Source organism: Pithys albifrons, chromosome 4, assembly GCF_047495875.1.
Source record: "Pithys albifrons albifrons isolate INPA30051 chromosome 4, PitAlb_v1, whole genome shotgun sequence".
NCBI classification, from domain to species: domain Eukaryota; kingdom Metazoa; phylum Chordata; class Aves; order Passeriformes; family Thamnophilidae; genus Pithys; species Pithys albifrons.
In genome coordinates, this window is record NC_092461.1 from 12,850,681 (window position 1) to 12,922,769 (window position 72,089).

A 72,089-nucleotide genomic window follows, 5' to 3' on the forward strand; every position below is an offset into this window, starting at 1 on the left:
AGGACAGGAAGAAAGAATAAAACTGTACTCTGCATCCTGTGATCACTCCTCCAGGCTGATCACAGAGGCTCAGGAAGGAAAAAGTTCCTCCATCTGAGAACATACAGGAGAATATACATAAAATTCCTGTCCATGTAAAAGTAAACATCATACCAGCAGTAGTTAAAGACAGCATCAATCCACAGTTTTTCAGATGAAAAATGAAGCTGAGTATGTAGAGAACTGGCACTAGTGAAAAAGATTTCAGCAGACTCAGATTAGAAATTGTACATAAACTTTTATCTCCTACTATATTTAGTCACTAAACCAATATGAGATATCCCCCTCACTTGAAAGTCTTAAATCAAAACTGAGAGTCTGAGCCTTCTTGTTTAATTTTGGGTGTCCTCTGCATGGACCTCTGCTGCTGGGTAGGTCATCCAGACTTCTTTCAGATTTAAGGAGGAGACATAAACATGTGCAAACAGTACTTGGTTCTTCCAATCTGCTATGGGAAGATTTAAAGACAACTTTTTTGTAATGGCTGACAACAGTATACTATTTCCTTTTTCATTACATTTTTATGAAGAAACTTCAGGACTAGCTCACAGGTGGACATGCCACATGAATCTTACTCTGCTTTAAAGTCACATGCAGGAGAGTAACTGAAAGACACAGAACTTAAATGCAAAATCTGTGAAATCTGAGGGCCAGTATTACGCACAAGGCTAGAGGAGGCTTTTAAATACATCATTCTGGCTTTAAAACATTAATTCTAGGAAATAAAGCCTTGTTAGGAATAAGACAATCAAGACTGAAGTTATGCCAAAAGTTAAAGACACTTTGGTGATAGTTAATTATAAAGTCGATTATCTAGTGTCCTTTCAAAAGCCAAGTAATACTGGCAAAAGACGGTGTAACAAATGGTACTGCAAAACTTAAAATCTTCTGGAGTAGTGGAAAGTAGTAAATGAAATTGGAAAAGGAGCACAGATATGACTTCTGAAAGGAACATAAAGGGCAGAACTTCCACAAATGTGCAAAATGCACGTGTCAGAGTTATCATTCAAATCTAAATGTTTTTGCCTGTTTACAGGTACAAGGGGAAAGGAAATAACTTTAACAGAAAATGCCTTTTATATTTTATATATCTATATCTATATCTAGATATATATGTATGTATGTACGTTTTGCTATGAATCTCTTAGGAAGACATAGCTTTTCTTCAAATGACACTGACCTCTCTAACCACTTGTATGTTTAGACATTATTAGACATAAAATTTGAATGTGGGAATGAGCATTGCAGGATTATTCCTTTCCCATTCTCTCAGGTCAGAGAATGGTATGCTCTGCATCATATTAGATGGGTAGCCACGAAGCTCTAACATCACTACTCTGTGCTGATATATGATACTTCCCATTTTTTAAAGATTCTTTTTCTCTATTTCCTCTTGCAAGCCAAACACATATTCGTTACGTAAGAATAAATATTATCTGAATATTTTGATTCCATGATCAAACACAAAGGTTTCCCATAAATGAATGTGTACTGCTTGTAAGTCTGCTATATTGCAGTGTTTCACAACAATGTTGTCAAGCCACATCATTTCCAAGGTTCTGAAAAGCAGTTAAAATAATGTTGATACTGGCAATAATTAGCAAACAGACTATATGAATAATCACAGTCATTCCCACAAAGATTTCTTGTTTTCACAGACTAATCCATTACCTGCTTCAATGAACCGTCTTGTTGTTAATTTGCAGGGCTTTCACCCCTAGGTGATGGAAATACCTGCCCTCTTCCCAGTCTCCCATTAAGTATGGTTTTCAGTAATATGTATAATTCATGAGAAAAATTTGTTTGTCAAGCATTCCAGACAGGTCACTTAAATCCTAGATCAATTGATAATGTTCACACCAACATGGCCTGGAATTAAAATAACCCTCACACTGGCTTCAGTATTTCCTTTAAACCAATGAGTTGGGCTTCAACTTTTGAAGATGTGTAGGAGTCACTATTATTTTTAAAAAAAGATTGGTAGTAGACCTTTATTTAAAAACATAGATTGCTCCCTGAATGCAGGTCTCACAATGCTAGCAACAAATGTAATACACTGTGACAAATGCATTGTTTTTCTTACATTAGCAGCATGGGGGAAGCTGAAAGTGGAAGACAGTTCAGGTATCTTTTAGTTCTAAGCCGTCAGGGTAGAATCTATCTGGAACAATGTAGTTGTCATTCAATCTATGTTGAGGTTCTAGATTAAAATTTCCATCCCTGTTACACCTCCCTCCCATCCCCACAAAAATCTCCCATCCTCAAAAATGTCATGAGCAAAATCTACGTATAAATATAAGTACCTTTGATAAGGGCACTTGATAAGTAGATAAAATCTGCTTGTGTGATTTCTTGAAATTACATGCGTTATCTCCTCTTGTAACTAAAGAGTCTGTTTTTTGTTTCCATGCTTCTTGTTCTCTTACGCATCTTTATGCCAGCTCTGAGCAGAAATGCAACACTTTTCTTCAGCAGTGGATACTTAATGAAGGAGAAGGTGGAGGAGAGCATAGCCCAAAATTTGGATTTCTGTGTATGATCTCCTGGACCTACTGATGTCAGTGGACATTTTTCCAGGGATGTCTATGGAAGCAAGGCTCAGTAACTAGGGCTTGGTCTGAAATTCAATACAACTGGACTTCAACGGTCCTTGTGGACCCCTTTTAACAAGGGGATGTTCTATGATTCTATGATTTACTGGATTTTGATGCTCATCAAAAAACCCCTGAATTTTTTGGAAATTATGTACTATATTTTCATTTTGCCTTCCCAGTTGCACATTCATACTGTATATATTTGATTTCTTCTTCCATTTATATGTAAACCCAGCAGTCTGTACTTTGGATCCACTCAGTGTAAACAAGTCTGAGTACTACAGTGCTCATATATAATTAAAAAATAGATATATGTAAATGTGACATTTGACTGAACAGGTGTAAATATAAGAGTCTGCTACATGCTAGCATTTCCTGCTCATAAACATTATTCCCTTATTGCTCTGCACTCACTGTGGTTAATCCTGCAGGAATTATGATGTTTGTGGCTACATTTTGTAATGTACAGAACTTTATACAAATGTATGCAGAGAGCTCTGATGTTTACATAAATACTTCTGAATAAATGAATGCTTAAAAAGCAAAATGCTTTGCAACTCTGATACTAAGAACACTTACTTGTGTTGCATACTGGGTACCTGTAAATAACATTCTTGCTTAGGTCACCAACAATTCTCATTGAGACACACTTTCATGAACTCTCACTCAGACCAGCAGAAGTCAGGCTAGATCCTTTTGCATATCCCACTACTGGGCTGTTTGTGCCTAGGTCCATAGGTGAAAGCCAGAACAAAGGCATATCCCTACCTCACTGAGGAGGTCTGAGGGACTGCCATGGTCAACACTCCTAAAACAAGTATCAGACATGGACAACACTTATAAAACAAGTATTAGATATGGGCAGGGTACACTTCTGTAGGTACTGCACTGAAGCCTTCAATGTCTTTGTTTGTTTTGCTTTTTTTTCAATGCCATCTCTGTTTTGTTTCTTCAGGTGACAAGTGGGATGAGTCTTATGGGGAGATGCTCATCCTTTGTCTGCATAGGCAGATGCTGAATTTTTTGTTGTATAGCTTAGAGCTTCAGATAAAGTGACTCCTGTTCCAAGACATTAGTTTTCTTTCTCCTTCTTCCTTATTTGATAAAAGCCACTGGAAGTTGTCAGCTCACTATTTCCCTTCCTAGTAAAGTCACTGTTAATGCCGGTCTGCGTATGTACTGCACCTTAATATGAGGGTAAGAAAGTGTTCTGTGGTCTGAATCACTGCTGTTGTCAGACAAGGTGATCTCTTCTAGCTTTGAAATCCACCAGGCTGGGGAACTAATGCACTCCATCACAGTCTTGGCCCAGCATTTATAAAACAACACTTCATAATGATAAAGTCAGGAAATGTTCAAGTGAGGGACAGATGTATGGCTACTTTCCCCAATGCTGGCCACAAGACCTTCACAAATGCATGACACAGATGAGGAATTCTGGCTGCACAGCTTCTCAGGCACAAGACCTATGCACATGTAGTTAATTACTTACCTTCAGTGGAACATAAAAAAGAATACACTCATGAATTTTGCTTCTGACCATACTTTGAGAAATAAGTAAGCTTCATCTTCCAAAACCACTGAACTACTCATATCACCAAATTCCCATCTATCTGAATTTAACTCCACCTACACGTTTACAAGGTTATTGATAACGCAGTTTTCCTAATTGAGGGAGCAGTGGCTTTTATCAAGGATATAGACATAGCCCTGAAAAGCCTTGACTTCTGTTGCCTCCAAGATAACATGGAGCATGTAGTGCAGCAGCTACTGCTGGTGGAGCATCCCCCAGCACTGCCTCACCCCAGAAACTGCAATAGCAGCAAATCCAACTTTCACAGGGCTTTTTCTGCCAGCACCTCTGTTTCTCAGACCTGCCTCATCTTGCATATGCCCCTTCCTATGACTGGAGTCCTGGATCCTCAATCTTTTGATGAAAATCCCCATCTTGCTTGTGCTGTAAGGAAGGCTTGAGTCAGCTCAGACAGGAAATTATTCCATGAGCAAAAAATTAAGGATTTGTTAGTGTGAACAAACATTTTGGGCAGCAAGAATATAACGTACTTATATGTGGGGATACCAGCTGCAACGAGCACATTCATGTTTGTGTTGAATACACAAAACCTGCACTTGCATGAGCCAGTTGGGATGGCTGCATGTGACAGACAAATCAGGTACTTGAACGTATGCACTTCAGACATGTTCTTCATCCAGTTTAAGCTGGTATCTCTACCTCCTCTTTAATGAATTGATGCCTGTTTCTACCAGCTGGTCCCAATTTACTTATATTTTAAATCTTAGGCCATACAGTTTGTTGGGAATATTGAATATATTTGGTTGTTTGTATCTTGGCTTTTTGACTTCAGCAAACTTATAGCTAAATGATCATTCCTTTGCCAAGACTTTAGAGCATGCAATAGCTTAATGAAGAGGGAGGTGTGGATGTAGATACTCAATTTGTTTCCTGGTATCTAAAAAAATCTAAGCTGTCTGTTTGTATATGAAAGAACTGTCCCCTTATTACCAGGAGGAGTGAGCTCTGCAGGGCAGAAGCTATCTTTATCTTCTATTTGCCCAGTGGCCAGGTGTCTAGGTTTAAGCCCAACCTCCCCTGCCAAGCCAGAACTGCCCTCCTCCCTCTCTCCTGAAGTCTTCCCAGCAAAGGGAAAAAAAACCTGAAAAGAAAGCAAGAAACTCAAAGGAAACCAAAATGAATTAAAAGAGAAATTATATTTTCTAACAACCACAACTACGTATGCAATCAGTACACACCATTTGGGGGCCCCCCAGGGGAAAAGGAAAGAGGGAATGGGTAAAAAGGAATAAGGAGGGACAAAGAAAAGGGGAAAAAACCCACGAAACAGACAAATACAGTCAAAAATTTTAGAAAGGAGGGACACTGGCCAAGATACAGTCTCACCGCTATACCATGAGGAAACAAACTGAAACAAGGGACCGTCTAGGTTCCTCCTGCTCCTCCAAGCTTTGACGGAGGAAGGAAGACTAAACTACTTCCTATCTCTCCTCCTCTGTCATGTGGAAAACATGTGTGGAATATTTATGTAATGTCCACTTCCCTAGTTACACCTGGTTACTTAGAAAGCCACGGATCAAACCCATCACAGTCTCCACCCCTTATTTCACACTAGTCTTTCTACGCAATTCTTGTATTTTTGCGTTCGCTTATATCTCACACACACACACATATATATATATATATATAGTTTTTATGTAGTTCTTCGAGAAAAATATCTTGCCATCAAGGATCAGCACCAGCATCAATTCAGTTTGGATCTTTCATCTTTTGGTTACAGTCACAGTTCTGAGTTCAGGACTGGTTCACGGGTTAGGGCTGTCTTATCGTTGGACATCATGGGATACCAGTATCAGCTTTGATGGGTCTTTCTCATCAGATGTTTGGTTTTCTGCTAAACACAACTCAAAGCACAGAATTAGTTTTTCCCCAAGGCTAAGTTGCCTTGGGGCACACACTGGATCTTGCCATCTTTTTTCATTACTTACCAGGTATTTCTGGACCCTTGAGCAAAAACAATCCCACAAATGTGTTTGTCTTGGCCCGAGGGAGGAGTAATCCAAGCAGATTTCCCTAGCATGCCTGTCAAGTGAATCACTGGAACTTTGTCTCCATCTACCGTGTGGAGGGATTCTGCTTGGGCAGGTCCAGCTCGATTGACAGAGCCTCTGGTGTTAACCAGCCAGGTAACCTTGGCTAAATGCTAATCCCAGTTCTTGAAGGTTCCTTCACCTCGTTCCTTCAGAGTTGTTTTTAGCAGACTATTGCACTTTTCAACCTTTCTAGCAGCAGGTGCATGATATGGAATGTGATATACCCATTCAATACTATGCTCCCGTGCCCAAATGGCCACTAGATTGTTCTTGAAATGAGTCCCATTGTCTGACTCAATGCGATCTGGAGTGCCATGCCTCCACTGGACCTGTTTCTCAAGGCCCAAAATAGTATTCCGGGCTGTTGTACATGGTACCGAATATGTCTCTAACCGTCCGGTGGTCGCTTCTACCATGGTAAGCACATAGTGTTTACCTTAGGTAGTCTGTGGCAACGTGATGTAGTCAACCTGCCAGGCTTCTCCGTATTTATACTTGTCCCAGCGTCCACCATACCAGAGGGGCTTCAACCTTTTTGCCTGCTTAATAGCTGCACAGGTTTCACTGTCACGGATAACCTGGGAAATAATGTCCATGGTTAAATCCACCCTTCAGTCTCGTGCCCATTTATAAGTTGCGTCTCGGCCCTGATGGCCTGAATCATGATGGGCCCATCGAGCCAGGATCAATTTTCTCTTTTGCTGCCAATTTAGGCCTACTTGTGACACTTCGATCTGTGCAGCTCGGTCTCCTTGTCTGTTATTATCATGTTCCTCTTTAGCTTGAACTTTAGGCACATGGGCATCTACATGGCAGATTCTCACATTCAATTTCTTTACTTTGGCAGCAATGTTTTGCCACAAATCAGCAGCTCAGATGGGTTTTTCTTTACGCTTCTAATTCATTTTCTTTTACTGGTCTAGCCATCTCCATAGAGTATTCGCTATCATTCATGAGTCGGTGTATAAGTAGAGCCTTGGCCATCCTTCTCTTCCTGCAATGTCTATGGCCAATTGGACGGCTTTGAGTTCTGCAAACTGACTTGATTCGCCTTTCCCCTTGGTGGCTTCTGCCGCCTGTCAGGTGGGACTCTACACAGCTGCTTTATACTTCTGGCTTTTCTCTATGATACAGCAAGAACCATCACTGAAAAGGGCGTAGCAAGTCTCTTCATCTGGCAACGGATTGTATGGTGGAGCTTTTTCAGCTTGACTCACTGACTCTTTCTCCTCTTCATCTGCCAGACTGAAGTTCCTACCTTCAGGCCAATTGGTCATTTCTAAAATTCCAGGGCGACTTGAGCTCTCAATTTGAACACGTTGTGTAATCAAGGCAATCTACTTGCTCCACGTACCATCGGTGGCATGATGTGTAGAGGGCACTTTTTTTAAACATCCAGCTCAGCACCAGTAGTCGAGGTGCCAGGAAGAGCTGTGCTTCAGTAGCAATTACCTTTGAGGCTGCTTGTATGCTTTCATACGCCACTAAGATTTCCTTCTCCATGGGGGTGTAATTGGCCTCAGAACCTTTGTAGCTTCGGCTCCAGAAACCAAGTGGTCGTCCTCGTGTTTTGCCAGACACCTTTTGCCAGAGGTTCCAGGAGGTACCTTTATTTCCAGTTGTAAAGTACATTCTTTATATCTGGTCCAGTTCTGACAGGTCCAAGAGCCACGGCATGTGCAATTTCTTGCTTGATTTTCTTGAAAGTTTGTTGTTGTTCAGGACCTTACTGGAAATCGTTCTTTTTATGGGTCACAAAATAGAGAGGGTTCACAATCTGGCTATACTCAGGGATGTGCATTCACCAGAATCCCATGGCTCCCAGAAAGCTTGGGTCTCTTTCTTGTCAGTCAGTGGAGCCATTGCTACAATCTTATTGACAATGTCGGTTGGAATCTGGCAACGTTCATCTTATGTCGGCCTCTACTACTGATAAGTTTTGAGACTCTCTGGTTACTCCAGAAATAGAAACAGTCTCTGTACTCATGTTCCGATGGCATTAATGTACATTGGGTGCCAGTATCTACCAAAGCTTGGTATTTCTGAGGATCCGATGTGCCAGGCCATAGAACTCACACAGCCTAGTAAACCCGGTTATCATCTTGGTCTCTCTCTTCCTCCCGGCAGAAGGCAGGGCGCTTCTATTTTTGCTCCTCGTTGGAGTATTCTTTATCCAACTTCAGCGATGTTCTGTCAGAGACTCCTCCATTAGAGTTGAGGGAGCTGCTATTTTTGCATCTCGGAGATCAATGTTTCTTTTCCAGGATCTTTGCCTTAACTATGTGGGCAGCTTTTTTACTAGCTAATTTCTGGTTTAATTCTTGCAATTGGACTTCAAGTTTAGAGGTGGGTTCACCATTCCATTTCTTCATTTTCCTCTAGTTTATGCAGCAGGTCTCACAACAAACTACGTTCAATCTGTGTCTTACTTTTGGGGCTTCCAGTTTTCCCACGTGCAACATGAGGTGACTGAGAATGAGAATGGGAACGAGAATGAGAACAAGAACAAGACCTTTCTTTGCGACCTTTAGAATCTTTGCCTCTAGGGTCTTTTTCATACAGAGAGGTTTAGTATTTTTTTCTACCCCTTCCTCACTGTAGACGGGACAATGTCAGAGTTTGGAGGGGTCTCTTGTGGTTTCCATTATTCTCTGTATCCATTGACACATTTTGCCAGCATTCTCCACCATTATCTGTCTTGGGTTGAGCTGGCAAAATGCTAACTGCTCAATACCAAGTCAGAGCCTCTCTTCCCTTACCAAAAAAATAGAGAAAGGGAAAAAACCCAAAACTCTCAAACTAAGTTTATGCTTAAACTAGCTACATATATTTATACAGAGAAGAGAAAATTAAGAGAAAACTACAGTATAACACACACTTACACAAGTTGGGTGTAACAACAATTTTCTACTTCCTACCAAAACCAGATTCTATCACTCTGGATCTATAAGCACCTCAAAAGACACCCAACAAGAAACAGAAAGAGTAACAACAAAATATTTCTACTTCCCTGAACTCAAACAAAAGGCAAGTAGCGGCAGGAGCAGGAGCAAAACAGTAAAACAACTCTAACATGTCTTGCTTCTACTTCAGCCATGGTGGAACTGAGAAAAAACACCTCCTAGTCCTGTATCATATCTTAGGTTTGCATCATCTGGTATGAAATATTTCCTTGGTTACCTAGTCAGGTGATAGCTGTCTACCAATCCATGTAGATTCTCTGAGTCTGCTAATTTGAGGCCTAGGTAAAACCACTACACCAGGCAAAATCTTTTTATTGTGTTTTAATTGTGCGTAGAGGCTAGCTCACAGATCAGGGCCTCCCTGAGCCAGGCACTGTACAGAGACTTGACAAATGGTTTTTACCCCCCAAAGCCCACTGTTTTATATAACTCACCATTTACATAAGTAAGAGTTTGGCTATCAAGGAGTCCTTGTTCCACAGGGATGTTGTTTATATTAAATGTTATATTTAATTGTCCCTATACTCAGATGAGCACATGAAGTGCAAACTGTGTGACGTTGACCAGACTGGTCCCATTATGCAGTCTTTCCTGCTCCTGCATGTCAGGAAGCTGGGCACAGAAGATGACTATCTACATTAGCAAGTAATGCAGCACCTTAGAGTGGGTGAATGGAGTGATACACTTGATGCTGAGGACCTGGCACCCATGGCCATATGCATTTTGGGGAGGCTTCTTTTAGAATAACTCTGATGTGCCCTAGAAGTGGAAGTGCAGTTTCTGCTACACTTTCACCCCAAAGGAATCCAGTTTATTTCTCTGAGATTTCTACACCATTAGAGACAGGTACATGGCATTGATTGAAAGATTTGCCCCAGAACTTCACTCTTGACTCTCATTTAAAGACTAGTTAGGTGGTTCTGGAGATTGTGCCTGTCTCACAATGTAAACTAGACTTGCCCAGAGGTTGCACAGTGTCCTTTCCACTCTCTTTAACAGCCTTCTGAGTGAGAAAATAGGGAGAAAAGCACATGCAAAATGATCAGCTGTAAATGACAAAAGCACTAATTTCCTTGACTGTCTGAAATGCTGCAGGCAGGAAATAACATTACATTTTATTACAAGAATGCATGTATGTTTCTTCTGGAAAGGACCTTCTAGAAAATTTGGAGGAAAAAGAAGCCTGACACTACTACGGTTGACCTGCATTTCTATAGCAGGCATGATATATTACATTTTACAAAGAGGTGTTTTCCATCCTTCTCATCTGAAATGTACATGAAATAATTGTGTATTTTTTTGTTAACACTGGGAAAAGAACATTGACAATCTTCAGAGTTTAATCTGGCAGTGCTCAAGTTGATTCGTAAATAGGTTTAACCGATTAGCTGCATGTTTTTTTTTCCCCGAAGAAACTGTTTCATCTGGCACCATGACATCATTGAAGGTTTAATGCAGTGTCATATAAATCTGTAGGAAGCCCATATAATAAATTTTAGTATTTCTTAAGCTTTGTTTTTAGTATAAAAAGCAACATACGTGTACCTAAGTAAAAGTTTTCTCTGAGTAAGAAAAAATGGTTCTCCATATATTTACTCTAAATGCAGCATATCTTTCAGACATCAGCAAATAAAACAAGTTTCAGGGGACAAATACATTTTCAAACAAGAGGAAAAGACTTTCTTCATAGAAGCACCCTACTCTGCATATGAACACATGAGATCTAAAGAAAAACAAGCAACGCAAAAAGTCCAATCTCATTCACAACAACTCACATCAAATCTGTAATCTTCAGTAATCTTTCAATGGCCTTACCATGCAGTGGCCACTGATATTTTTAGACCAGACTAAATGTAGACCATCTCAGGAGAGCAGACTCTAAGTGTATACAAAGTTTAGATTTATCCCTATAATTATATGGAGAATCAGCTGATTATCTTTCAGCTACAGCCACTTTATTTGGAGAGAAGTAGGTTAAAAACCAGCAGGTGGCAAAATGACAGCTGTGGAAAGAGGAGCCATGAAACTGTCTACAAAAAAATTAATTTGATTCCCTATTTTTTTCTGTCATTTTTCAACCCTTTGACCTCTCCATATTCCAACAGGCCATCAGAGACCTCTAAAAGAATAGATACCAGATACCTAGGAAGCAGTGGGGCATAGTCTCTGTATTTACTGTATATTTGAAATATTGTGCTCTATGCTCAGCAGGTCCTCAGAGGGCCATCAGGAATCTACATTGTCTGGTTAACAGTGAACGGTTTCACTTTTTCTTTCTAGTTTATTGTGAGAAAAACTAAAATCTAGTTTTTTTGTCAGATGTGCTCCTGAGAACATTTGTTTTAATGTAAAATGTTGCTAGATTTGGTACATGGCCATATATTAACAAGAAATAAAAGGGTCGAAGGCATCCAGATATTCCACTCAGTACACAGTTTTTAATGTCTTAGTCTTCCTGGCTCTGCCAAAGGTTAGGGCTTTCCATTATGACTTGCTTGGCTAAAAGTACGAGGAAACCATAGACGGATGTTTGGTTTAAGCTTAGACATTGTTCAGTCTCTTGGGTGATTAATAATCCTGCAGAAATGTCAATAACAACAAATAACCTGGTGCTGTATCATAGAGAAACAACTGTGAAGAAAGAAAAGGGAGGCAAGAACATAATGCTTCTAACATTATTATTTCTTTTCTGCTGTGTCAGCCCAGTTGTGTCTCTCCTGTTTTTCTTCATCTGTGCACACTTTTGGAGGTGAGAACTGTTACCATATGTCGTGACACAGTAAGGCCCATTTTGCATAAATTTCATGATATTATCTTCTTTGCTTTGGAGTGCATTGAGATTCTTGCATGTTGCATTAAGAGTAGTACTCTTCCTTATCTTTGTTACACATGTTAAAGGACCAGCTCCATTTATGCCTAGTAAAATTATCCAGCTTCGCTGATCATACTTTTCTTGTCCTTGTCTGGTCATGGTCAAGGGTGAATATTTGGCTTAAGCATTACGTGGAATAAAGGGGTAGTGAGTTGGAACAAAACTAAGTAAAATTCCTTTATGAACTTATTTTCATTCATCATATCCTGACACAGAAAGTTGTACATTAACCAGACTTGTGACTACATGCTACTTTAATTGTTTTTATTTGGTGCTCTGCATACCCAGAGGCTTTTTCTATGTATTAATAAACATTACATTAATTTTCCATTGTTCCTGGGCTTAAGATATCACAGGTCAAACTGGAGCCTCATGGATCCCTCTGAAAAACAAGACCAAAAAAAATGCCATATTGTGTCAGGAAGTGATGTCAGTAGCTAGAGTTTTGCTTCCAAAGTTCTGTGTTTTACTTGACTTGTGAAGCTGTTTTCCTGTGAAAACCCATAGGCTTAATACTTGTGGGAATGACTGAGAACAAACATCTTGCAGTTTTACTGACTATCAATGCATCATTCTTTGACACACTATTAACAATCTCTTGACCTACATAAAAATTGGAGTTTCAGGGAAAAAGAGAGTGTCCCATGTCTGCTTATTGATAAAATGCTCACACTGCATAGATACATGAGTATATTGGATTGAGCTGCTCGTAGTTAACACATTCAAGATCCAACTTATTGTCAATATCTGACCCAAAACCAATGATTCATGTCCCAAAGAAAATGCTGCTTTTAAATTTTTCCACTAGCCCAGTCTCTCACCACAGACCCATGTTATTTGCCCAACTACTGCTCTACATCTGGGTGACATGAGAGATAATTGCAGGATGCTTACAGTCCTGATAAACTATGGTTTCCCTTGCTCTGCAGCTCTTTGAAGTTGCAGACAGTTTCATGATAATTGATAATCTAATCTCTTCCCGGCCTGTTTTTTTGTTTTTCAAAGGCTGGTCTGAAACAGCAAGAAGGGGAAATATTACAGCATAAGTATTGATTGCTGCATGCAGAGGTCACTGTATGGGGATTACATTTTATCACAAGGTTCTTGTGAAAGGTGAAATTTTGGCAAGATCCTGATAATAACTCTGGAGTGCTAGTTAAATACAAGGGGCAGGGAGAGGAAAATTATTTTTTATTCTTAGTACCTCAAGGCTATACACAGCAATTACTTGCAGAGGCAATAAAGAAGTTGTTAATTACAGGTTTTATACCCTTGTAGCCCAAAGTAAGAATGAAAGAACTAAAGGTTACAAGCGGTATTGAAGAAAGAAAAGGACAGAATAGTTGCTGGAGGTTTTTTTGGTTTTCAGTGAAACAAGTTAGTTAAGTTACAGTGGGATAGGACATGACAGAGGGGTAATTTCAGTCTAGCCAGGATAAGTACTTGAAATCTTGCTTTATTTTCCTTTGTAGTTTTGCTGTGATTACGTGATTACCTAAAACATTGACCGCTATCATCCACTAGAGCAAAGGCATTGCATAAGGACAATATGAAAATATATGGTAGTGTGTCTCAGCACTAAATATGTTTCAGAGCTATTTTAATGTCTGAAATTCTGACAGTGATTTTGTCAGCAACTTCCTCTGCAACTACAGGAGAATTGGTAAGTGGAAAAGATACTTTACAAGCGTAGTACAAAAAAGCACAGATAGTAAATATCTGTGTATTTAATGGAGGCAATTTGTTTGAAAATGAGAAAAGTTTTGGTTCCATTTCATTGGATGAACTTATCCTTTGTGATAAGTTATATTCATGAGAATTTGTAGTACTGTACAATATATTAACTAGGGGCAGCAATTTTCTGAATGCTGACAGGGATAAATATATGCGCCTGCACACACACAAAACACACATACTTAACGAGAGAAAAATTAAAGTCTTCTGAAACAAGGCTGATTGATTAAAACTCAACAGACCCACACAAATATGAACACTAATATACATGGCTCATAAAGTGCTTTCACACCACATCTTTAAAGGGGCAATGCAAACACTAATTTCTCACCAGACTAAACCATCAAGGGTGCCAGATGAGAAATGGGATAACTGGTGAGTCAAGGGTATAATTGGCTCCTGGAACATTTCCTCCTTTGCTTTTTTTCCCCTGACTGTACACCATTGCAAATTAGAGCTCTTTAACTTTGAGCCAGACTGTATTTCCAGATTACTGGAAATGGCAACATGGTCTGACCTTATCTATCCTCACCCTGCTGGCCTTTAAAGTAAAGAACAGGGCTGTGGTAGAGCTGTCTACACTGGTTTTGCACCTACTGAGAATTCATCAGTTCCATTACACTTAGCATGGTTGTTCACAAAATTGGACCTAGGCAGTGATTTATTTGCAAAAAATCAATAATGTTGAATCTGACAAGGAATAGGTCTTATAAGCCAGGCGGAATTGAATACAACTGGGAAATACCGTGATAGTCCAGCATTCTCTTTTTTAATTCCTCTTTCTGCTCTCTTCTCTGATCTTTTAGATGCATGTCAGTGTCTCACTTGTAGGTATTTAGATAATACAGACATTACCGCTGCTGTTTCCACAATCACCTCTTCTGATCACAATAATAGCTGTCACTTACAGTCCTGATTTCCAGCAGGTGAAGTTTCTTCACTCACTCACTCTTCACCCTGCTATTATCTACTTCCATTGTACTTCTTCTTATGCTTTCTGCAGTCTTCCTTAGACCACTAGGCATGTGAGTTTCTGGAGACTCTTTTTCACAAGAAAATTCAAAGAATTTGGTCTCTAGCCATGTAGTTTAGTGTGATCTGTAATTCCCTGGAAGCCACTGGACACCTGTAAATTCTGCATTTGACCATTGTGAATGAACAGATCATTTGTCTGGATCGTGTTCCATTAGTTTAGAGTCTCATGGATGATTGAGATGATCTGGAACACTCAGACTCCCCACAAAAGATCTCTGTGGCTCACTTACCATACCTTGGCCCAGGAAGTCCCAGACATACATGTGGATTCCTATCATTATTTTCCTTTCTCTGATCTCTCTGTTATGATATAATCTTTGTTTTCTCTTTCCTCCTCCTACTTGCTGTCTTCTATATGGTCTCATTCCCTCATCTTCACTTTCTCATATTTATGCATTTGGGAATCACTCTCTACCCGTAGTGATGTGAGGAGACTCCTGAGTGTAGTTGGCTTCCCACATTTTATGCAGAAGAGAATACAAAAATAGAAAAAAAAATTAAAATAACTCAAGAAATCCACTTAACCTAGGCACATAAAATCAGATTGCTTTGACTCTGAGAGCAACTTGGATTCTCTTGAACATATGGTTTTTAACTTTCACTACGTCTTTCTCAGTTTCCCTTGTCTCTCTGTCCAGATTCTTGTCTGTACACGTTTCCACCTGCTACTCCACTCTCTCATTCCATTTTCTCCATTCCGTAACAGATCATAGATGTAGTTTGAATTATCTGAGGACACAAAGGGCAACTAAATGTATGTTGGCTGATTGACCCTCATCAGCCATTCTGAAGAAAACACATGGTTTCTGTATCTTTTATGTCAGAGGCAGGAATTGCTGTGGAAAATTATTATCTGCTACTATGGTCTGTGTCAAAGTCAGGTAAGGAAGCATGTAGTAGCTTTATATACATAAAAAAAAATTACAAGCCTAATTTTCTATTGTCTTGTTTCTTGCCACAGAACTCTACCCTGTTTTTGCTGGGAATTCTATACATCAGTAATGTTAGCACAGATCTTCCCTCATGACTGAACTTTTGCATTTACTTATTTTAAATATGCCACATTTTAGAAGACAATGAAGGCAGTGAGGGGTGGTAGGTGGGAAGGAAGTGCTGCACTTCATCTGTTAAAGCACCAAACATACACTTAATAAAAGGCAAAAAGGGGACACAATTTTTCCTCTACCATGAGATAACTTCTGGGAATGTTTATTGTACTAAAGGATTTCTTCTTAATTTGATATGTGGATTCATCCTAGTTTCTTGGCCTGATTTAATGTACTTTTTTTTCAGAATTAAAGTTTTGTATCCTGGTTTCTTTGACTTCCCTAGAAGTATTTTCATGTTTGTTTGCAACACTCTTGTATTGAATGTTGTTTCTTCTGTGACATATGCTCTATCTATGATAGAGCTTTCTTCAATGGAAATTCAGGCCAATATCTCAGCAGAGAGAAAAATTACTTTTCAAATTTTCTCCCATTCTGGAGAGCTTTTATACAGTGTTCTTCAGTGTGTACATTCTTAATATATTCAGCAGATTTCATGTCCCATGCAGAAGTAACATTTCTGCTGGGCTGAGACCTTCGTCCCTCTTTGAAGTTAAAAATTACAGCCAAGTCTTGCACTTATCCTTTGGTGCCTGCAAATGAATTACATGAGATCTGTTAGCAGTAAGGTTACCCATAACAGAAAAGTATAAGCAGTGTTGACTTTGTGTCTATATTGGAATGAAGGATTTTAAAAAAAAATAAAAAAAATTGAGTAAACTTTCTGTGGGTGGAAAGTATAACTTTCAGTCACAATGTACATGACATAGAGTTACATGCATGTATTAACTATGCTTTAAATATCTGTAGTTTCAGTCTATTTAAAACTAGCTAAAGAAAATTCTGCCTTGAATTAAAAAAGAAGAAGAAGAAGAAAAGGAAGAAGAAGAAGAAGAAGAAGAAGAAGAAGAAGAAGAAGAAGAAGAAGAAGAAGAAGAAGAAGAAGAAGAAGAAGAAGAAGAAGAAGATGAATCTGTAGTACAGATCCATCACTAGTCCTTTTAAATCTAGGTATTACAGCTCATATGGTATGTAAGATCTGAGACCCAGAAACTGTTAAACTCACAGGAAGGGCTGCTGCAGTAATGTCACTGATGGTGTATTCTTATGCTGCCCTTCTTTGTATATTGTTAAGCCCTGTGGACAAAAAAACATGTCTCCAAAGACCTACATGTCTCCAAAGTGTCCTACAAAAAATATAATCTTGATAGTGTTGCTCTTGTTTGATCTTTGTAGATTAGAAGAATACTTTTGAGAAAGCATCTTACTGAAATTATCTGCCTAGCTTCAGCAAAGAAAAGTGATGGAAAACACTTCAGCTTGACTTCACATAATTTCTTAAATTTATCATATCCTGTAACAAAAGAGTTCATAAATGCCAGTTTGCAGCTCCTTTGGATATCAAAGGCAATATTTTATTTTCATTAACTATGAATTTATGATTATGTGGCTAGATTTCTGAATAATGTAAATGCACAATTGCAAGGGCAATTACTATCTGCTCATGCAAATATGACAGTTATTGACAACCTCTGTTAACCTTTGCATCTGCAATTGAAATAAATCCATGGCCAAAATTATTCTGCATTTTATAATGTAATGTATGCACATCTAGACAGAAACAAGAGTGTATATGAGTTTGCCTAAAAGCCTAGAGCTTCGGATCACTTGCCATGCTACTTATGAGAGGTTTACTGCAGACATTCCATTCATGTCTTGTTGCACTTGAAACACTCTCTGTTTCATGTAGCAACAAGAGATGTTTCTGCCTCTTTTGTGAGTATCCATATTCTGATCTGTAGCAAGAGGCTTGAATGTCTTTGGGTGGTGTGAGAGGTATGGAGAAACAGATGCTTTCATAGCTAGCTCGGTACAGCAGAGGAAGAAGCCAATGTTCTGTGGGGAATAAACTCAGGTTGATTGTCTAAAACTATTAGTTTAATGTTAATTCCTTTTAATTCATCCTGCATCTTAGATAGGTAGGTAGAATAGATGTCATTTAATAGTCGGGATATTGATAGGAATGACCTACATGTAGAGGACACAGACTGTAAACAAAATTACATTTTGTTCATTAGCTACAGTACAAATCAATCTGGGGTAACAGAGTCATCCTAATAAGACATTTTTTTTCATACCTCCATCATCAAGGTGAACCTTAAAATAGTTGTGTAATATACACATATAATAATAAATTATTAACCATACAGAGATAAACTGGATCCATTCAGAAACATCCAGCTCCTACTTACAAAAAGGGTGTTCTGAGGATTATGACTAGGTCACACATTTAAAATTGTGTTACTATACTAGTGTATAGAGAAAATAGATCTTATGTCTTCTTCACTGAGGTTATTTCTAAATACACTCTATGTAACCTGGGAAGGGTAGTGCATTATACAATGTAGGTGTGGAAATGTGAATTTCCAAGAGGCTTACACCAGGGGTTTCTGTAATTCATTTTTGTCTCTGGCAATGACTGGCATGTACTCACAAGTGAATGCTAAATGTGTTTAATTTGTAAGCTAGATTCCAAGTCAATCAATTAGCTACATGAAGACTACTAATCTTTGATTACTTATGCTCTAGATATATTTCTATGAGCTCTAGATGCACTAACAAAGTGTTAAATGATGGAGTCATGGTGAATGCTACAAAAAATATATAGTCTATAGTCTGAGACAGGTCTGACAAAAATGCATCTAGAGATTAGCAATGTAGAATACCTCAGACAGATCAGTGAGACTATCTAATATTGATCTAAATTAGAGGAAGCTGCAAAATTTCACAGCTGATAAAAGGGAAAAAATCTTCAGGAACCTCTGGCAGAGAAGAGGGATAATGAACATCTGGGCAAGAGAGTTGAGATCTATTGCCTCAATACATGTGTTGGGAAGGGGAGAGAGATGAGAGGAAAATACATACAATAAAATTTTAATTGTGAATATTAGAGGTTTTGAAATAAAAGGCTAACACAGACATAAATGAAATTGCAATGCATGAAGTTTTCCCTTTCCAAAGAGAAGAAAAAAAAAAAGCTAGAAATTCTAGATGTCCCCAGAATCCAGCATACTAGCAGGTATATAATACAGACAAATTACAGCCAGTGAAAAGCAGAAATAGCAATAAGGTGGAGTGAGTGCTTTGTATATTTACCTTTTTTTTCCTAGCAGCATTTATTCTTCAGAGTTATAACACCTTTGTAGTGGAAGAGAGATGGCCTCAGATGGGCTACAGAAGCCTTCACTTCTTGGTCACAATTTGAGTCCAGCCTGGGTTTTCTGAGGCACACGAGAAAAAGCAGATGTTGCTACCCTTGCATAATGGAGCTGTGCAGTTTTCATTCTCTGCCCCTGTGTGAACAATCCCACCCCAGATGAAGCCCACTCTTGCTCCTGAAACCCTTCTTTTCCTGTGTCTGTCACTCTTGCAGCCTGGCTGGCTTCAGGTCACTTCACAATAATTCACCACCAACAACCATTTTTAATTGGAAGTGAAATCAAAAAATTCTAAAATCAGCCAAAGGCATTACAGAAATTGCAAGCAGTTTCTTGTAATCAGAGCTTAATGAAAGAGACACTGCAGCCTCTGAGAAGAATGGTGAATGAAACCAATAGATGCTACGCTATTAAATAGCCCAAAAAGGAAGCATTGCTTATGGAACATCAACTCATCTTTATCTGTTAGCAGTGAAAACACAAGAAGGCTTGCCCTTTTGAAAGGTAAACAGAAAATTATGCCTCTAACACAAGCCAAAGCCATTAAAAAGGCAGCTTTTATTCCTACTCATAATGTTCAGGAACATAAGGCAGTAGCACTGATGTGGCTCCACAGCTGTTGCCAGGGAAAAGTAGGAATGTAGCCTGCCACATCTGGGGTGACATCTTTGAAGAGGCACTTAATCTGCAGTGCTGAGGTATGCTAAGCCTCTTTGCTTTTCTTTGTCAGTTCTCAAGCTAATACTACTCCTGGAGAGCAATGCTGATTTCAAGTCAATGGGTGAGATGAAAGAACAATTAAGGATGGTGGTGCTTTATGCATTGTGGAAAACAGAAAGACAGGACAATAGCATAATTCCTTGATCAGTCCAGCAGAAGATTTACTTTTCCACACTTTAAAGCTGTAAGTTCCCTGCTTTTAAAACAAAAATGACAGGAATTTTTAATCATTGAGTGTGTGTTTTGTGAATTGAAGGGGGATATTAAAAGACTGGAAAATAAAAGGTATCTACTGCTATTACACTGATGTGTTTCTATCAGATCAAAGCATTTTCTTCTCTGTAGCTCTTCAGAAACAATTTGCCAGTATTGCTAGAGACACAAAGAAATACATCAGGTAAAGAAGCACAAGAGAAGCTTTAATAAGTAAGAATGCCTTTATGGCACTATTCTCATTTCCTAATAATTGAGAGACTCAGAATCCAGATCTTTTAAGTGGCTGCTTAAAAAAAACCCCAAACCCAAACAAACTAACAACCAAACAAACAAACAAACTAAAATCAAAATACAAGCAGGAAGATGAGAGAGAAAGAAAAGACAGATATTGTGATCTCAGATATCTAGTCTAAACTTTCCTATAGTTTTGGGAGGATAGCATTTATTCCAAAAGCAAAATACAAGGCTGAGAGTTTTGATAGGGTAACCAGACATTAGAATCTTCAGATTGCTGTGCCACATGGTAGTCTGACTTGTTGCACTGTATTAAATGATGAAGTATGAAATTAGCATATTAATAGCTAATGCAGAGCCTTGCACTTGAACTAAAAGTTCTTCTAGTATTGAAAAGAATATTTTTTCTTTCATTTTGAATGGTGAAATGTCTTTAACTTTTATTTTTGAAGGTTTTAGAAACTTTTACATCCAGGCGTATGATACCTAGACACTACTACTCAAGTTATGAATCTAACTTGCTATATGCTTATTGCTTGTATATTCATATAAACATATATATCTTGATTTCTGTATCAAGCACACAGACACATACTCACACAGAGTTTATATTTCTTTAACCGGTATAAAATTTGACCTTCTTATATGTGTGAGCCTTTAGTACTAAGGGAGTACACTGCATGCAAGTACTATTGGGAGAACTAGAACTTTGGTCCAAAACTCAAGACTGTTCAGTAATGATCCAAAACCCAAGACTGTTCAGTAATGGTCCAAAACTCATGGCTCAGTCCAATCTTTTTGTTAGACAAACATAAGGAAGCAACAAAAAGCCTGATACTGTTCATCGCACTCAAAAACTACTCTGTTTAAGCAGACATTTCAGACCAGATATTTTTGAAATTTCTGAGGGATGCACTTGATTTGGAAAGGAAAATAAATTCAGAAAATCAGAGCAGTAAGCCATTTCTTCATTTATCAAGAAGTGCCATTGAAAATGTGTAGCATAAGTCAGGGCCTATGAAAAAACCTCAAGGGGGTCTGTAAGCATGCTGCCCTCCAGTCAGTTTCACTGAAGAAAGTAATTTGGATAGCAGTCTCCTGTTTCTCTTTCTCTGATGGGCTGTGTGACTGTGGACAGGTCATTCAGGGTTTGATCCAAAACCCATTAATGTCAAGGGAAAGACTCCTGTTGACTTCGGTGATCTTTAGATTGAAATCTGTGTTCCTGCTTCTTGCCTGGATGCTACTAACTTCCATTGTGTATGTTTGATAGATAGAGTCTTTCTGTGCCTCAATATTCTCATATCTAAGGAGTCTGTGGTGGGACAGTCTAATTAGTATTATCTATCTTAATATTTTAATACATAATCTTATTCAGAGAGCTAAAAAGATTAAATAATAAAACATGATATAAAAGATTTGGAAGGCTCTGCTATGAAAACCAAGATAAAAATTTATATTCATATCTGGAAGCTGTTAAATATCTTTCTAGGCTTAGGGGGCAAAAATTGGTCAATCTTTCTGTTGTTATTGTAGAATTTGTGTGTTTAAGTTGCTGTTGCTCTGTGACTGAGAGATGGTGTGAAGAATGACAAAGGGAAGCATGACACAGAAACCAGTGTGCTGAGTTTTTGGGATGTACAATAAGTTTGATGGACAGATGCTCAGTGCCCATTTCTCAATAAACCTTTCAGTTCTTTTTTTTTTTTTTCTGGTATAGTTTTCTATTTCTAAATCAGTATGGAATTCAAAGGAACTATTTATCTCCTTTAGGATTTTTTTTTCTTGTATGCCTTAGCATTCTCCAGTGTTATCTATCCAAATCCATTTCCTAGACTGTAGTTGTGTGGTCAAACTTGGTGAACGAAGATTTGGAAAGGTCTCTCCCCACGTGGGGGTGTGCCCTTCCAGCCTGCGCAGTGGATTTTTCAGGTGAGGCACAGCGTGCACAGAACTGGCCCCACCGTTTAAGTCCTAAGGTCCATTTGCCATGGCCCAGTGAGCTTGGACAGTGCCAGTGAAGTCCTCAGGACTGTCTACAACACCCGGTACTAACCGGGGCTGACCATGCTAAGCACTGGAGATCTGACGGGATTGGATGGCAGGGAGGCATTTAACTGCCAGGGGACAGTCCCCACTGAGACTCGAACTCAGGTTCTTGGGATTCTGAGTCCAGAGTGCTCTCCTTTACACCATGGGACCACCCTTTAGGCTGTAGTACAAGGCCAGTTAAAGGCAGTGGTCCTGACGGGAACCACATGCCTAAAACTAGTACTAAGACTCAGTGTTGGCTTTTGTCCATGACGATTTTTACTGTAATTTATACTCATCCTCAGTGCTACATGAGGCTGGTAGGAATGGCTTGTGGGTCAAGCACAGAGGGTAATAGTGAATGTGGTGACATCAGACCAGTGTGCTGTCACTAGTAGGGTCCCACAGGTCTCCATCTTAAGCCCTGTGCTCTTCAACATCTTCATCAATGGCTTGGGTGCAGGACTGGAAGGGATACTAAGCAAGTTTGCAGATGACACAAAGCTCAGAGGAGCTGTTGACTCCCTCAAAGGCAGGGATGCTCTGCAGAGAGACCTTGACAGATTAGAGGACTGGGCAGTCACCAACCACATGAAGTTCAACAAGGGGTAGTGCTGGATTTTGGATCTTCATGTAGATATTCTTTTGCTTGATCAACTTTGTGTTTTGCAAATTTCTGAACAAGCTCTGTTCTGGTAATAACTAATGATACAGATCCAACAAGTCAGAGCACTTAGAAAAAGCATAGGAGAACATGTTTGACAGTGCCTCCTATATAGAACCATAGAATGGTTTGGATTAGATTGGAAGGGACCTTAATTACTAGTCTAGTTCCAATCTGCCTGCTGTGGAAAGGGACACCTTTTACTATACCAGGTTGCTCAAAACTCCACTCAACCCCTGGCCTAACCACTTTGAGGGACAGGGAACCCACAACTTCTCTGAGCAACCTGTTCCAGTGCTTCACCACCCTCATAGTAAAGAATTTTTTCCCAATACTGAATCTAAACCTACACTCTTTCAATTGGAATCCATTCCACCATGTCCTGTCACTACATGCTCATGTAAATAGTCCCTCTCCATCTGTCTTGTAGGTTCCCTTCAGGTACTTGAATACTGCAATTAGGTCAGCCCTCTTTTCCTTTCTCTTTTCCAGGCTGAACAATCCCAATTTTCTCAGCCTTTCCTCATAGAAGAGGTGTTCCATCACTCTAATCAACTTGGTGGCCTCCTCTGGACTCACTCCAACAGGTCAATGTGCTTCTTGTGCAGAAGACCCCAGGGTTGGATGCACACTCCAGGTGGGGTCTCATGAGGGCAGAATAGAGGAGCAGCATCACCTTCCTTGATCTCCTGCCCATCCTCCTTTGGATGCAGCCGAGGATACAATTGGCTTTCTGGGCTGCAAGTGCACATTGCTGGCTCACGTCCAGCCTCTCATTCAACAGCACCCCCAAATCCTTCTCAGCAGGGCTGCTCTCAATCCATTCTCCCCCCAGACTATGTCGATACCAGGGTGTGCCCTGACCCAGGTATAGCACCTTGCACATGGTCTTGTTAAACCTCATGAGGCTCCCATGGGCCTACTTCTTGATCTTGTCCAGGTCCCTCTGGATGGTAACCCATCCTTCAGGTGTGTCAACCACACCACTGAGCTTGGTGTCATCTGCAATTGTGCTAAGGGTGCACTCAACCTCTTTGTCCATGAAGATATTAAATAGTACTGGTCCCAGTATGGACCCCTGAGGGACACCACTTATGTCCGTCAGGTCTCTGAGACATTAAACCTAACCCTCTGGACATGATCATCCAACCACTTTTCATCACAGATTACTCTCTGAATCACCAGCATTTTGGTTAGATGAATGACATTCCTTTTCTGCTTCTTCCCTACCTTTGGAGGTCTTCTTTTTGTCCCTGTGTGGGAAAGGTAAAAACAATCTCATTTTCCATATTGTCAAGAACCTGTGGAGCATTGGCTTTGTTGTTCTCTTTTGGTATTTAAGTGGACATCTGGAAGAGGTAAAAAGACCTTAAAATGTCACGCATTAGATATGTAAAATAAGGTGATGGGTGTATGAAGGATACAGCAGAGCTGGGCTATACAGGAATTGGGAAAACATGCTTTAGAAAATGAAATAGCTTTTGGCTCTGAAAGAGCCACATCTGAGTGCTGGTCCCAGACTTCCTGTGGTAGTTTGCTTCTAGTATGGAACACTGCCACTTTAAAATTTATTTACAGGTGCCATGTCTGTATGGACAAAATATTTTCTATAATTATCTGGATTCTTTTAAAGAAAAGAACCCTAGGAGTCCCACAGATGATAACACAGTAGGATGATTAAGCCACACAACGCGGCATCTCTCTCCTTAGAAGCAGTCGTTGAAGTGAGGTGAGTTGAAGCTGCCTCAGTCACAGCAGGTAGCTCAGAACGCTCATTTACCTGAAGTGCAGATGTCTAAATGGATACTAGTTCCCTTCCCCCTTCAAAATAACACACCATCCCACTGCTCTGTGTATGCTAGCTTGTTCACCTGTATGTTATAGAGAGATACACAAAAGTAGTGGGTTAGAGTATTCCTTACTCCCCGTGCATCTCTCTCAAGAGATTTGGAGTTCCTCTTCATTTTAAATTGAGATTAAAAGAGATCAGAGTGTCACCCTTTGCTTTTAGATAACATTATCCAGTGCCTGCACATGTAGAGCACATGTATGCATGTGTACACATGCATACAACCCTCTTTGTGATGTTCAAGGCTTCAAATTTATTAGCCTTGTGTAACTGCTATAACCAACAAATACTGTGTGTGTGTGTGTGTGTGTGGCTCGGCTTCACGAACGAAGATTTGGGAAGGGCTGTCCCCACGTGGGTGTGCCCTTCCAGCCTGCACAGTGGATTTTAGGAGAGGCTCAGCGTGCGCAGAACTGGCCCCACTGTTTAAGTCCTGAGGTTCATCTGCCATGGCCGAGCGAGCTTGGAGAGTGCCAGTGAAGTCCTCAGGACTAGAACCTACAGCACTCGGCATTTCCCAGGAGGTCTCCCATCCAAGTACGAATCCGGGGCTGACCCTGCTTAGCTTCCGAGATCTGATGGGATCGGATGTCAGGGAGGCTTTTAACTGCCTATAACCAACAAATACAGTAAAGCAATAAATAACATTGTACTAAGTCAACCCAGTATTTTATGCCTTTCCATAAAGTCCAACCAGCCTGGAAATGCTTCTAAAAGAGTAAGTGTAAAAATTAGTCTGGCTTTGAATAGTCATAGAATTTGTAAATAGCTTCTTAATAATGTTTTCCATTCCTGTCCCTTCATCAGGAGACAATTACATAGGTCTAATATTTCTATGTTCATAGTGCTCTGGGATGGCATCCACTATGTAACTTTCCTTTCAGTCCTACTCTTTTTCCTTCTCATACTCTGGAAGGCAACATACATACTGTATGTTTCCCTAATATACTTAGTAGGTCAAAGTATTTTTGGTGATCTGTGTAAATATTTTGATTTTTTGCCTAGTCTAAGCCTCTAAAATGCTACTATATGAGACTGGGATCTTATTTGAATCAATGCCTGTCAGATCCTGAAGTAAAGTATTAAGGTAAGAAAATGGAAAGCTACCTGTACAGACATATAAAGTCACTCTCTAATTATTCCAATTCCAATATCTAAATATATTTTGTGGTAGCAGAATGAAGCAGAGCATTGGGGAATTACCTGACATTCAAGATTGTGAGTTCCCATCAGTTCAAACCCCTTTGACCTATGTGGATAAAACAGCTTTAACAGCTGAAATGAGTAATAAAACCAGATTTCTCTGCTCTGCAGATTGCAATATGCTATGGAAATACCCTAACATTAAATGAGCTTGTTCAGATACTAGGAGCAGGAGAAACAGACAGATTTGTACAAGCTAAGGAAGTTTTGTAGGTTGTCTTAAGCAGAAAAGTTTTGTGATCCAAGACACGTCATTAAAAGCTAGCTGTGACTCTCTCTGTGCTTAACTGCAGAAGGCTGGGGAGAGTTATCTTTTACACAGCTTAGATGACTAAAGTAAGTACACTGTTTCAGCTAAAATTTTACAGCACTCTTATGGATACAAATAAATACTATGAAGAGATCACTTATTCAAACTCTTTTAAATGTCTGTATTTGGATGAGATAAACCTCATCTATTAACTTCTATCAAGCAGGAGAGAAGGCCCCTGTCTTCCCCAAGTCCTGGCTCAAATTTCAGTCAGCAATAAATAAGGCACTGTGAGCTAGTTGCTTTTAACAGAAAGTAAACTCTAAATTGTAGGTTAACAAATCTTAATGTAAGATGAAGGTCTAAAACAGAAATAATTCAGGAAGAAGGAGTTGCCCAACAGACTCAAAGCAAAGAAAGATATTTTAATTCAAAGCAATACCCACAAACAAGTGAAGCCAGATAGAAATAGTTCAGGTATGTTGCACAATTGTACAGCGTGTTGATTTCTCTCTCTGTGGTGTCTGCTACCATGGTCTCTCCTTTACTCAGCTAATTTGAGCCCCTTTCTAATCTTACAGCTAGTGAATTTTTCAAATTCTACTAAAATATACATCTTTGCTCAGCATTTGAATTTGTAGTACTTGCATTAGATAGCATAGGAGAGAGAGGTCTGGCCTCAGATCTGTTAAAAAAGATGCAGTTTGGACTTGAAACTGTGTCATTAGTTTAACCACCAGTTTGCATGGTGGTGACTAGGGCTTTTCAGCAATTGGCTCAGTACCAGTGCAGAAGCAGGGGTGAATCTGCACACAAGTGAAACAAGGGCATCTGGTCCATATTACACAAAAATTAGAAAAATACTTCCAAAAATGTTCCTAGTAAAACACTGTATGCTTTGTACTGTGGCCCACTGTGCATTGGCAAGGACTAGATTTTTCAAAAGGGCTTTTAATTCATTCTCTAATACTGGCCAAAGGTAATAGAAAGTTTGCAATCATGTAAATTAGGGAGGTCCAAGATTTATTTGACTTCTGTACTATGATTTCCTCCTTGTACTCAGAACAATTCAATACAGAAGGCATTCCTGTTGGTCTCCTGATTTTAGTTACTTATATTAGGGCCTACTTCCCTGTCAGAGTTTCTTCAGCACGTGTTCACACTAAAACTGTTTGAACAAGTCTCAGAGAAGCTGATGAATGTTGCAAGTTTAATTTGCTGATGAGTTCATCAACTTTCTCTATTTTGAGCAAGGATCCCTGACAAAAACTGTATTGGTCAACATCTTCCAGCATCTCCTGACATCAGCTCCTGCAAGCTGTTCTGTTTCCCCCTTCCTGGTGGTCCTTCTAAGGAATGACATTTTCCACTATCCAAGACAGGAACTGTTATTCTGGCTCTTTTGCAGGTCCACCCAGACAAACACATGGTCTGATGTAGTACTCTGCATGAACCTATAGGGTCACAATCTGATCTCTGTAAATCTCATCCTAATCACTTATCTAAGGGGAATGAAACCTAAAACATGAAGTTCAGTTTTTATTTGAGAACATCTGTTCAAAAGATGGCACCTGCAAATTTGTCCTTGGTTCGCTAGCTTGAAAAGGCATATATTCCCTAACAATGTTTCAAAGATTAAATTTCAGGGCTGGATAGGCTTGCTATCCACCAAGGTGTTTTAGGTGTTTTGGGTCTTTTGCTGAATTATTCTGTTTTAGTTCAACCATCTTTGATGGAGCAGGTTAGGCTTCATGAAACCTCATCCATTCTCCTTTGGGGAAGCAGTTCAGCTGAAATTCTGTGCTTGTCTCATGTGTTGGCTCAGGAGTGACTAAATGTTTTCTTTGTGGGCTTTGCATAAGTGAGTCACTTGCAGTCAGAAAAGAGAGCTTGCTGATGTGCAGAGAAAATAGCTGGATATAAACTTTACATTTAGTGGCATCTACTGTAGACAACAGAGAACATGTACGGCCCAAAAAGAAACCTTTCAAAATGCTAAAAACTTTAATGAATTAGTTCAAAATTTATTGCTAATGACTCCTTTACATTTTGAGATGTTATAAATTAATTTTTGAAGCCGTGAGATGTAGAAGAAAATATTAATTTCACTATTCCTCTATCTAAGTTATCATTTTTTGTTGAATGAAAACTGTATTAATAGCAGTTTTTTAAAACTACACTTGAATTTGCTGCACTGAGGAAGCAGTCAGTTATAAATAATAGACCCAGGATAAAACCAGTTTTGCTAGAGATAAGCCTGAGGGCAGGAAATCAATGTTTGAAGGACAGTGTACCAGCCAAGTCCTTCAGTCTGCCATCTCAATGGAGGTAGATGATGGAGATCCATGTGCCAGCAAAGACACAAGTGTTATCAATGTATTTGAAATCATGGAAGTGCATGAGAATGGTCATATAAGAAATTAGGGCTTCTCCCCTGCAAAAGACAGCGGGATCAATAACCTAGATGAAAAACATCTACAGCAATGCACATGGCATGGGCAACAAACAGGAGGAACTGGAAGGCATTGTGCAGCAGGAAAACCATTGACATATTTGCCATCATGGAAACATGGTGGGATGACTTGCTCAACTGGAGTGCTGAAATGGATGGCTGTAAACTCTTCAGAAGGGATAGATCAGGAAGGAGAGGTGATGGGGTAGCACTTGTTGTTAAAAAGGGTTTTCGTGGTATAGAGCTTAATAATAGTGACAATAGGGTTGAGTGTTTGTGGGAAAGAATCAGGGGAAAGCTCAACAGGGCAGATGTCCTGTTATAGGCTACCCAACTAAGACAAAGATGTAGACAAAGTATTGTATAAGCAGCTGGGAGAAGTCACATGATAAGTAGTCCTTGTTCTTGGGAGAGACTTCAGCTCTACCAGATATCTTCTGGAAATGCAACATAGCAGAGAGGAAGCAGTCTAGGAAGTTCCTGGAGTGTGTGGAGAAGAACTTCCTGACACAGTTGGTGAGGGAGCTGACCAGGAAAGGAGCCCCATTGGACCCGGTGTTTGTGAACAGAGAAGGACTGATGACTCTCTTGGGCAGAGAAATCATGAAATGATGGCTTTTGGTTCTTGGAGAAGGATGGGGGTCAGCAGAACTGCTGCCTTGGACTTCCAGCAGGCAGACATTGGTCTGTTTATGAACCAGGTTGACAGAGTCCCTTGGGAGGCAGTCTTGAAGAACAAAGGAGTTCAGGAAGGTTGGACATCATTCAGGAAGGAAACATTAAAGGCACAGGAGCAGGCTGTCTGGGTGTGCTGGAAGATGAGCCAGTAGGAGAGAAGACCAGCCTGGCTGAACAGAGAGCTTTGTCTGAAACTCAGGACAAAAGAAAAGGAGAGTTTGCTACCTTTGGAAGAAGAGGAAGGCAACTCAGGAGGACGATGAGGATGTTGTGAGATTATGCAGGGAGAAAATTAGAAGTGTCAAAACCCATTAATCTAGCAACTGTCATACAATAATGACTAAACTAGTTCCTTGCTTGCCTCAGTACCTAGAGGGCAACAAAGTGACCTAAAAAATGCATTCCCTCTAACACTCTTTTGTACTGTGCTGATTATGGCTTAATATTTATAAGATTTCAGCTGACTGGTGTTTAGGATGTCAAAGACTGAAAATCTCAATATAGATGGACAGGGATGAAAGAGGAGTTTGGAATAAAAAAAGCAGTGGAAGTCAAATTCTTTCTCCTTCTCCTCCTTATACAGATTGTGCCTTCTTAAGCACTTTTCATCTGACCTTTTTTTTTCTTTCCCTTTTTATTTCTCTCTGTATATACTGAGGGGAAAAGAGAGGTACACAGTCATTTTTATGAGAATGTTGACTGAGGGTGGTCACCATCTGTGCAAACTATCTGAAATTGTGACTTCCTCTTTGCCTTCTTTTACATCTGGGAGAAAACCTCACTTCTTGGATAATCCAAAGAATATTATTACTCACAACCCTCAGCACCTTGCTTCCCTTCACTGTCTCCCTTCACATGATTGGCATTTTCCAGTCAAAACATGCCTGCAAAGGGCTTCTTTAATAAAATAGACATCCTGTTTAAGATTTAAGCAGTTAACTAGTTAGCACCAGAAGCTCTGATGTGAAGATTTGAGTATTGAAACAGAAAGGCCTAACATGGCTGTTTAATTAACAGGGCAAATAATTAAATTTACCACTTATTTATAGGATAAAGAATTTGCCCTTCCTCCTTGCTCTCGCTTTCTCTGCTGCTGCATCTTAGAACCTCAAAAACCTCAAGGATATCATCTAGGCCCATAGAGTTTTGCAGTTTAGTAAAGCTATATAATAAATTTGCCTAACTAAAACTGAACAAACCTCTAATATTTGTCTCTTATACTAAGGCTTTCTCAGGTACAACTTGTCTGGTTGAAGACAGCACTGCCCCAGATACTGTTCACTAACTGGAGGTTACATTGCATTTCTTTGGGTGCTCCCTAATATAATTAAAAGGAAACGAGTGAGTTAAATTAGTTGATTTTCACGAAGAGGATTTTGGAGCTCTGCCACCAAAAATTATGCCAGAGAGGTGCAATAAAGATGCTGAATGGTGGGAAAGGACATCTTAATCTGCACAACTGCTTTGAGATGGACTTCTACATATATTCTACAGACTATAGACAGACATCTTCTAGATAATACTGAAAGTGTGCATCTTCTGTGCATACTGAAACAGTCACTACCCTCCCTGGCATCTTGCTTCTGTTCATCTGCGATCTGGCAGCCCTTCAGATGGGCTCCCTAACCCAGTCCTGGCCAAAGGACAAACTCCAAGGGAGTGCTCTGCCAGCTTTACTGTTTGAGACAAGGCAAAATCTGGCAACTCCAAGGAAAAAGAAGCAGGGAAGACAGCCTCTTGAGCTTCTATTGATTACTGACAGAATTGAGATCATGGTCAACTGGTTTAGATTACTATTATATAATTTGGTTTATTATTTATTATTTCAATTATCATAATAATATGTATATTGACTGTGTTTAAAATAGGAGTTTGCAACAATTTACCTGTTTGTTAATGCATGCAAATCCACACAATGCATGTTGAGTTTGGAGTCTTATGCCTCTGAAAACGATCCTGATCTTAAACCTGCTGAAAAATGATGCTTAAATTTATTTTCAGCTTTCTGTAATTTATTATTGCCACTATTTTTACATGGTTTTATCACCCCAGAGCTAGAAATACCCTCCTATGGCAAACTTCTCTCTGCAATTTTAGAAATTCTTTTAAAGTTATACAACAGGTTGGCTTCTCAAAATGCTGTCAGAGTAGAAGGGCATTGTGGTTCTGGCTTTGGTGTGAGTTAAGAGAATAGTCTACAAAGTCAGAATTATAACTTCTGATCAGATAAAATTTCTCTGAAGGAAAAAGAGACAACTGAGAGGCTGGTTGAATATGTGGGTGTTATGTTTACTCTGTGATCCATTTCAGGCACCCTTTTTAAACCAGTCAGGCATGCGTAAAGCCACCAAAGCACTTGCAAAATCTGAACTGAATGTAGGAGATGATATTTTTGAAGTATGGTCTTTCAATTTTTTTTGGTCAAGGTGGTATTTCCTCAGAGAGAAGCCTTTTTTTTTTCCATATAGCTCTTCATAATTTATTTGACTTTGCATTCTTGGAAAGTGATGGTAATGGCTATTTTAGCAAAGCAGTTCAAGCTCTGTTGCTGAAAAGAATTACTTGAACCTTCCAACACCCCTCTCTTCTGTGGTAGGTGAGTTTGCTGTGCTGATACATAAGGGAGGTGCAACTATACTCAGCAGACCTTTCTTAAGAGCACCAGAGTGTCATGAGCTCTCCCTGGTTGTGTCATGTCCTGCACCTGGCTTAGCTAAATAGTCATACAAGCAAACAGACTCCCAAACAGAGATATCTCATTTTACTACATTAATTGTACAGAAGAGGTATAGTAGAACTTGGAGGCAAATGCGTGTTGAAAGGAAATGGTGGCAACATCTCTTTTAAATAAAATAAGCACAACAATTTTGAATCATGTAATTGTAGTGGTTTAGCTTGGCCTCAAGTTGGCAGGCTCAGAGAGTCTTCATGGATTGGTAGAGACAGCTATCACCTGACTGGCTAACCAAGGAAATATTTCATACCAGATGATGCAATCCTAAGATATGATGCAGCAGTGGGAGGTGTTAGTTCCGTTCCACCATGGCTGAAGTACATAGAAGATGTGCTGCAGTTGTTCTGCTCTGTTGGGCCCTGCTCCTGCTGCTGCTACATCGTACTTTGTTTTAGTTTCAGGGAAGTAGAAACATTTTGTTGTTACTCTTTCTGTTTCTTGCAGAATGTCTTTTAGAGTACTTGTAGATCTAGAGTAATAGACTTTGTATTAATTGGGGAGTGGGAAGTTATTTCTCGTTGTATATAACTTGAAGTGTGTGTTATATCATAGTTTTCTCTTAATTTTCTCTTTTCTGTATAAATACATATAGCTAGTTTCAGCATAAACCTAGTTTGGAGGGGTTTTTTTCCCTCTCTCGTTTCTTTTTTTCTTGGCTGGTTGGGGGAGGAGGAACACGTTTTCTCTGTACTTGAGCAGTTGGCACTTTGCCAGCTCAACCCAAGACACATTAAGGCACCCAATGTGGAGCATGAGACTGAGGGGTAGATTTAACCATGGACATTATTTCCCAGGTTTTCCGTGATTGTGAATTCTGTGCAGCTATTAAGCAGGCAAAAAGGTTGAAGCCCCTTTGGTATGGTGGATGCTGGGACAAGTATAAATACGGAGAAGCCTGGCAGGTTGACTACATCACGTTGCCACAGACTACCTAAGGTAAACACTATGTGCTTACCATGGTAGAAGCGACCACCGGACGGTTAGAGACATATTCGGTACCATGTACAACAGCCCGGAATACTATTTTGGGCCTTGAGAAACAGGTCCAGTGGAGGCATGGTACTCCAGATCGCATTGAGTCAGACAATGGGACTCATTTCAAGAACAATCTAGTGGCCATTTGGGCACGGGAGCATAGTATTGAATGGGTATATCACATTCCATATCATGCACCTGCTGCTGGAAAGGTTGAAAGGTGCAATGAACTGTTAAAAAAAACTCTGAAGGCACGAGGTGAAGGAACCTTCAAGAACTGGGATTAGCATTTAGCCAAGGTTACCTGGTTGGTTAACACTAGAGGCTCTGTCAATCGAGCTGGACCTGCCCAAGCAGAATCCCTCCACACGGTAGATGGAGACAAAGTTCCAGCGATTCACTTGACAGGTATGCTAGGGAAATCTGCTTGGACTACTCCTCCCTCGGGCCAAGACAAACACATTCGTGGGATTGTTTTTGCTCAAGGGTCCAGAAACACCTGGTGGGTAATGAGAAAAGATGGCAAGATCCAGTGCATGCCCCAAGGCAACTTAGCCTTGGGGAAAAACTAATTCTGTGCTTTGAGTTGTGTTTTGCAGAAAACCAGACATTGCATGAGAAAGACCCAAACAAAGCTGATACTGGTATCCCATGATGTCCAACAATAAACCAGCCCTAACCCCTGAGCCAGTCCTGAGCTTGGAACTGTGACTTTAACCAAAAGGCAAAGGATCCAAACTGAATTGATGCTGGTGCTGATCCTTGATGACAAGACATTTGTCTTAAAGGACTATATATGGACTATATACGTATATATGTGTGGGATCTAAGCGAACGCAAGAATACAAGGGTTGCATGGAAAGACTAGTGTGGAATAAAGGGTGGAGAATGTGATAGGTTTGATCCATGGCTTCCTCAGTAACTACATGTAACTAAGGAAGTGGATATTACATAAGTATTCCACACTTGTTTTCCATGTAACAGAGGAGTAAGGGGAGATAGGAAGGAGTTTAGTCTTACTGCTTCCAGCAAAGCTTGGAGGAGCAGGAGGAGCCTTGACGGTTCCTTGTTTCTTTTGGTTTTCCTAGCCCGGGACATGGTGAGATTGTATCATTGCCTGTTCTCCTTTCTCAAAGTTTTTGATTGTATTTGTCTGCTTCGTTTGTTTTGGTTTGGTTTTGTCCCTCCTTATTTCTTGTTACCCGTTTCCCTTTCCCTTGCCCTTTTCCCCTGGGGTGGGGCTCCATATAGTGTGTACAAATTGCATACATGGTTGTAGGTGTTAGAAAAATATAGTTTCTTTTTTAATTCAGTTCAGTTTCTTTGAGTTATTTTCTTTTTTTTTTTTCCCTTTGCCAGGAAGACTTTGGGAGAAGGGAGGAGGGCAGTCCAGGGTTGGTAAAAAGGACTACGCCAAACCTGAGACATTACCTGTCTTAGGTTGAGCTGGCAAAACATCAACTGTCCAAGACAGTAATTTAGCATTTGGAATAGGAGGGTGGGATGTCATCTGCTGTAATTTTCATTGCCCAACAGTGCTATTAGGATCAACAGTGTGTTTTTTGAACCAACTTACTTTTATTCCCATCTCTTCCTCATTTTTTCTCTAGGAAGAGCCGCTACTGTGAATCCTTTCACCAACCTTGTGAAGCACAAATGTGTTCTCATTAGAGTAAATCAGCATCACTTAGCAGTGTAAGTGAAGCTTGTGAAAACAATGGTCTTGTTTTGCTTACCCTGATGTAAATCAGGATCAAGCGGGCTGACAGAAACAGATTTATACTGATGCAAAACTGAGGTAAGATCAGACTCAGGACAACTGACTTAAAGTATATTCTCCTGTGTTGAGGGCTATCGATGATGAGTTTTATATTTCATCTGAATTAATCTTTAACTGCTTGCTTGCTAGACAAGCAGAACAAATAGTCATTAGTCTTCATCTCAGCAAAATATGACACTGGCTTGAACTCAAAAAGTGTGCTGTAGCATTTTATGTATGCAAAGTCAAAGCATCCTACACAGCATTGAAGTTAGTTAAAAAATTACTCCACTATGTTGCAAGATGGACAAAGGCAGAGGACAAAGAACTTGATGAATGTTTGCATTGCATGAAGGAGAGTGATCTCTTAAAATTGAAGCAGACACAGTTGCATCTTTGAGTCTGAAAAATATATCTTGAAAAATGGTAGTGATTTTGTCACTTGGATGCTTTCCTGCTGCACCACTTTTTGGAAAGATATGATTGGTATCTCAAAATTCTCAGTTACATATCACCCTGAACCAAATTGTTATCTTCTGCAGAAACAAACAAACAATTTAGTCTGACCTATAGTTTAATTTGTAAAAAGAAAAAAAAACAAAACAGAGGTGGCCAATGACTAGTGCCCCACTGTAGTAATATAATGTCTAGACAGCAATTAGCATCCATTTCCCTTAAGAATGTATCTGTGTCATCAGCAAATCTTTGCTACTTTGGAAGGGACCAATCTAAATATGTTTAATCATTAATTTCCAAAATCTGATCAGGATTTACTTTTCATGGGCTTTGTCTTCAAATCTGGAGATACTTTATGAGAAAAAACTCTGAAACTAAGGGGGGATTATTTTGGCTGCAGTCCAGTGGATGAACCTGCTTAAAGATCACTGGTTCTGGGTCTTTGGGAACATTGTACTCTTTCTGCATATGTTAGCAGTTTTAGTTTTCTTCATTCTTTTCTGTTTCCTCTTTGTCTCTCTGTGTTCATAGCAAGTAGCAGCAGCTGAAAGTACCCAGCAGAATTCTGTACACAGATCGGTCCTGTAATAGCTGGCAACTGTATCTGTCTTGTGAGCTGGCTTTGAGAAATACTTCATTTTCTTCTTTGAGTGGCACTTCTCATCCCCTAGAACTATTCTTCCAGCCAATGGTGAGGTCTCTCACAGGTCACCAGTTGCTGCGCTTGCATGGGATCACACTAAACTTCCTGTTAAGTAGAGGGAGTAGGAAATTAGTCTTTAGCTTCCAACAATTAAACAAAAAAATCTCTGTGCTCCTACAGCACACAACAACCAAAAGGGTTTTAAGTCCATCAGGAAAGTACTATTATACATAGCATAAATAAGGAGGCAATCTGATTGATTGCCATGATCACTACAGCAAGCACAAACAACTTTGAGTCCACCAATGCTAGCAGTGGATTTATCCTGATTTACAGTATCATAGCTGAGTTCAGCCACAGGCTCTGGCATGTTCACTAAATACATCAAAGAACTTACCAAAGAGTAAAATGGCAGAAGCTGATATCTTTTGGAAACTCCTCTGCTTTTTCACTTTGAGAACTGAAAACTTCTCCCTTTAGCTTATACCCTGCTTCAGAATTCATTGTTCTTGCCAAATGAGTAAGAAATGTGAGGATTAGTGCACTGGAGAGATGGCATTTCTGGAACACAGTGTTGTTTGGCAAGGCAAAACATTTTCTGCTGCACCCAGGGAATAACACAGACAACAACAAGCTTTGCTTTCTAGTTTTATGAAGTTTATTATTGGAGAAAACTATTTTGACAGATCACAAGTTTTTCACATATTATACATAAAGAAATGTCACAACTCTGTAGAAGAAAATGCACTACCTTGGCATCTACACCATTTGGGTAACTGGAATTCACATGATGGCGTTAAAAAGAACCTAAAAAGAGGGATGTCTAGCCACCAGTACACCTTCCAAGGCAGCAAGGATCTGCTCATGCAGATAGTGTTCAAAATGTGGATTTATGAAAGGAAAATAACCCATAATCCTTCCTCTTCCAGAAGCACTCATTCTGATGGACGTGTATGTAGGTCCAAATTGCAGAAATATACTCTTCCAGAAGGCCTTACCATCTGGCGCCTCATGCAGCAGCCATGCTTGAGGAGCAGAAGGAAGGGAGGGCAGAGGATGCAGAAATGAGGCCCTTGTGAAAGGCTCTGTACTTATCTCTAGCAGGTGCAACAGTTGTGTACCAAATATACCTTCCTTTCTGCACAACTGATTTTCCTTCTTACAGTAACCAGGACACTTTGGGGGGAAGAGGGTAGTTTAGGAAGGGGACAGAGATATGTGTGATTCCTTTTGGATCTTGCTTTGCCTTGGGATTGAGAGGTAGTAAGAGTGTACAAATGGAGCTGAGAGTTTGGAAGGACCGTCAAAGTAGAAATTGTAGTCTTCATGGCATTCCACCCTGAGCTGATCTGCAATTTGCCTTTAGAAACCCCAGTGCAATGGTACTGAAAAACCTTAGGCTCTGTGGAGTACAATATTTTATAATCAGGTTTCCAATAAATGGGTACTGGTAGAAAAGAAAAAAAGGTGCATAACATGCATTTAGACAGAGGAAAAAGTGTATGACAGTTCTTCTAAATATTTATTTCCTCTCTTTGCATCATATATTTAATTGTTAATATTTTTTCCTTTTCTTTTGGCATGCAGAGGATAACATCTCCTTAAAGATATTTGAAAAATTAACATAATTATCCATTATCTTAGGTCTTTATTCTCCGCCTTTCAATATCTGCTCCTCCTAACATTCACAATATATCAATCTCTGATCCTTGGCATTAGTACAATTCATTTTCCACAAGATGTTATTGAGATTGTAAATAAATGCCACAGCATCAAGGGGCAGACAAGACGGAGCCTGTCAGATCTCGAAGTCGGCAGCAAAGTTATAATTACAGCAGAGTGGTGTGAGGTGAGTTCTTTGCATCCGTAGATTTCATTGTCATCAGCTGCTGGGGAAGTAAAGCATGGGGAAAAGAAGATGGAGAGTATTATCAAATATATCCCAGGTTGTTTTTGCAGTTTCCATTAGTTAACTCATATGCCATCAGCAGAACAGCAAGATGTCCTGTGCTTGGTAGTGTTTCCACAGAGATGACCTTTTGTACTGAAAGTATTTTAATTGCAAAAGTTTTGAAAATTATACTAGTAAACTGAGCTGGAGTAAAATAAAAACTAATTTTCAGACTTAATTTTCAGAGAGGTCAGACTGCTCCTGCAGTCAGCTAAGGTCCGTGGCACTTCACTTAGTGTTAACACATAACAGCATTCTGAGGTTAAAGGTAAACTACCTCTACTCAGGCTGTAAACTCAAAAAAGTTTGTGTGAACATGGTAAACACATTAGTGCACCAAAACTAATGGGTTCTGCATCTTTCAGCACTTTGAAAGCACTTTTTAAATGCAAATATTAGAGGACTCATTTCTATGCCACTGGTTCAGTGAGAATATGGTAATATTACTTGCTAAGGGTCCAGGTATCACAATATGGCCTGAAAGACTTTCAATATCAATGTTGTGAGTCATATTGTCTGCACACCGAGGCCTAAACAGAACTCAGCCTGCTTTGTTGTCTGGTGTTTTTGCTGTGAGATCTCATTTTCTTGGAGCGGAAGTTGAAAATGACTTGCAGAACTTCTCTTTAGCTGTATGAATGAGTTAAAAGTCTAAGAATTTGGATGTGAATGCAGTACAAACTTCTTTAAAATTCTTCTTAGATTTCAATTTGAACTTAGGACCTAATATGTGAGGCTAAGATAGACTGTTAGTTGGGTCACAAACTCCTCCAGTGTTTGTTAAGTTTTATATCAAACCCTAAAATGAAATTTCAATGCTAATGAATATATAAGTCACTAGGCATGGAAGTGGTCACAAAATGTCTTTTAAATGATGTCTGGAACTCAAGAAAAGATAGCTGAAGGTGGTTGCAATGTGTTTTGCATTTGATTGTTGTCTTCCAAGCTGAGATCCCCTTTTTGAAAGGATTTCATTTTGCTTGCTTGGAGGATTTTTTTTGCACAAATTGATGACCACTTTTTTGGGTCCAAGAAAGCAGAGAGTCAGTGTGACCTCCCTCTGAGATTCCACTGCTCACTAAGAATGTTATATACCTCATATGCTTCTCAGTAATCAAAACCAGTATCATTGTTTGCAGTTTGACATAGGAATGGGTGGAATTGGAAATGGAAAAGGCTCCCTAGATCATCAGCTTCTCAAGGGTCAAGGTTTGTCTCATTTTGTGTTGCATAGAAAAATTTGTAAAGGTTCCTAGAAAGCGGAAATATGAGAAAATACCTATTTTCAAGTGGAAGTCTCTGCCTTTTGCTTCAAATGAATGGAAAAGCCATCTTCAGATGAGAGATTTTTCAGAGATACGAGATGCAGTGGTCCAAAGCTCTAACTTGCCTGCAATATGAACAAAATCTCATACCCACGTACCTCTGAATCAAGATGACTGGGGGATTCAAATGTTCAGAACAATGTCTTCAGTCGCTGGGCTCTTCAAAGCAGAATTGTACCAATTTACTTCCAGATTAAGGTTTTTCTGAAATTGGATTTTGCATAATACTTTTGTTTCATTTAGCTTTATACATGCACACTTCCTAATGAAATAAAACCTTTCTTTGTTTATATGGTATGTGCTATGGTAAACTTAGGAAATACCTAGGTATAACTGTGGAAAAAAAAGAATCTTCAATGAAACTATGCCAGGAATTTATTTCTCGTTAGGTACCTGCCTGAAAATAGAATAAAGAGACCTTATTGTTAAAAATTTTTAATGTTTTCGGCTTCTGGGCATGAAGGGAACACATTTTAATGTGGCTATTCTTTTAAAGAAATACACCTGTAAGAGTTAATTCAAGAAATTTTGCTAAATGAAACTCAGTACAAAGACTGGTCTAGAAACTTCAGATGGATTTCCAGGAACTATAGGTAAGCATGACATATAGCAACTTAGTACTCAGGAAATCAAGGGTTGATGTGGAAGTTCTGTGGAACAGAGTGCTGCAGATTATTGTGTGCTTTTACAAATTTACTACCTTTTCTTTAGGACATGTTAGAAAATACCTCCTGTCATGTAACACACAGAAACTTTAAATTATGTGAATAACAAATGAAACTTAAAATTAGTCACAATTTTAATTTTCCCTTTTTTAAAGAAATGGGAAAACATTTTATACTAATCAATAGAGAATAATAACCTAAATATAGAATTGCAGTATATTTAATTGTATGCTACTTATAATATGTGAGGGGATTTTTTTCATTATTCATGAAATTCTTTAAAACCTTTTCATACGAGTGTTGGATGACAGAAGAGGTAGGTGTCCTAGTTCAGCAGGTGGGGCCAGTTATCACTGTGTGGGGGGATGATGAAAGCTGTGTATTCTACCCCCTCTATTTATTTCCCAAGAACAATGGACCATTTGCAGCAGCTGCCCAGGGAGTCATTAGCACCTTCACACCCAGCCTGAGGGGGTGTGGCTGCTAATGGGCCATCAACAGTTCAAAAATACCCCTGACTCCCAGAGGTAATCACCCATTTTGTGAGTCCCCACCCTGGGAGAGGGACTGGGTGCTCCCTGAGGGTACATAAGTGGTGGGTAAGAAGACCTAGGGAACCACTCTTTGGATCCAGAGGAGCAGCAGGACCTCGACAGGAGGAGACTACCACTCTCGACCAGACTACAGCCATCACCTGCACCAACAGGTTTTTCACTTCCTTTTGCTTTGGACTTGGGGGAACCACGTGGGTCTCAGCATGAGGGCTAACAAACCCCTTTGGGTTTGTGCCCCAGGACACTGGGTTATATTGCTGGGTTTTGTGAGTTGAAAGTAATTTCTCTTTGTGTCAGTGTATTTATTGTAGTATCTTTCATTAAATTGTAACTCTGACTTACAATCTCTCTTGTGGTGGGTCCATTTCTCCTGCCGGTTTACCTTTAAACCAGCACAGTAGGCAATAGACATCAGCGGTGTTGAATGAATTTTTCATACATCTTTAATGCTTTCCATCAAACTACATTAATTTAAGAGGTGTTAGGATACATTTAGAAACTGACTTCATCCTCTTTTCTTTTCTTGCTAGTGACAAAAGAAAAATAAGCTCATGTCTTATGGAAGGTTTTGTTGAATAGGCTTAAAACTTACATGGAAGACATATGTCCGAGCTGAAAATGTTGTTTCCCAGTTCACTTTCTCTTGGAGGATGAAAGTTGCCTCTTTCTCTCAAGGCTCACATATATCCATTTTTTCATTGTTTACATCAAAATTTTGATATCTTTTGGTAGCGGAGCACACCAGTTATATAAGTCTTGTACTTATCAAAAAGAAAAATTCCTTCATACAGGTTGTGTAGCAACTAGAGTCTCAAACTCCACTGGGAGATTCTGATAGCAAGATAGATTCTGTAGTTGCTGCAATTCTTTTCTTAGAAACAAAGGAAGAAACCTAATTTACTTCACAATTTTTAAAACTTAAAATATTTTATTTTAATTTTCAAGTGTACAATATTAAGCTTCCAACATTATTAAACAGAAAGCTTTCCTGTCTAAATGCTGAATGCTATGGAATGATCTTTTTTAGATCTGTGTCCTTGGGTGAGGTTGTACAGCGTTTCTGTCAGACAGCTGTGAATAACAAATAAAGAGTGAAAAATTATGGGAATAACTTGAAATACAGAGGAAGGACAGATCTAGCTGGATGAAAGTAGTCAAGAGTCAATATGTAACATTAGGGAAAAAGTCAAGTCACAGCATTCAATAATTCTTAATGGAGACAAAAGTAACAGGAAAGAAAGAGTCACTCCCACAACAGGTTACAGGACACTGGAGGCAAAACCTGGAAGATTTAATGAACTTTTGTTGAGTAATAAGTTCCCATGGTGGGACATTAGCTCTACATATGTACCTTCCTGTTTGGGGACCTTGAGCTTAACACTTTGATAATGGGTTTATCTAGACTGAGTAGACAGCTGACATACAGAGCAAAGAGAGGGTTTCCTTCGAGCCTCTGTATGGCATTTTCAGAAAATTCCAGGGAAGGAATAAGGACTGACACCAAAATCTTCACATTGTTCATCACAACACTGAGAGCTGGGTAAATTTTGTGCATAGAACCAACAAAACATAGTCACTTTAACTAAGTAAAATCAGAACTTGGCTGGAAAATGTACTCCGTAATTTAGTTGAAAAGTATAACTCTAGGATTTGAGTAGTGGATAATAAAATGACTTACATGACTTTACTAGTCTTCTACCCCAGTGATCCTCTATTTTCCAGTTTCACAGGTCATGACAGGTGTTGCAAGTATCCTAGGGAAGAGTTAAATGAACATTTGTAGGCCTATACTTTTGCGAAATTGAACATCCTTTCGTGTAAAATGATTTTGTCACAATGATTTTGCATGACTCTTTGACATGCCATGTTCACATGAAACACAGACATGCCCCATTCCACTTTACATAATGATTCATTCTCCTGAATTGAGTATAGAATCATGCAATCAAAGGGGTAGGAAAGCACCTCCGAGATCAGCAAGTCCAACCCTTGGTCCAACTTCAGTCTGTTTACTAGATCACGGCACTCAGTTTAAAAACCTCCAGGGACGGTGAATCTACCACCTCTCCGGGCAGGCCATTCCAATGCCTGATTACTCTCCCTGGAAAGAATTTTTTTCTGATATCCAACTTAAATTTCCCCTGGTAGAGCTTAAGCCCATGCCCCCTTGTCCTATTGCTGAGTGCCTGGGAGAAGAGACCAACCTCCACCTGGCTATAACTTCTCTTCAGGTAGTGATGAGGTCACCTCTAAGCCTCCTCTTCTCCAGGCTAAACAACCCCAGCTCCCTCAGCCTCTCCCCATAGGATTTATACTCCAGTCCCTTCACCAGCCTTGTTGCTCTTCTCTCGACCTTCTCCAGCACCTCTAAAATTCTAAAATTCTATCTAAAATTCTTGCCGTTCCTAACTGTACTATTCAACCGACAATAAAGACAGAGTTGAAAAAAAAGACAATCGTATCTTCAGTCTCTCTGTAAGTATACCACAGCACTGTGATGTTGTAGCATTAGCAACTTAGGTAGAAGTGATGTTTTTTTCTACAGTACCAGTACCCTGGCTAGTTTCTTGGTTTCAGTTCTGAAATTCTTTGCCTACTTTCACTTTGATGCTGTCCTATGTTTGGAGGGTCTCACAGTTCACTGAACCAGTTCAGCCTCAATCTAAATCTAAATAAACATGAGGCTGTCTTGTCTCTTATGCAACATTTGGAATGCACAAAATTCCTGATGAAAGTCTGTAGGATCTATTTAGGTAACTGCTCCACAGTGGTTGAAAGTTTTTCCCACACAAACATAACCAAGTACTGAGGAAGCTGAAATACCAAAATTGCAAAATGCATATACACAAAAATACACCAGTCATTAGACATTTCCTGAGGAGTCCTGTCTACCTTGGCCACCCATGAGGTTTTTGCCTATTATTTGAGACAGCTGGCCTAAAAAAAGGGATCTGGCTTCTGCCTATATTTATTAAATCTGCAGGAAGGGCCCATCAATCACAACAATGGGGTTTAAGTGTTTTCTGGGTAAGAGGAGAGTCCCATAAGCAGTCTTTGAAGTGTCTTTTGCTGAAGGTAAACATCTGAAGAACATAAATAGCTGCTCTACTTTCCAGTGAGTGACCTTGTCAAAGTGGGTAGAATTGAGAGGTGGGGGCAGGGTGCCATCATGAAAAGGAAAAGCAATAAAGGATTCCTTATGACAGCAATTTGCACATTTACTGTTCTTTGATATGTTAACTAGATTCTGCAAAATGGAATTCTTTGTCTTTTAGGGGTTTTTGGGCAGTGATAGCTCACAGTCAAAACAATGTTTTGCAATAGGCCTAATGCATCTTCTAATTAAAAAGGTAACTTGGGCAACCTTTCTATATCAGTGACATTATCATTATAACAGGACACAAGTGAATAGTTGTTTATAAGGAAGGAAAGATGCTCATAAGAGCAATATCATTATTTACTGAACTCATTGACTGTAGTGAATTGTATTGAATACAATGGGATCAATAGGTTATCAATAACCCTGTTCACTAAACTTTTCTATGCCATTTATGAACATTTGATTGAGAGGAAATGATGCTTCTTGATTCAGAAAACTGAGAATGGAGCATTGACAATTTTCAGTTTTCATACTTGGCACAGTCTAAGACTGATACAAATTCTCCAGCTGCATTGTGAAAAATTTGGAGATCAATAAGTTCTCTAAAAGAAACAATAACATATTTTTGAAGAATATGGATGCATATGATCACTATGGGAAAACAAGTAGCTAATAAGATAGCCTTCAGAAAGACAATGCATGGCATGGGGAGATTGCAGGTAGCAAACTCAAGATTCTTCCTTGTAAGTAAGCTCACTTGTTTTATTGAAAACTACATGATGGTAAGTGAGCTCACTTGCTTTGATATAAACAAAGGAAGTCGTGTTTCAGCAGTAAGTGAAGTGATTAACATAGATTAATCAGAACTATTCAGAGATGCTATATGTATAGAGAGTATTGTAGTAACTACAGGATATAGAGCAGTATGAGTACTTTGCATCTTCAAAATAGAATGTTGTCCCTTGTTTTAGTGGGTATGTCTCTTAATGTTTTGGTGGGGCATAACATTTTTTTCTGTTGAGACTGAGTAAGGCTGTGTGACAGCAAAGCTCTGCCCCTTCCCTCATCCCTCCTTCATGGGCTTCTTGTGCTCACGTAGTGAACAGTCCTTGTTCTGATCGAGAGACTTCAGCTGTAGATGGTATTACAAGGAGGGGAAATGCTTTCACCTACCAAGAGCTGGGCGTGTAAATGATAGTCTGAGCATTCACACATTCATTCACTGACAGACTGTGGCTGGCCCTCAGCATTCCATTTAGCTACATCAGTCATGGTTCAGAGATACAGCCACTGAAGTCCTTGATTTTCTTAATACCTTCAGTCCAATTCTTTAGGATTTATCCTTAACATCTTACTTGAAATTTGGCTGAAGACTTTTTTCTTTTCTGTGTTCTGAATGTCCATTCTTCACAGCATAGGCTGGTGTCACCCTCTGGGGAATTGTCTTTCCATGATGTTCTCCATGTGAATGATGTTATGTGGATTGTTTTTTCTTTCTTTACTTTACCTCAGTTTTTTTTGTACTAAACATTTCATGTTTCCAAAATATATGCCTTGTTCTGGGAGACAGATGAATTTATCACTAAAATAGAGAGGTACATAAACCAATAGCCTAGTATTTGTGGCTGATTGGGTAAAGATGATGGGTCTAAGTACCCTTTCCTGTGAGGTTTCATCTGCCCCTGAATGTTGTGCCTCTGGCCTAATCCATATCATTAAAGGCAAGAACACATAAAAGCCCTCATTGTCCATGATCAAAAAATATACTCATCAGGTCACTGTCTGCTTTCTAGTTAGAGAGATATAATTTCACTGAAGTCAGAGCAAAATTAAGTTTCCCCTGTAGTTGCTGTTAACCTTTAGCAGCATCATCCAGTGGTACTGAGACAGTAGCAGTAGCGAATATAACACAAGGCTGATCTTCAATAGCCATTCTCTCATTTACTTTTTGCTGATTTATTGCTTCACTAATGACACAATAGTTTTTCTGTTAGTTTATTATTATTATTTATTATTGGTGTTAGTGTTATCCTGAAAGAAAATAGAGAACTGACCTTGTCTCACCATACGATATTATTTTTGGGAGCTCAGAAACACTGCACAAAATGGACAGTTTTCATTTCACCAATGTTCAATCATTGGCATTTGTTTTTTGTATCCCAGAGCAATTGCATAACTCTAATATTGACCTTAACTAGAGCCCTTTGTTTCTCACCCTAACAGCCAAAAGCATTAAAAATGCGTGTTTACCTAATTTGTCCTGGCATGCAGTGTAATTACAAGCAGTTTGTTTTCTCTGTTGTAAAATATGGGTTAGAGAAGAAATAAAGTAATGTGGAAAATTAACATTGTGATGTACTGTATAGTGGAATAACACTAAAAACACTTAGCTGTGTTAGTATTGGAGGTGCTATTTGTGTTGTGTGCAAGAGCAATAAAGAATTAACTGCCTCTTTCTAAACTATATTTGCATGATTTTCAACTGCAGTAAAATTAATCTGAACAGCCTCCAAGTACGAAAGAAAACCAATTCTAAGTGCAAATAGAACTGAGCAGCACTCAAGAAGCCCTTAAAGTTGTACTTTTCTATTTTGCGAATTCCAGCACACTGCTTACTGATGCCTGAGATTCTTACAGAACTGGATCAGGCAAATACATTTAAAGATTCCTATGCTATGTCTAGCACTAACCAAATCTATTCCTTTGGTATGGTTATGGCTGCATTGACAGGACTTTTCTGATGTGTCAGCAGGTCTGGACACAGAGGAGGCTAGTGAGGCAAGTCAGTTTGCTAGGGTATTTTCCTTCTTTGTGTCTCTACAGTAAATACGGCATCTGAATCCAGCATTTCTCCACACCTCTGTTAAATCTTTCTATGAAAAAAATCACTTTGTCCCCTTTCCCTCCTTTATAAATCTACCATTTTCTTTCTGAAGTACCAAGTTCTGTCCTATAGAAGTATAAATATCAGTCAAAATCATTACAGATATTTTATACTAAAATAGACAAGAGTAAAGAACATATTTTTCTCTTTTTCCTTTTTTATTTTCTTTTTTTTCCCCTCTGCTTTTCCTTTCAAATGTTTAGTGGAAGAGTTTTGATAATGAATCAATATGAGTTCCATTTGTGAACATTTATGTGCATTTGAGATGTAAAAAAAGAAATAGCAGGGGGAAAATATCATAGCAAGCCAATCTATTATAACTGTAAGAGGATTTGCCTCCTCTTTTATCCTCAACAAAGGTTTTGCCTCAGGCGTATTTCTTGAAAAAATACACCTTTGGGTGAAAGCAAACATTTGAGCCCTTTGTTGTTATTTTGTTATTTCAATTTTCAAGGGGTTTTTTGGTGAAGAACTACCCCATGCAAAGAAATATGCTGTTCCTTAGTGTGATACAAGCATTTTCTCTCTTTTTTTTTTTTTTTTTTTTTTTTTTTTTTTTTTTAGTAAGGGTTGCTCAGTGCCTTGTTCTGGTCTCTTTGCGAAAGAGTTAAACCACTTTGTCATCTGATTCATTTATATTTTTAATAACAAGTTGGGATGAATCTGGAAGGCGTGGGAGCTTTTAACAGCAGTTGAGAAGAAATCTAGCTTTAGCCTATTGTAGACTGAAGCTAGAAAAGTCATTACATTAACCTCTCTTGACAGGTCAGGCTCAGCAAATATTCTTAGAAATAACTCTTGCAGTAATTTATAACCTTTGGGGAGAATAATCAATAGTGTTAAGAGGAGAGGCAGCCAGACAACACTGCCTGGTAGGAGAAAGTTTCTTTGTGATGTTTGTATTCTGTCTACTTGTATGCAATAAGACTGACTTGCCAGTGATATCATACACCTTTTACTCCATCAGTTTTGGAAGCATACATTTTTATTGTCAATTTACTGTCTCCTCTGGTATTTCATACAGTATCTAATTCCAACAAAAAGCAACGCAAAAATGTGATTAAAAAGTAAGGGGAAAATGCACAGTTCATTTTCTTTCACATTCCCTCTAACCTCTCTGGATCATTTGAGGGAGAATGATCTTCTGCCCCAGGATGTCGTAATGCAAAGTCTTAAACATATACTTCATTTTAATGCATGATGAGCTACACATAGTACTCAATTAGGCACATTCTTACATCCCTCCAAGATCAGGGCCTAGGGAAATTTTTTACACAGTCTCTGTACCTTTTTGTAAGCTTGGATAAACTACAAAAATTTGAACATGCTCGTGACAACAATATTTCTGTGTTTGTTAGTCATTTAAATACATTTTATCACTGGTGAGATTTCCTCTAGCTTTTTATATAGTAAAGAGCATTGCCCTGGCTATTCAAACATAAAGCCTTTCCTTTATGGTTCAGTATTGAAGTCTCATTTTCTGAAACTGGAGACCCCCCAGTGGATACATTGATTATGGTGAGGCCTCACTGCACTGCCTCCATTCACATGCTCTAGCCACATGGACTGGCCCCAAGCAGGACTACTATCCATCTTTCTCTGCAAAGACCTCTAGGCACATAGGAAAGGATACAGCATGTCACACTGTAATATGATACTGCATTTATTTTGACACCACTGGGAAAATTACTGGATGTTGGCTTTTCCAATGTCCTTGTAATGGAAGAACAATTTTGAAACTCAAAAGAATAAAAATGCTCCTGGTCTCTGCAGAAGTTTAAATACACACTGCTTCAGCTTAGCTTTGTGTCTAATGCTACCAGCTATACCTAAGACAAGATTTTCTCCTGCTCTGACAAAATTGAAAATGACTTATTTCCCCCACTGTCACTTTGTCTTCATTACCAAGTTGGTGATGCTGAGTAGCGCAAAGTCCAGTTGGATGCTAGTAGCTACCAGTGTACCCCAAGGGTCAATACTGGTTCCAGTCCTGTATACTGTCTCCTTAATGATGTGGATGATGGGGTAGAGTGTGTCCTCAGCAAATGTGCAGGTGGCACAAAACTGGGAGAAGTGCCTGATAGGCCAGAGAAACATACTGCCATCCAGAGGAAGCACAACAGGCTGGAGAAGTGGGCTGACAGGAACCTCACAAAGTTCAAAAAGGAGTTCAGAGTCCTGCACCTGGGAGGAGCAATCTTGTGCATAAATGTATGCTGGGGACCATTCAGATGGAAAGCAGATCAGCAGAAAAAGATCTGGTAGTCCTGGTGGGCACCAGGTTGGCCTTGAGCCAGTGAAGTGCCCTTGCTGCAAAGAAGGCTAATGGTATCTTGGACAACATCCAGCCAAGCAAGATGGTTTGTTTAACCTAAAGAAAAAGGCTTGGGGTGGTATCTTATTAATATATATAAATATCTGAATGGAGGGTGCAAAAAGCAGGAGCCAGACTCTTCAAGTAGTGCCTAGTGGCAGGACCAGAGGCAATGGGTACAAACTGCAACACAGAAACATGACAGTGAGTGGACATGGACCCACACCTCCATAGGAGACATATAAGTGAATCATTTATTGGAAAGCATGTGCGTGCTGTTATATCCAGGAATGGGGGCATTGATATAGGTGGGGAACATGCAATCCCAGCCAATGAATTCGAAGTTTCTTGCCAAGGCATGTGTAGTAGGGCACTCCTTTTGTGGGCTTTTCATAGACTACAATTCCCAGCAAGCCACACAACAGCCATCTTGTAAGTAGTTACTCTATCCCCACACAGGAGGTGTTTGAACACCAGGACACATGTTTTAACTGTGAGGATGACTAAGCACTGGAAAAAAGTTCTCTGGAGAGGCTCTGGAGTCTCCATCCTTGGAGATATTCAACAGCCATTTAGTCACTATGATGGACAACTTCTGCAGGTGGCTGTGATTGGGCAAAGAGGTTGAACAAGATATCTCTAACTTGAACCATTCTGTGATTTTGCAATTCTGTGAACTTGAAATTCTTAGAAGCTTATTAGGAGTGGAAAGACTGAACACAGAGTTGCATTCCAGATTTCCTTTCTCCATATTTTGTGGCATAAAATCTCTGGTACTTTCCACAGAACACAGAATTTCTCCTCTATAAGCAGTGACATTGGTAGCCTTTACCACCAAAATTAGTTCCTGACTAGACTTTACCCTACTTCTGCCTGGAATTTTCTCAAGAATACATGTCTGTTTGCTTTTTATGGCTGGACCAATGATTCTGAAAAGCACCAGATTTATTCCTTATGCATTACACAGATAGTCACACTAAATGGAAAAGTTGGTCTTCACATTCACAGAGGGCATCATCAGGTTTTCAAGATTTGTATTGCAACTCAGCCAGAGAAATAGGATGCCTAGATAACAGGAAATCCTGGCATCTATCAAATTTCCATTCATAAAATTAGTTTTCATTTCATTGTTGCATTCAATGGAGTAAACCCAAATAATTTAACTAATAATTTAACTTGTCATCTGTGGACCTTGTGACTTCCAGGAAGTCTTAAAAAACTCAGTTTATACTAAGGATGCAATAGTTTCTGTTAGTTTCTACTGCAGTGTACTTATAAGAAGTGGAAGAACAGAGCTCACAAGGAACTAGAAGAAGTAAACAAACAGGCAGAGAAATGCTATCTTTCTCCTTATATAATGATGTAGGTTGTGATTACATTTTATTATCTTTTGTGAGGGATTATAGAAGTCATTTGTGACTTCAGAGTTTGTCATATCATCATCTGAAACATATGGCAACAACAACAAAAAAGTCAGTGTCATCTACTGTGTTCTGTAGCCCAAGTAATAACATTCTCTCCTTTCTTGTGGCAAATACTTAATTTCTATTCTAATTCAATGTATTTCCATATATGAAAATTCCTGTTTTCTTTCATGGAACGTTTGCAATACCAAATCCTAAAAAACATTCTGCAGGGATGAAATCAATATCATTAAAGTTTGATCTGCAGTTCTTATTTTTGACACAAGGTTAATGGATGTTTGGTTCTTCTTTGGAAGAGTTCTCATCTTTTACAGTATGTACTCAACATAAGGTTACCATCTTTATCTGACTATGTGTGTCAGATATTCATATTCTTACGTAACATTTGTGAGATACAACATTGACCAGTGCAATAAAAGACATTCTCTTTCTTTCAAGACAAGTTGATTTCTTAAGCCAGCAAATTCCAGTTATGGTTTAAAAAGCTGAGAAAATAAGAATATATTTAGGACCTCTCTGTTTCTTATAAACACCTACTTAACCGTAGCAGGCGCCCCACACCTCTACTCGTTCATTCCCCTGCTCTAGGACTGGAGAGAGAATCTCAAGAGTAAAAGTGAGAAAACTTGTGGATTGAGCCAAGGACACTTTAATAGTTAAAGCAAGAGCTGCACACACAAGCAAAGCAAAACAAGGAATTCAGTCATCACTTCCCATGGGCAGCCAGGTGTCCAGCAATACCTAGGACAGCAGGGCTAACTTGCGCATAATGGTGCCTTGGGAAGCATGCAGTCTTCCAAATGTCCCCACTTCTTCTTTGCTCCCCAAGCTTTATATGCTGGAAATGATGATATATATCAGTTGGGGCCAGCTGTGTCCCCTACCAAATCCTTTTACACCCCTGCTCTCCTTGCTGGTGGGTGGGGTGAGAAGCAGAATAGACCTTAATGTTGTGCAAGTGCTGCTCAGCAATAACGAAAGCATTTCCTAGTTATCAACACTGTATTCAGCACAAATCCAAAACCCCCAAACACAGCTCTATAAAAGCTGCTGTGAAGAAAATTAACTCCACCCCAGCTAAAATCATCACTCTTCCACACCTTTGCGCATATGTAATTGGCTATATGTAATTGCAAGTTCTTTTTCCATGCTTCTATTTCTTCAGATTGAAATAACAACAGATCTTAGAAAATCAGAATACAATTAATGTTTTGGGGTTTTTTTGTTTTAGTTCAGCAACCCCACCCCCCCACTCCCCCGGAGTGACACCCACCTATAACAACCAATGTGTTATTAACTGCTGAGGAAATGGTTTTCATAATTTCTTCCATCAAGGAGATAGCTTCGTACTCTCACTCAGCACTGTGTTTTCTGTCTTCATTGACAGTACTTTTCAACACACATTTTCAAAGAGAATGTTTTGTCTATGCAGTGCAAATATATGATTCAGAAATTCAGGGCTGATAAGTGGGTACTGGCCATCAAATTTTCCTCTGTTTAGCTGAAAATTTAGCATTTCCTTTAATGTGTTTTTGGCAAAATAATGAACAAAAGTGTCTCAGGAATACTTCATACGTGTCTCCTGTCTGTCCACTGACCTGTTGGAAGGAAGGTTCCATGCTACCTTTGCTGATAACTGCTTCAATGTTTCCTGGTGTTTTCTTTCCTGGCTGAAGAAATATCAGACAGTTTAGTAGTTCTTGGACTTCAGTATTTGCATTTCCAAAAGACCATGTCTGATGAAAGCCTATACAGCTAGAGGTAAATGACCCAGGTGGGCAGTGTGTAATGTCAGGCTAGAAGTTGCATTGCTAGACAATGCAATTAACCAGGGACAGGGGGTTTTGCCCCATTTTTTTCTCTATCAAGATTCTGGGTCTAGACAGAAGACTGTATTTGGAGAAGAGGTAGCAGCTATTGATACTTTAAATCTGTTTCTTCTTTCTTTTCTTTTCTTTTCTTTTCTTTTCTTTTCTTTTCTTTTCTTTTCTTTTCTTTTCTTTTCTTTTCTTTTCTTTTCTTTTCTTTTCTTTTCTTTTCTTTTTTCTTTTCCTTTCCCCCCCCTTTCCCCCCCCTTTCCCCCCCCTTTCCCCCCCCTTTCCCTCCTCTTTCCCCCCTCTTTCCCCCCTCTTTCCCCCCTCTTTCCCCCCTCTTTCCCTCCTCTTTCCCCCCTCTTTTCCCCCTCTTTTCCCTTACCGCCCCTTTCCTTCCCACACCTTCCCTTCCCTGATACTTCTCTTTTCCCAGTGTATTCTTGAATAAATGGCAAAATCCATTCAGTCTATATTGAGATCAGAGTTGATTGTTCCAAGATTGACAATACTGAAACCATTTGTTTTAAATATCTTAATTTGAAAATAACCTGGAGGCACTTTTCTTTCTTTTGTTGTAAGCACTTGATTCATAGCTGCTGAAAACGGTTTCATCACATATGAAACTTGGGTCATCTGCTTTGTCATGTCAGAATGGAAATAGAGTAGGATGCCAGGATGACACGGAATGACATGAAACAATCCATCCAGCTGCATGGATGTTGTTTAAGTGCTTCTCTTGTATGCATAACAGTATCCATTGGAAAGCCTAAAAATATGTGCAGATCATGAAACAGATGTTATCTAATTCCCCTTCTTCTGTGGATGCCCATAGTTGCAAAAGACCTGTGGCTTTTCAGATTTTACAAGCGCTTGTATGGAAGTATTTTCAAAAGGAGAAAAGGCTCTGCAATGACCTGCTGGAGTTTCTATTGTATACTGAGAGCAAGTGGAAAATAGCAGCAGAGTTTATAGCTTTTCCTTTCTCCTTGCAAAAGTATATGTTATTTTTGCAATACCACTTTTATAGGTACAGTAGTCTCTTCCATTTTTGTGCTTGTAAAATAAGAATTCTTTTCATTCCATAAATCAGTTTGAAGCATTTTCAAGTGCTATGTTAATATAAAGATATTTATTGTGGGTGAGAGTTTTATTAATTATAACTGAAGCAATAAAGCAAATAGAATGCAGGAAATGTCTGGTTTCCCTAAGAAAAATGGCATCAAAGTTTTGAAGACTGTTTTGGACACCTAAGACAATCTAAATTTTCTTCATACCATTTGAGTAGATACCAGATGCTGTACAGGAACATGATTTTGAAATGTAACTGAGTTTTGCAATAGAGGAGAAACCATTCATGTGTGTATAAAACCAATCATTCTAATGAGACTTATATGATCAAGTTGAAGGAACAGGATGGTAATATGTCACTTAATGCCTGATGACAAATTAAGGTAATTTTTGCAGTGTATGACCATTAAGAACCTTAAGACAATATTGTCAGTACAAAGATTTGTCCTGGTCACTGCAGATAAACTTTGCTTTAATCAAGCAATTCTGTGACAGGTCTGTCTGGTTGCTACCTTACATTCAGAATGTAACCAGTTTTCAGAGAACCTTTGTTTGCCTAATTAAGATCTTTGGTATATTTTCACAGTTAATGTGGTAGACGTTAGGGCCTACTTTTCAAAATACTCAAATCTATCACTTAACAACCTAAAGGGCAAGTTAGGAAACCTTTTGAAGTAGAAAAATAAAATCTCAAATATCAACTGTATGGTTTAAATGACTTTCTTGAGCCCACATTGGAATCCATGGTAGGACAGGATGCTGAGCACTGTTCTGTCACAGCCTTCCTGCCAGGGATTGCTCCTCAGCTTCTTGTCTGCAGCTGATAGAGTCAAAACACAGTGCTAGTCTTAGTTCATGTTTAAATTGGTCAAAAAGAAGGTTTTATCTTATACTTTCCAGTCATGATGCACTTGTGATGTACCGATTTTTTACCAGAAGTGCAAGGTGCGAGGTGGTTTTTTTAACTGTATATATGGCTTGGATGGACTTTGATTTTACATTCGAAGATATTTAGCATTACTGGATGAGCAGTATCTCTTTCAGGTGCATTATTCACTTGTGAAAAGACAATAAAACTCATACACATTTTGTCCAAATAAAATTATTTCTTGGCCTAATTGTATTTCAAAATGCTTCTGCTCTGGATAGTTTGCCAAGGTTAATCCACAGAATCCATGTGCACACAAATTCTTGACCCAGGACTTTTGAAGTAGCAAAAATCTCATTATCTGATTAGCTGTTTGTCCTAACATGGTATCAACTCCTAAATTTATATCACAAATGACGAAGAACAATTGGGATGCAAGAGTAGCCATAGTGTAATGTTCCCAAATTACAGGTTTACTGACAAGGGACTATAAATGCCTGCAAAACACTTTGGGAGTGAATTCTCTGGGTTAACCTTTGAAGTTTACTCTTTCTTATTCATGCTATGGATGATAAATTTAGAATAGTAATATAAGTTGTTTATTCTCCTGTGGCTTTTTTTCCTGGACTAAAAGGATGAGCTGGGGTCTGTGTGTGTGTATCTCAAAAGTAACTCTAGTTGCAGCCAGCAATTCTGAATAACAAATGTTTTCTTTCTGTTCTTGAGTCATCAGTAGATATAAATAGTGATTAATCAAGGTGTAACTCACTTGATCATACAGATTGAACATAAGCATCATGAATGCCATTTTTCCAGGCCTTGAAGAAGTGAAGTTTTATAACAGCTGTAGGAGACGAATCAGCATAGAACCTGAACAGCATACAGATCCTGTTGCAGTCTGTAGCAACTAAATTACATGAGGAGGTACAGCAAACTAAAAGCATTTCTATCATTACTTATTCAAATGTAAGAGAGAAAATGCATTTGTGCTACAGAACAACATAATTTTGTGAACCACTCCACATACAGACCACTTGTGTTCACTTCTGAGCATACAGGCACACATTTGAGGGATGCAAGTGGAGATAACACATCTGAAAGAGGTGTGTAAATTCAATGTGATAGGTCTGGAATACAACAAAAAATCCACAGAATACTGCAAGAACAGCCACAAATACCCTATTAAAATTAAAAAAAAATGTACATATAGTATAAAATTCCTTTAAATTTTGAATGTCTAAAAATAAAGACATATGTGTTATTGATAGTTTATTCAAAATACATTCTGTCATTACTGAAGAAATTGGAAGGAACACTTGAGAAGGGATGAACTGTGACCTAATATTTTATGATAACAGTTCTTCTTGGATACATGCCCAGAATAGAGCTCATCACAGTTATATGCATTTATTGCATTTATTGCAATAACAACTAGCAAAAAATAATTAGAAGGATAAAATACTTAATACTCAATACAAAAGAGAATAGAAATAATAAAAAACTTAAAACTTTATTAAAGGATACAAAAGGATACAATATAGTTGAAATTTAGTTGACACTGTGGCAGTTGCTTCCTTTCTCTGATGCTTACTTGAGCAGACAGGCCAGGACTACCAGGTTCGGCAGAAGTTGAATGGCACTCATGCTTAGGGGGCATCCCCGTGGAGCTAACACGAGCTCAGTGGAAGGACAGGTGTTGCTCAGCTCCCCCACTCCTGGTGTTCCTATTTGTCAGCTATCTATTATACTATATAGGGCCAGGATGTAGTATAAGGTGGTGCCTGAGAGGCAGCCAAACACCACCTATTAATTACATAAAGTGGCAACAGTCTGCGCATGCTCACCTGTTGGGAGGTGGTCGTGTGACCTCTACCCACCATTCTTCCTCTCATCATTAGCTTCCTCACCCCCCTGTACAACCTTCACCATTGTGTTCCCATGTGTGCAACCAAATCAGAGAGGAGCATGGCCTCGATAATGGAGAACATCTAGTGTTATACAGTTACTTTGTATACTACTTTGCCTAGTTTCCCAGCACGTACTTTCTAGTTTCTCAGCACGTGCTTTCTCACCCTTATTGCTCCATTTATCATCTAAATTAAAAGTACCCCCCTTACATTTATTTAAGGTTGTCTATTTTATAGTGGGTGAAAACAAAAAAAACCCAAATGAACAAAAGCAAAGAAATCACAAAATACTCAAAACTTAGAACACTAAATAACACTGCAAGAACGAACATGTGTAACTTACGTTTCTTCAGGAAAATACTTTGAAGCAGAATTTCCCGGACTTTTTCAGGTAGCAAGCCACCACTGGTTGTCAAATGTCTTTCGTGTTACTATGCTCTCCTGATCAAACTTATAATTAGTAACATAATAAAGGTAACGTAGTGACTTAAAGTTTAATATAGTTTGAAGTGCAGCTGTGGATCACACAGCGTGTAGATTCAAAACCTGTTTTTCATTTTCTACTCTACTCCTCAAGTTTTTTCTAGTGGAATACCTCTTTCTTTGTTTGTAGATGCCTTTATCTTCACTTTACAAAAAAATCACATCTATGTATGAGAAATTGTGAGAAAAGTCGAGCTACAGAAATTCAAAAAAGTACTATGGAATGATGTCTGTCCAATTATACTAGGACCAAGACTTCAGTAAACTGGATGCAAAATCCAGCAACTATGCAAAACACTAAATAGCCAAGCAATATTTAAAACTCAGTTAAACTTGTGGTTAAATTTATCAATTATTCTACAGAAATAAAAAGTAAGTAAACAAACTGAAATTCTTATTGAATGGAAAACCATTTGTGATGATCTGAGACTCTCACTGAGCAAAACTGATTCTCAAAGAATTAATTAGGTGCACTAGATTTTTCTTAATTGCAAAATGCTGCAGGACCAGTGGAGAAGTTACACTTCGCTTCAAAAGTGGAGAGAGCTTATACTTGGCATTTCAACATAACAAGAAAAATTTCTCTCTAAATATTTGAAACTAAATATGAGAAGTGAAAAGGGAGATGAAAATTATATCCAGGATCAGTTATATTGGAAAAGTTGATATTAAAGCAGCACTCTAGAGTTCCTTGAAAAGTCTTGTAGATCCTAGGACATCCAATAAAATAATCTTAGTAGAGTTGTTTGTATTGTTCCTTGGCTGCGTAGGTCCTTGAAGATCCTGGTTCACTGTGTGACTTAGCTGAAAGTGAACATTTGTACTCCTTTCTCTGTGCTAGGTCATATATAGAGGAATTTTCAGTGTCAAGAGTTAAAAAGAAAATAATAGTTTTTGTTCTTGATCAATGACTGCAATGCAAATGAAAGGGTAAATACTGTAAATTAAGAGGTATGACAGTTGCTGAAGTATAAGAGATCAAATGAAAGAAGTAATATCAAATGAAACTCAGCAAAAAACTTCAAAACACATCCTGTGAATGTAAACAGATATGATCGATCAATCATTTATGGTGCCGCTTGGTCTTCCTGAGGTTGTGGTTCTAGCAAGGTCAACAACTAAATCCAAGGGCCCTGATTAAGAATCCTAGGTATCCCTTTTCATTGCAGTACATCCAATGTGGATTGTAAAACATCTCGTTCTAACTATGTGTTTAATTTAGAACTGCGTGGATCTATTTGGAAGGTGTTCCCCACTGCTTTGTTCTTTTATCAGATTCCCCACTGAGATCAGTAAAATACCTCTAGATTTTACTCAGTCAGCATCTTACTGTTGGAATTACTATTTACATTATTCATGTTTTAATACTATTTTTATATCCTCTGCACACCTTAAAGACTGTTTTGTATGAAAAGAACATGCTCTTCCTTAGTCATGCAACTCTTCCACAGATTCTTTTCAGATGGTGTTTTGATGAAAGAAAGATGAATGGAGCTCCAATATAGCTTGAAGATCTGTAAAGAGTACTGTGCTATATGTCAGCTTTGAATAACTTGTTACTCGTCTCTTTATAATAGAGTAGGTCTCTGGCAACCAGCATGGACTATTTACATTTAAGCAGTTTTAGAAGTAACATCCTATTTCTCTTTCATGTAGCATACTTTAGTTTTCCTTAGGTATGCAATAACGTAAATAAAGTTAAATTTTTCAGAGGTTTTATTTTAAATATGGAATTGAAAGAAACAAGGAGAGAACTGAATGGACTAAATCACTGCACTAAATGTATAAGCCGCAATGCATTCTCTTAGTAAAATATTTTTTCTAGAATAAACCTAAGTAAAAATATCCAAGCATAAAGCTTAAAAAAGTTGCTTCATTCTTTTTCAGCTTTAGTCCATATTTCTTGTTAAGAGTAAGCTTAATGTGAGAAACTGTAGGCTGCCATTGCTACAAAACAATCCTCCTTCAATAAGAAGCTGAAGTCTTTAAACCAAAATTAATTGCCAGGAAAAAGAAAGGGGAAAAAAGGAGAAGCTTTTCAAGTAGTGAGTTTTTTTTTTTCTCCCCCCAAAATGTACTTCCTAGTATCTTATATAAGAATGACTTTCTTGTCAGAAGAAAGAATCCAGGGTAAAATTATTAAAACTGATGCATAAAATTTCAAGAGAAAATGTTCATAACTTGCATTCAACTTTGATAATCTGTTTTCTATCAGAAGAAGACAACCAATCCAGTTGAGAGGTTAATCACGGATTTATGGTTGTTCACACAAATGAAAGTCTCCTAGGGAAAGTTCTTATCAGAACCATGGACAGTTCCACAGCTGGAGCAGCCTGCCATCCAGGAGCATGCCAAGTACCAGCCCACAGAGCAGGAGACAGATTCCTTTGGGAACACGGTGCTCGTCTCGGTCCTTCTGATTATACACCCGTATTCACAAACAAAGATCTTTTGTCTCATTACTATATACAACGATTTTTCTACTCAACAGTTATCAAAAAATTACTTCTGGCTTGTGCTTCCTTTTTTCACATTGTAATTTAATTTTCAATTATTATCCACTCTCTCTCCACTTAAAAAACCCCCATTACCTCGTACAATTTTCTGATATCTCAGTGTGTCTGTTGTCACTTTTCAGTTCTTTGGCATTTCCCAGGTCCTAAACTAAGTTCTTCATTTGATAGCTATTGGATGTTAGGTTCTCTTTCCTGTCCTGAGATTCCTCCCGACTACTGCACTCCCCACCTATTCATCTGTAGTCTTGAAAGTACTTCACAGAAATTCATACACTCAATTCTCTTTCTTTATTGACCATTTATATAAACTAAACACAGAATCATCAAGGCTGGAAGAGACCTTCAAGATCATCTAGTTTAGCCATCAACCCAGCACCTCTATACTCACCCCTAAACCACATCCCTAAATGCCATATCCAGATGCCTTTTGAAAATTTGCAGGAATGGTGACTCCACCAACTGCCTGGACAACTTATTCCAATATATAGCCACTCTTTCAGTGAAAATGTTTTTTTCTAATATTTCATGTGAACCTCTTCTGGCACAACTTAAGGTCATTTTGTCTCATTCTTTCACTTGAAACATGGCAGAAGAGACTGACACCCACCTTACTACAGCCTCCTTTCAGGGAGTTGTAGACAGCAATAAGGTCCTCCTTTTCTCCTGGCTGAACACCCCCAGTTCCCTCAGTTGCACCTGGTAAGACATGTTTTACCCCAGTTGCTTCTCTCACCACAAATATTTGCTTCATCCAGTTCCTTGCTGCATTCCCTCCACCACCTTGAAACATCCCATAAATGATTATTCTAATTTTTTAACTTGAAATACTGTTATTACCGTTATCACATATTCTTTTTTTTCCCATCAAGGGAGATAATAGGCATTAAGTTGACTTACTTATTGGGAGGAAGTGGTGAAAAAAGACCAAGTACATTTCAAAGCATAATGTTTAAAGGAACACAGAAAAAACTGTGTTGATGTAGAAGGCCATTTCTAGACTATTTCTGCTGTCTTGGTAGAAGATATTAAAAATATTTAAACCTAGAAAAGAACTGGTTAGTGTGCCTCATCTCAATGTCTACTGTGTGGTCTGATGGTGCCTGGAAGGCAGACTAATAGGTGGGGGAGGCACATGAGAGAAAAAAACCCAGAGCCAAACCATATTAAAAGGAGAACAAGGGAATATTTTGCTTCACAGAAATGTTAAGACAACTTGCTGAAACTCTGTAGAGGTTATTACTTTCTAACAGCTAACCCACTGTCCAGGAGGATTGGACAGAGTTAAGACCCTACAACCCAGTTTTAGGAAGTATATTCATATAGCCTGTATAGGCTGATGCATATTCATAAGAGAAGTGGAATCTCCTCTCCCAGCTCATGATAGTTCTTCAGACAGTTCAAGTTTTGAATTCTTCCTTACTAAGGAAGACAAAGATTTAAGTAAATATGACTACAGCCATCAGTATTATCAGTTTCAGCCAAGTATTTAGGGATGTACTTAAAAAGTAGCACACGTGCTCTGTCAAGTCAGGACCTACAGAGGATTACACGTTTTCAGAGTTATGCAATGTTAATCTGAAACAGTGGAAAAAGCCCAGGATTTAACTGTGCTGTATACCAGTATTCCACAGAAGCTGGTTGGTGTGTTACCCTACTAGTGGTGGCAAATTGGAGCATGATAAACTGCAAAAAGGGCAATCTTTTATGAGAAAAGGTCTCTTGTGTTGAAAAGCTTTTTGAACATAAAACAGTGAGCACAGTAAACCTTCTTTTCTTGTAACATATAAGTATGCTTTCAATTTAGAAATAAACTGTGAAGTAATTCAGCTGTTTTACATGGAACATATTGTGTGGCATATTTGTTTTTTTCATATAGTAAAGATTGACTTTGCATTTGAAATCTTATTTTTTTCCCAGGAATTAAATTCAGTTTCATTTACTGTGTAACTACATCAGCTGAATATTTTTTTTTGGCCTATAAAAATGTTTCTCATGGAAACTTTTAATGAAAACACTACAGATACTTTAGAGGTATGTCAAAATGAATGTTCACAAAGCAAGTAAATATCATACCATAAAATCAAGCTCTTGTATGTTATGATTAACTACTGAGCTTCCCATCACAATTGTGTATCATAAACCTCCAAACACTAATGGCAATCAGCAAATCTGTTCACATTTAGGACTGACCATACAGCTGGTGAATGTAGCAGTGCAAGACAAGTCACTTGAAGAGAGATGGAGGGCATAGTCAGAATCAGGAAAGGTCACTTTATGGACTGTTTCCCAAAATTTTATAGCCCTTAGCTGTATATTCACAAATAGAATTGTCATAAGTGTTCTCTTAAAAGAAGTGGATGTTTCTACTTCCAGAGGATTATCTACTGGATCCTCACTTTAACTGATGCCTTGCTATCTTCACAAGCTACATTAAGTGTCAACATCAGTGTCCAGAAATCTCAATGGGGTATACCAGTATGTGTACACTGGGAGGAGTGCAGCAATTCATACACTTCTTTGTAATTTGTAATGTGTCCTATGAAAAAATCGTAACTTTTCTAAATCCCAATGATAATAATAAACACGACTAAGTTTTCTGTCATGAATAGCTCAACAACAGCCAATAGTTTTGTGTCTTAAAAGAATTGTTATTATATAGCAGTGTTAGTTGTCAGAGCTCCCCATGGTCTAGTATCCTCATTTGTAATAGAATTTTTAAACTGAAAATACTGAGGTGTTACAGCATGACTATGGGGATTCACTGACCAGTTCTGCAATTCCAGGTATATTTTGGTAGGTATAAGCCAAGTATATTCTATTCTTGTATTCAGACTCTGGTTAAAGGTGGATGGACTTCCTTTTCTACTTTATGTTCATTGGAAAAGCCTATTTTATCAATTTTTTTTTGTGTGTGATACAAAAAACTCTTGCAAAATTACATCTGCTAATGACATTATAAGCAAAGATAAAATGCAGAATGTAAACCCTTGTAGTGGATCTGGCTGAGTCGGAATTTATTTTCCCTTAGTAACCCTGGCAGTGCTGTGCTCTGCATTGGTAACTAGAGGAGTGTTGATAACGGGACTATGTTTTTGCTACTGCTGGGCACAGTATTCCTTCTTCAGCTGGGAGTTGAAATCCTGGGAGGGGACACAGGTTAGGCCAGATAACTCACATTGACCAAGGGGGTATTCCGTACTATATGATGTCAACCCAGCTATAAAAGGAGTGGAAAGGGAGGGATTCTCTCTCTTGTAATGGCTGCCTGTTGGCAAACGACAGTTTGTGTTATTTTTCCTTTCCTTCACACCTCCCCCCCCCCCCCCCCCCCCCCCCCCGCCCTGCTCTTATTCTCTCCCCTGTCCAGCTGGGAAGGGGCAGGGTGGAGCAGCTGAGTGGGCATCTGGTGTTTAGCCAAGGTGAACCCACAACAGTCCTAAAGTAAGGCCACACTATCAAAAGAAACAAACTCAAACCTCAAACTCTTAGCCATAGTAGAAGCAATTGACAGCAAAAGCTCTTTTAGTGGAAATGATATCGAGGTATTCTCATTGATGTTTGACCATTAATGTCACAAGTATGACCTATTACAAACACTAAAATCAAAGGCATCCTTTTTCACTTATTTGATTTGATATCATACCAGATTTTCTAGGTGGAAATGTTTGAAACTTAGCCTTTATGCCTATTTTACTCTTTGCTGATATCCACTAAAAGAAACACTCATTTGTTCAATGCTTACTATTGTTCAGACCTTTCTAGAATTGAATTTGAATTTTCTGGAAAACATTATTTTGAATTCAGTGTCTATGATAGACAAAGAAAGTTAGGTAAGAAAAATAACCTGTACATAAAAAGAAAGAAAAAACAACTCACATGTTCCCTTAATTACATGTCTGCTTTGCTGAGATCTGCACTGAGGCCATTAAAGTTGGTAAGTCTGTAATGGACTCCAGGGCAAGCACAGTGAAAAGCAGAGTTTAAAAGCCTCTTCAGGGAACGCTGCTACTGTGTAGTGGGTAGTTACAAGGTTTGGTGGTGGTGATTGTGTGTGGAAGTAATGTGACTGGGAATGAAAATACTCCCTTTCATGCTTGTGGTGTTTCATGGTTTCTATTTGGACTATCTGTTGTGTTTGTGAAATTGTTGAGACTAATTACAACAACAGTAATATTTTGGCCTCATAACTAGCACATTGGATTGTTTGTAGATATCTTGTATGCAGTTATATGCAGAAATAATTAAGAACTAAGAACTCACTTTACAGATAAAGTAAACAGATTCTGTCCAAAAATTCACTCTCTGACGGGTTAGGAGAATTATCCCTTTCAACAAATTTGAAGAACTCCAACAAGCAATGAACAACCCTCAGATAGATTTTGCAGTTGGTAAAAAGATGTACATATGTGCAGCACTAAGTGAGATGAGGGTATTTCCAGTAGCCTTCCTTGCTGCAAGTCACAGACTTTAAAGTCACAATGATTTGAAAGAAGGATGCTCTTTCTCTCTTACATATTTATTGTCCTCTCTTTAAAATGCATAAGAAAACAACAACAGAAGAGAACTGAGGAAATAGTCTGACACATGAACTAGGAAATCTGACCTCCAACATTGTTGCCCTCATATTGAGGAGGTGGTAATATAAACTTTATTATTGGTATTTAATGCTATTTTAGCAGAGTAAAGGGAGTTTTGTATGGTCTGAATCTCCTGCAGGGTAATTGGTAAGAGTGGGAATGTCTGGTAGCATTAAAAAAGACAGTAACAGATACCGATTATGATAATCTAACACAGATTCAGATATAAGGTACTAGAGTCATCTTGTTAATGCAGCTTCTGGAATTCAGTTCCAATTTCTGTGTTACTCAACTATTGCATTAAGCCTTCTGGAACATTTAGATCCAGAAATTCCTTTTGGTTCATGGTTTTGGCAAAAATAAGTAGGTTTGATTATTCTTCATGGAAGTGAAAAATGGTGCACTACAGGTTATTTTTGGGGGTGGGGGAGGGGTGGTGGTGTTGAGGTCAAAACAGAAGGCTCACTGCAGCTGTTCCATGATAGTTATTTTCTGGCTCCAAGCACACACAATATCAACTTCCTCAGCAGCCCAGAACTGCAGTACCAGACTGCACTGGGTTAACAGACCCTCACTGGAATACTGCTACCTAGACAAACTGGACATGGGCAGACTGCCTTCATGTTCTGGCAGTACTTAGATCCTGAAATAGTTCACTGAGGACTGATGTGGACAGTCAAGGCACAACAGAATAGCCCTAAGGCTGAGTCCTAATGTTCCAGGATGCATAATGTAGAGGTGTGTTAATAATGGTATTACAGTCACGGTTGCTGTCCTCAGATTCCATGCCCATGTGGTGCTGTGTTTTGGATTTATGACTAAAACATTATTTGTCTATGGGTGAGCAGTTCTTTCTCTCTTTCTTTCTCTCTCTTCTTTCTCTCTCTTCTTTCTCTCTTTCTTTTTCTCTTTCTTTTTCTCTTTCTTTCTCTCTTTCTTTCTCTCTTTCTTTTCCTTCCTTCCTTCCTTCCTTCCTTCCTTCCTTCCTTCCTTCCTTCCTTCCTTCCTTCCTTCCTTCCTTCCTTCCTTCCTTCCTTCCTTCCTTCCTTCCTTCCTTCCTTCCTTCCTTCCTTCCTTCCTTCCTTCCTTCCTTCCTTCCTTCCTTCCTTCCTTCCTTCCTTCCTTCCTTCCTTCCTTCCTTCCTTCCTTCCTTCCTTCCTTCCTTCCTTCCTTCCTTCCTTCCTTCCTTCCTTCCTTCCTTCCTTCCTTCCTTCCTTCCTTCCTTCCTTCCTTCCTTCCTTCCTTCCTTCCTTCCTTCCTTCCTTCCTTCCTTCCTTCCTTCCTTCCTTCCTTCCTTCCTTCCTTCCTTCCTTCCTTCCTTCCTTCCTTCCTTCCTTCCTTCCTTCCTTCCTTCCTTCCTTCCTTCCTTCCTTCCTTCCTTCCTTCCTTCCTTCCTTCCTTCCTTCCTTCCTTCCTTCCTTCCTTCCTTCCTTCCTTCCTTCCTTCCTTCCTTCCTTCCTTCCTTCCTTCCTTCCTTCCTTCCTTCCTTCCTTCCTTCCTTCCTTCCTTCCTTCCTTCCTTCCTTCCTTCCTTCCTTCCTTCCTTCCTTCCCTTCCTCCCTCCCTCCCTCCTTCCCTCCCTCCTTCCCTCCCTCCTTCCTCCCATCCCCTTCCCACACCTTTTCTTCACGCACCTTCCCTTCCCTTCTCTTCTTTTCCCTTCCCGCACCTTCCCTTCCCTTTCCACGCCTTCCCTTGCTTGTATTTGAGTAATTCATGTGAGACTTGTTTATAATCAAGTTATATGAGCAGAAAAATTAAACAGTCAGAACTGTTGCCTGAAAAACCTATAATGCCTGTTTTATGTGGCATAAACGACATAACAGAAGTCTTTTTGAATGAAATTCATTGCTTTGCACACCCCTTTCTCATTGAAAATTTTTTTACTCAATGGGCAGAATTGTGCCATATTGGCTCAGTGTAGATTTTGGGGAACTCCAGGGATGTACTACTTCATGAGCAGTTTTTCTTTGATGATAAACTGGGGACTAACACGATGCCATGGAGCCACATGAACCATGAAGAGGGCTTTCTGTGGGCTGGTGAACAAGAGAAAGGTTAGCCAGAAGCCCCAAATAGTGCTTGCTGTTAATGCCACTGCTGTGTCTAGTTTTTGCATGATACAAATTATGCATCTCTGCCTGCTGGTCGGACCTATCCCTTGTGGAAATAAGGGTATGCCTGTAAATTAATTTCCATTCTTCCCCTTTTGGATGATCAATGGGCTAGGAGTTGAGAACACAAAGGCAGAATTTTCTAATGGAGAAGCAAACAGAGCTATGTAAATTCCTTTGAAGATTCTATCATGACTGTGTACATACAGTCACTTTAAAATAACATTGGATACAATCTGTAACTTAGGAACAAAAGGAGATTTAGGGAAAGCTATAACCATTCAAACAAAAATTCTTCCTTTTTCTGTCTTTTTTTTTTTTGGTCCCGCTAAAGACATCAAATACACAAGGAAATTTATATGTACATTTTGACACAAAGCAAGTGCATTCCAAATGCTTTTGCTGGAGTCTTATCTCAGCTGAGCACTGTGGTGGTTATGTCCCTCCACTAGAATGTCTTGCAAACTGGTACAAAGTTTTGTCTTTACGAAGAGATTATTTTGTAATCACAAAATATACTTATAGTACAACTTGATAAAAGAAACATACTCCCTGATGGTATAGAACATTGCCCAGCATTAGGAGCCTATGATGCTGCACATTTTCTTATTGACCACATCATAACTTTTACCAACTACATCTGGCTTCTGTCAAATCTTGGAAAACAGCAGCCTAGAAGGTTGCCTGTGATTGCAACAGGGATCATATAAACCAACTTTAGGGAAAGTTAAGAGCATAACAGGAGGTCAATTTCCATGATTTGAGCATGAGGCCATTACCTTGTAATCACTCCAGTTAGTTTTACTAATGCTTTCAAGAATACAAGGACAAGCAAGAACTCTCAGTTCACTCAGTCCTTCCACTCTTGGCATGACTCAGGCAGCAGTGGCCCTTGCCCACCTGTCTATCCTCTCTTTCAGAAGTTCTCTGTATCTGAAAGGCTATCAGAGAAAGATGATTGAGATTAACAAAAACTGGCTATCAGCATGTAACATTTCTTCAGTCTCAGTGATTTCTGGTCAAATTGGAAACAAACTGGCTCCTTATTGGGAAAATCTAAAGAAACCAGACAAGCAGTTATAAGCTGAAGAGGAAAATCAGTGGTAATGTTTCAGTGAGCAGCTCTCCAGACCTCTGCCCTTCACTGACACCTGTAATTATCAAGATGTATTTTGCTACTGGAATGTCAGGTGTCAATGGCAGAACTTGAACCTGTGAATAGACTGAAGAGCTCTCCAAGCACTTTGATTGCTGCCACCTGATCTACTCTGCTGTGTTGTCATTTCACAGTACTTTTTTTCTTCAGTACTTAGGAAAACACATGGAGCGAGTCAAACCCGGTGCAACTCTCTAAAAATGTATCATTTAATCCTTTATTTGATGTTGCATAAAAGGTATTTGAGAAGTATAAACATTTTTGGAGAATGCTTGCTTATCCTGGTTGAAACAAGAGCATATCAGAAATAAAGAGAGTTTCAGCATAATGGGTAAGAAGAATATAAAAATAAATAAGAATAATTTAATATTGATTAATAAGAATAATATAAAAATAAGAGGAATAAGAACTTAATTTGGTGGTTTTGTAGTGAGGAAAACTGTGCTGGACAACAGAATGGAGCCTGTGATTACAATAACTAAAATGCTGGAGGAAATTATTTTAATGTAAGTCAGAATGATTTCTGTCCTCTTTCTACAACTCAAAGACATCTGAGTTCTTATTGATTCACGGTTGGCAAGAACTATTTTATTTAGCTCTTCTTTTACTTTCTGTGTTCATTTTATTGTCCTAGAAGAGGTATCTTTGCAAGATTGCTATTCTATGCACAACAGACACAGCCAGTGAACATTTCAGAAATGGCAGTACATAGGTGCTCCATGTATGTGGGCCAATTAACCCAAATATGCCATGCTAAAACATACATCAATACATGTTCAAGAACCTGGCATCTGCAAGAGGCTGTGACAGCATACCAGCCCAAGCAGAATTAGTTTGAATACCTCTAATGCTGTAGTGCAAATATTGGGTATGGTGAGCTTACATATTGGCAGAATTTACAGTAATGCACAGTGTCGCCTATGAGCTCTACTTAGTCTAAGAGCAATGGAAGAAAACACCCTCCAGAACCAATACAATTTTCTGGTATCAAGCTTTTGTGTGAACCTAGAGTTTGGGTAAGATTTGTCAAAAGACCAACAATGTTCTCTGATTCCTCTTTCTCATTCATAGTCTCATATTTTGCTCCAATAAACTCTACCTTTGATGTCTTTCTAGTGTGGTGTATTCTTTATGGTGAAATATCCAATACATTTTTGTTATCTCACTTCTATGTCTTCTGGCACTGTGACAACTGGCTTTCTAGTGTATTGTAGTGTCATTTATTCCAGGAGCTTAAACTCCTTTAACAAGCTCATGTACAAGCCCTTCTCTAGGTCTGAGAAACTGCAGAAATGTATTGCAACAGTTTTTAATTTTGCATCAAACCATGCAAATGAAAGAATTCCAGGCACCTCTGAGGGCAATGATTTCATTGATGAAGCAGATAATTCTGACTGCTTTTGCATAGTCCAAGAGAAAACCTGAAACCTAGAGGCAGTGTGAACGTTCTGCTTGTCTTTTAAACAATCCCTGCTCAGATCTATTGGAGCTCATAGATCAGGCTTGCAAATGGCAAGACCAGATAATAATAACAAGGAAAACTAAACCTCCCAATGTGATGCTGAAACATTTCAGAGTCCTTTAAGATCAACCATTACACCTTCATTTCCTCTTCCCTCTCCCAGGTCTGACAGATGCAGGGAGTATTCTACCTGGCATCTCCCTGTCTGAGCAAGAAGCAGGTTACAGGAGGTGGTCACCATTACTTTGGACTGCAAGGATACTTCTATGCCATTTCCAGTTCTGTTCTTACCTTCTTTCATTGGACTGCCAGCGTGGTGGCAGTTCATACTACATGTGAGCTGGATTCTCAGAGAGCCATATTGATGCAATACTAGACTAGTCACTTCTCAGCAGCTTCCAGCCCACAGCTGCCCTCAGTGTCTCTGTAAAATGCTCCAGCTGTTGAAATCACCACTCTCTTCTACTTCACCTATTTTCCCAAGTGACAGATACAGTTTTTGGCTCTAGATTGAGATATATCGAACTATACGTCATCGTTTCATGTTTTTCAAAGCATTCATGGGGAAGGCCAATGAAATAATTCATTTGTAAAATAAATGTAACACTTTTTAATGAAAAGCTTGCAGGGCATACAAAATAACCTGTTTCTAAAATGAAATAACTCACTTCTTTCAAATTCGCTTTCCTAGCCAAGGCGTAACAGGGGTTAGTGCACAGTATAGACTAATTGCCTACATAATTTCATTTTGTGAAACAAAGCACTTTAAAAAAATTATAGGGTTATATAAAAGCATGTGAAACCACTAAGTTACCTTTGTTTTCAGTCTCATTCAATAGTGGCAGTGTTTTAGAAGTGATGTGAACTGTAAATATTTTTTTGGGGAGAAAAATATGCCATGACTTTCTGTTCAAGTACCTGCGTGCATTTTGGTGGTATATTCTCTTGTCCTGTTATAGTGTTTGCTTTCAGTATTTTTTTCCACTCTATTTCCAAGAGAAATTGTTTTGTCCTCCTAGCCCCACTCAGTAAGTGAAGTCCCTCTCTGTCCCTGGCTTGGTGTCTCTCATCCTTGAACCTGTGTTGAGCCAATCATTTTTCTGGCAGCAAAAAGATGAAGAGAGCTCCTCTGGCACTTCCCTCAGGTCATGAGCCAGAGCAGTCAGGGAGTGTTGTGTGTATTGCTTCACTGGGATCTTCTCTCAAATCCTTGGTGTCAGTAGTGTTAGACTACAAGGCCAGCCCATAAAAGAAGTTTTACTACTGGCTGAGCAGGAATGTCTTTTTTTTTTCTTCCTGTTTTACTGTCCCTCAAAATTAACAATGGGGAGGGGAGGGGAGGAGGCGGGGGGGGGAGGGGGGGAGAAGACAGGAGGAGGCAAAAATACAAAGGGAGCTGCTGTTGCTGGGCCATAACCTTACTTGTAGTACTCTGTGTCAAAAATACCTATCAGTCACTAAGGTTGAGTGGTGGCAGGTTTAACGTGATGAGACTGTAATGACTTCAGATCTCCTATAAAATGCACAAAACAGAAGTCATGGTGGATATATAACCTTTTCATTGTGAAAAGAGAGCATTTCCTCAGCAGGAGAGACACCAGGGTGCAAAACAGATCACAGAGGTCTACATCTTAGCTCTTACAATACTGATCTTCAGATAGCAGAGAAATAGATTTATTACGTATATTTGCCCAACATGTTAGGGTGTTCTCCCTTAATTAAAAGCACAGGCAACGCCTTGATAGCATCATATTGCTGGGACAAAACAAAATGGTATTATCCACTCCTGCTCTTATCCTGGCTAGGAGGGGAGAGGGAAGGGCAATTTTGAAAAATAGTGGTACAATAGCAAGTCTGTGATCTCACCTGATTCAATCTTATCAGCTCCTACTATCATTGTTGCTCTTTCTTTCTTTTTTTCTTTTTTTCCTCTCCTTCTGTTCTATAACATATACTAAACCAAGAACTTACCACAGCTCTTACTATGTCTTTACCCATTCCAACGTGCAAATTCAACAGTTGTGCCCTGAGATTTAGAAGTTGCTCATAGTTTTGCTTAGCATAACATCAAGGCAAAAAACAAAACACAGAAAATCTGGTTATCCGTACATGTTGCACAGTGAGAGACAGACCTCACATAAAGGAAAATCAATCCTCCTAAGTCTCTTTGGAGCCTGAGCTCCTTGTGAGATGGGTAACAAAGCTTTAGCATGAGAAACACTGAGCCCACACTCTGTGTGTGAATATGCATATGCCGAATAATTTACCAGCCTCAGGTGCCATGCTTAGAATTGCTAATTCTCTGAGGCACGTGTATTTTACCTTAAGCCGTTTTTAAAAGTGTTGGATTTTCATGTATATGATTAAAATTGTGGTTTGTAATGCCAGAGCCAATTTCTTGTTTTCGAGGTGAGGCTGCAGCTTGCTGTGCTGCAAATGTCACCAGTGAGGCACTTGTTAGGGCTGCACTGCATGCCGGTTAATCTGTTTACTTATGCAATGGTGGAAATGTGACCTGGCTATTGTGGTGATTAACAGAGTCAAATATCCTCACATTAACTATATCCTCACATTAACTAGTGAGCTGGGCAATCAGGCTGGATTATTGTTACATTCAATTTAAATTACAGTGGCATGACAGGTCCTGAGGTATTTAGTAACGGATTTCACAGCACAGATATGCTTCATGTGTAATGAATAAACTCTGGAGAGCAACAAAAGGAAAAAAATAAAATAAAAAGGTATTTTATGATCATTGTGAAAAATTTATGGAGTGTAGCTGGCATGAAATTCTATAAATTGAACTGGCTCCAACCAGTTGAACAACAAAGCATGCACTTTTCTTCCTGCTGCTTATGAATTATTATTACTGAGTTCTCCTATGTTTACTCGTTAGCATTGAACCCTTTGCAAAACTGTGATTCAAAACTGAATTCTTCTTAATTGAAAATACCCCCAGTACGCTGGGAGAAAAAATGAAGGGGAAAATGGCAGCAGCACCAAAATAGGGCAGTTAGGTCTGTGATAGTTAGAGGGGGTGGCTGCTCTGAACTTGAATGTTATTCAGGATTCACTGCCGGACTATATGAAGGAAAAAGCACGTTGCTTTCAAGTTGTTCTGCACACTGACATACATATAATTTAAATATTTAGGCACTGGTGTGCTGCTGCAGCATATTAGCCCACTAGCACCATAGTGCATTAATCCTGTTCTCCGCACACCTTGCTGACTTTGACCTGTTTTATACTCTGTGACTGAATAACACTAGCACTTTGCTTGGGGAAAAAAAGCCAACTAAACAAAACCCTCTATGATCTCAACACACATTGATTTCAATTAACTTTTAACCATTTGTTTGCACTAATTCTAGGCTGTCTGTTAGCTGTTGCAGAGCTGGATGAATTCATTTTGAACAGAATAAGCTGAAGCACAAAAAAAGGACTAAATTTTCACAAAATAACCTCCCTTCTTTCAATTTGTTTCATTGTTGTCTTGGTTTGAGGGGAAAAACCAAAATGTTTACCCACAAGTGGGGGGGGCGGGGGGGGGGAGGCTCATCCACAATAATCACGCCACTCTTTATCAAATTTTAAAAAAGGAACTTTAATCAGCCAATGGATACAAGAAGGATAACTGTTCTTAACTGCTCTCTCTCACTCTCTCTCTCTCTATATATATATGTAAACAGACCAGAGCAAACCACTTCCCCAACACCACAAGAGAAAAAAAACAACAACAAAAACCCCCAAAACCAGCAGGTTTCCTCCTGGAGAAAAGTTATAGGCAGCATCAGTGTCACAGCCCGGCTGGCGGCAGGATGAGCTCCCAGATGAAAGAAAACTGGAAACGATGAACCGCTGCGTGTCCTGGAAAAGCAGCTGCAAGTTCTCTCTCCCAGGTTGCTGCCCCAGCTGG